This window comes from Antechinus flavipes, chromosome 4, assembly GCF_016432865.1.
Source record: "Antechinus flavipes isolate AdamAnt ecotype Samford, QLD, Australia chromosome 4, AdamAnt_v2, whole genome shotgun sequence".
Taxonomy (NCBI): domain Eukaryota; kingdom Metazoa; phylum Chordata; class Mammalia; order Dasyuromorphia; family Dasyuridae; genus Antechinus; species Antechinus flavipes.
Genome location: NC_067401.1, coordinates 449,597,477 through 449,669,565, shown reverse-complemented (window position 1 = coordinate 449,669,565; position 72,089 = coordinate 449,597,477). Strand labels below are relative to the sequence as shown.

The following is a 72,089-nucleotide window of genomic DNA, read 5'->3' as shown; positions in this document are numbered from 1 at the left end:
AAATAGTATAATAATATGCTGTGAGAATAAAATGTGACCTGCTATGTTCTTCAGATATAAGGTGGCAGATAAATGAGGCTGGGATTAGAAGGGGAGGGGGCCAACCACCTTCTGGGTGTAAGTCCTCATTGGGAGGGGACAAAACTCTGACTCACACTGCAGAGCATTCTCATTTCTCTGGGTTCTTTGTAGACTTTCTGCTACATCAGGAGAAGAGAAGGGTTTGCAACAATTAGCTTAGGATTCATCCAAGAATCCCTGTCCCTGGTGGCTAGTCCTGCATCTTATTGCCTAAGTGACTTTGAGCTCCTCCCCTGCAAAATAAGGGCACTGGACTAGGTGGACTTGGAGGGCCTTTCTATTCCTGGCACTATGATGAGAACATTCCAGGCAGGGGTTCAGCCTATTCAAAAACAGGTGGGATATGAACAATCGCATAGGAGGAGCAACGAGTGAACATCATTGATTCTCCCTGGTTCTCAGTTTACCCATTTTTGAAAGGGGGGGCATTAGACCAGAAAACCTCTCAGATTCCTCTCCTTTAGCTTAACCAAAGTGCCACATTCAAACTTCTCCCCCCATCCAGTTCTGGACTACAATTCTCTTTCTTCTATAGAACTTTTCTTATAAGACTTGTTCTTTCTTATGTGACCAAATAGACTACTGGTCACTTCTGAGTGACTGTGAGTCTCTCAGAGGGGACTCTGTAGTTTCTGAGGCTTGAGATAATTAGCAGGATAACATTCACTAACTGGAGAATCCTTAGAAGCTCCATCAACATGGAAAACTATTCATAAATGCAGGACATCTTCAAGTGACTGAGACCTTGGTGAACATGTGGTTTTGGAGTTGACTCCCTGGACATCCAGATATTTTGGCTCCAAAAGACCCTCAACCACCTTGGGCACAAATATCTGCTAGGAGTGACCATATCTATCATGCAGTCTTTATCCTACCCTTCTTGAAGTACAATCTGTAAGCAGCACTTTGGTTACCTGAACACGTGTGTGTGTGTGTGTGTGCGTGTGCGTGTGTATGCTATAACAGTCAACAAACTAGAAGCAAAGAGAATCTTACATTCTCCTTTCATCATTTAGTTAGGTTCAAGGCTATTTCTGTGACTGTTAACGATGTGGTTGATGATGAAACATTGTGAAAGCTCTTAGTTTCCAGATTAGCTAACCATAATCCAAATCCCTAAACCTAATCCATTTACCCATTTACCCTTTTCAGAGCCCCTAAAACTCTTTCTGTATCTATATTTTGAATATGCTTTTACATGGGCATGTTGTAGCCTTGATAGGGTGCAAGCTCCCTAAGGACATCATTTTTATATCTCTACTGGCATCTAGTAGTTCCCAATAAATGCTAATTATTAAATAATAGATCTCATATTTTCATCAAGATACTGAGATGTTTGCAAAAACTATATATATATATATATATATATGTATATATGCATGTGTGTGTGTGTTTATTTATTTGTCAATCAATTAAATAAGACCTATAGTTTGGCACTTATTAATGTGGTGCCAATAACAGATTGAAATATTTTTCTCAGTTGTGTAGCATTTTACCTTTTTTTTCCAGATGTCTTGAGACTCTATTCCTTCATGGACTTAAAAGCACATAGCCTCAAATGCAGATTTCCTCTTAAATATTTGGTCTAGTTGAGTTGTTTTTCCCTTTTTTTCTTCTTTAATTTCTTTTGACTTTATCATATTACATGTTCCATTAACATGTGGATTAATAAAATAGTTTGATATAGAAATGATGACAGATCTGTTCCATTTTTTTCTTGTTGGCTTGTTGTCCTTCCATTTTTGTCTGTAAATGCTGTTGGGATAATTTGGTTGACTTCAAAGTCTCTTGCCAAGCTTTCAGCAAATGTGCTTTTCCTTTCACTGTTCTTTGCTGTTTTATTAGGTGCTACAGCTCCTAATTTTCCATCATCTCTTCTTCAAGGTTTAGTCAATGACTTTATATTCCAAATTGGTATTGTACTTGGCTACCATATCTCCACCTTACTAGAATAGCCAATGTTTTTTGGCTCCTTATTGTTTCTTATTTTGGCAATTGCATTTTATCAGTTAAACTTAGGAAAAGATCACTGTCCACATTGGTGCCTTTTCTATATTTCATTTTTTATGTTAACAATGGACTTGAATAGATCAGGTTGAGACTGTTATAATCCTACTTTATATCTTCTCTGAGGATGCTGCAGTTGAATGATGAACTGGGTCCAGAAGTGAATAGGAGGAAGAGAGGAGATAGGAGAAATTATTAGAAAATGACAGAATACTTAATAATATCCCAAGTATATCTCCTAAATATAAGTCTATCTTTATCCTGGTGTCTCTATAAATTATAGAGTGCCACAATCTCTAAATAATCAAAATTATAGAAAACATGAAGGCCAATGAAGATATCACCTAGGAGATATAGGAATAGAGAAACAAGACCAAGACGTCATTTAGTCAGTAGGTGTTTATTAAGTCCTTTCTACAGTCATTATTCTCATGACCATTTTACAAATGCGGGAACAGCTTCACAATTCACATAGGTCAGAGGAAGGATAAAAGTAATAAAAATATATAACTATTCTAATGTTATATTCTACATTTGACTTAATTATTTATATATTTGACAATTGAGGCCTTTATCAGAGAAACTTTCAGTACATTCCCTCCTTTCCCCCAGTATCCTGCTTTCCGCTCTAACATTAGTTGCATTGGTTTTATTTGTGCAAAACATTTTAAATTTGATATAATCAAAATGATCTATTTTATATCCTATAATACTCTCTGTCTCTCTTTTGGTCATAAATTTTTCCCTTCAGAAATCTGACAGCTAAAATATTCCATGCTCTCTTAATTTGCTTAAAATATTGCCCTTTATATCTAAATCATGTACCCAGTTTGACGTTACCTCAAAATATGATGTGAGCTATTAGTCCATGCCTCATTTCTGCCAAATAGTTTTCTAGTTTTTCAAGCAATTTTTGTCAAATAATGAGTTTTTGTCTTAAAATCTTGAGTCTTTGGATTTGTCAAATACTGGGTTATTATGTTCATTTGGTACTGTGTCTTGTGTACTTAGTAAATTATTCTAGTGATCCACCATTCTATTTTTTAGTTAGTATCAGTACTAGCCAAAGTACTATATATTTTATTATACAGTTTGAGATATATTATAGAAAAGCTACAGAAGGGGACTTGAAAGATTTGAGAAACTTGCACAAAGTTTAAAAGGATTTGGTGGCAAAGCTGGCTGCCACTTCTAGGAGAAGTTGGGGTACTTTTCTAATTTTATAAATTTCTTTTTTCTCTAAAAAATATGAACTAGTTTTTCAAGACCCCACTAAAAATTAATTAAATAATAATGAACGTAAAACATTTGAAAAATTAAAAACTGAGTTTCAAAGCATGAGTCATGAACACTAACAATTTTAAATCAAAGAGTAAAATTTATAAAACTAGGTATTATTTTGATATTTCAGAGGAACCATACTCTTATCCATGTGGGGCTTTCTGATCTTCAATGCTGGTGCTTTCTCCCTGAGATGATCTCTAATTTACTCTGTCTAGATCTTGTTTGTACATAGTTATTTGCATCCTGTCTTCCCTACTAGACTGGGAGTTCTTTGAGAGCAGGGACTGTGGTTTTACTTTTCTTTGTATCCCCAACACTTAGCATATTGCCTGACACTTAGTAGGAGACAAACAAATGCTTGTTGATTGACTTCTTCCAGTGGCACAGATTGCAACCTACCTTTGTCTCCCCATCACATGAAGCTTTTGTCCAAATTCTCCCAGGAATAAGCCAGAGTTGGTCTGCCCAATGTGGTGTTGGGAATTTTCTACTTTGGATATTGCCTAGCTAGCAATGAAATTATTCCTTGCTCTCACTGTTTGACTGGTTTATCTTTTGCATCTTACTGGATTGAAAGAAATTCATATTTATGTGAATCAAGGTGGTTCATGAATTTTAAAATATAATTTTAACAATAATGCTTTATTTATCTGAATTGAGTCTGGAAAATGGAGTATTATTGGTGGAAGTCATATTTTGAAATCTTGTGATATATATTTTCATATATTTTAAAATTTGTTCTGTGCAGTAATTTCCCCAAACAGTGGGTCAGCCTCATGGCTGACTAGTCATGAGACCACTTTGACCAGTCAGAATCAAGTGACTAATCAGGTATTGACTGATGTACCTTTCTTTTTATGAACTATATGTATGCAAAGAAAAGTTTTTTTTTTTTATCATTTAAGACAGTTTTGGCTATAAGAGAAAAGTAAAAATAAAGACCCGAGAAATGAGAACCATTGCCTCCCTCCACTCTGTACCAGCCTTAAAACAAGTTTTATGAGATTCTGGTCTTTGATCAATCTTCCTTGATATTTTTATTGGGTTTGAGAAGGCAGAAATGGAAAGTGCAACCCTGACTTTAGTTAGCTCCCATGAATGGCTGGGAAGATATTACAAAGAATTTGTCCAGCAGAACTGGAAAAGTAGATTTGGGAATTCAGGGAAGAGACTGATAGTCATGGAGGTTTGCCTTTAAGGCTCTCCTTGGCAAGGCAGATGATCCTGGCAATACAGAGTGCTAGCCACACATAGGAAGGGTGAAGTTAGTTTTGAAGCTCTTTTAGCTTCCTGGAAAAAAAAAACCAACCAAATAAACACCTGCATATTACCATAATTTTCATTGAATAGTGCTACAATTATTACTTCTACTTCTACTCCTACTCCTCATCCTCGTCCCTGTCCTAGTCCTAATTCTACTCCTACTCCTACTCCTACTACAACTACTATTTGTGGCCAATTTATATCAAAGGGAAATCTGGAAAAAAAACTTCTAGTGCTGCTATTAATATCATAATGTTCAAAATAATGGAAAGAGCTCTTGCCATAGAACTTGGTTAAAAAAAAATAACCCAACACAACCTGGTTTTGATTCCCAGCTTGGATTTACTCACTGGATGACCTTGGACCTTGGATATGTCTCTGAGTCACTATAAGGCTGACTTGGATATACCATCCTTTTCTGCTCTAAGATGTTCATCTTTTGTTCTTCAGAGTGGTGGTGTACAGGTCTTGTTGCCATAGAGCAACATCAACAAAATGTCCATATTGAATTTTGCTTTCAATAGGAATCTTGAATCTAATAAAGAGGCTTTATAATTTGCTGAAAGTCATCAAGCCTCTCTCTTCCTCCTGATCAACTCTGCCCCAACCTTGATGCCCATCTGCATTGCATGTATCAGATAGATATTACAATTGGACAACATCTCTGGGCTCTCCATTTCAAGGTACATCAAAGTGTGGGAAAGGGTCATTCTTCATCTACTTGGTATTTTTGGTATGGATGAAGCCTTCAGAGCTTCAGGAGGAAATTCTCCATCACCAGAGGCAGAAACTTTGGCCAGTATATATCTTCCCTGGTCTGGACTTTGTCCAGATGTTAATTATCAAAAGGCCATGGGATAGGGTTATTTGTAGGACTTCTTAGAGGACTCAGAATGAGTGTGGGTCATAGAATTTGATTCTATCCAGTGACATGCCCACACAGAGTAGCATCTGATATTCCCTCTGTCTTTCAGTTAATTGTGAAGTGGGAACTGATGGGATAATGGCCTCAGCACCCATCCCAGATCATGCAGCTTTTCATATGGAAGAGGCTTGCATCCTGGAGAGAGTCATGAAAATGAGAAGGAGAAGTGAGTGAGAGTGACATGGGAGCTTGTATAAACAGTCTGTTGCATCTGCTTATGGAAAGAAGCCTCGCCCATTGGGCAAAGCCCTAATCCACCAGCACCTCTCCCCACCCCCCCTTCCCATGACTTCCTCCATTGACAATAGAGAGACATGGCTAGATGAGGAAGTAGGACCTTGCTTGAGTCCTGCTTATTGGATACTGTCATGTGAATTGACGCTTCAGGTTTTTTTTGTTTTTGTTTTAGGAGAATGAGATGGGAGGCTGTGACCTTGTGAGGTTTGAGAAGTCTGGGAATCAAGTCCAAGTCAGGTTTTATGGATAGCTTTGAGGATCTGTCTAGTGAAGAACAACCTTTGGGACCCAGAGCAGCAGTAGCTGAGGGATGCCACATTTGTACTGAAACTAGGCATGAACTCAGTGGGGCCAAAAGTACATAGAAATGGCATTAAGTCTAAGCTCCTGATCCCTAGGGACTGAGGTGATATGGCAGAAAATGTTCCTTTACCATGTCTGGACTTCTGTTCTTGCTCAATCTTTGAAGCAAATATCCCTTTGATGTTTAATCATATGTAGCCAGGGTGCTCATCACTGGTGGATAATAGTGGGGGAACTCATTCTAAATGGGAGCTCAAGCTGCTGGCATTAAGGGTACCCTCGACTTTTCGGGGTGTACCCTAGCAACTGGAGATCCAGACATCATCAGCTTCAATCTAGGAAAGTGAGATGGCCCATTATAGAATAGTGCTGAGCAAATGACTCCATGTTCTTTATTGATGGCTTCTTCCAAGAAGTCTCCCTTCCTTTATAGATGATCTCAAATGTATCTGTAGAGATGGCAGAACAGTCATATAGTCTGGTAATCACTGAAGTTCTCTTAGTTACCTTTATGCCTTCACAAAGTCTGTGACTTTAGTATTTTCGTTTACTTAATAGATGTTGTAAATATAGCCTCGATACCTTCCTAGTTGGTGCCTGTCTAGCACTGACTGTTTTCTCCATTTTGTTTCTCTTAAGTTCTCTTAATTTCTACTTTTTACATAAACAAGTCTGAGAATGTTTTGTTGGGGTCTAAGTGTGATGACAACACTTTCTTCTTGGAGAAAATAGTTTGTCTTGGATTATTGTATTTCTGAAAAGAGTAAAGTCTATCACAGTCCATCATTGTGCAATGTTGCTGTTACTGTATACAATGTTCTCCTGGTTCTATTCACTTCACCCAGTTCACATAAGCCTTTTTAGGTCTTTCTGAAATCCGCCTTTTTATCATTCTTATGGAACAATAATATTCAATTACATTCACATGCCACAATTTATTTAGCCATTCCCCAACTGATGGACATCCACTCAATTTCCAGTTCTTTGCCACCACCAAGAAAGCTGCTCTCAACATTTTTGTGCATGTGGGTCTTTCCCTCCTTTTAATAATATCTTTGGGATACAAACCTAGCTGGATCAAAGGGTATGCACAGTTTTATAGTCCTTTGGGCAGAGTTCCAAAATGCTTTCTAGAATAGTTGGGACAGTTCACAACTTCATCAACAATGCATTAGTGTTTCAATTTTCCTGCATCCTCTCCAACAGCTAATGTTCTTTCATACCAAATCTAAATTTCTGGGTTGGAAGATTATTGAGGGAAAACTAAACAATCAGATTCTCTTGTAAAATATGTATGGATTTGAAGTCAGAGGAGGGCAAAATCCTGACTCTCTCAATGGGGGAGAGCGGGAGCTGAATCTCTAGCACATGGCAAAAATTTGCAAGAGGTTCACTGAGGAGGGATCTCTCCTCTTGTCACGGAATAGAAGGGCAAACATGATGTTGCAAGCTCACTTCTTTGTTGTGAGTGAAGAACTGAAGGAGAGCAGAAAAGAGTTTTTTTTTTCCCCCTGGGCCCCAGGAATTATGATTCTTCAATTGGCAAAGATGATTCTACTTTTCCTTCTATTCGAATCCTGAATCTTATTGGACTCTCTGTAAACAAAGTGAAATATTTCTGATAATTTTATTATTCACACTGGTGTTGTTCTTCCCCCCCCATTCCTAAGAAAGCAGCCTTGGAAAAATATTGCTGAGTTCCCAGGAATAGAGACCTTAATTTCCTACTTCTTAGGAAAGTGCAAGAAGCACAAGTCATCTTCCAAGCTCTTGGCCCACTGCCCAATGGACCACTGGGGAGTCTCCTTCCTGGCACTGAGTGGGCACCATCCAGAAGCACTGAGAGCCAGGCACGCTCATTGAGATGAGCTTTACAAAAGGACACAGGGAGAGTTTCCAAATTGCCTACACTTGTTCTATGCCAGCAATCGTGGAACGGTCTGATGAGTGATTCTGAGAACTGCCTGGAGAGTCTGCCTTCCCATAATGGCCCTACTTGGGACATTAATCATCGCCTAGAAGGTTTTTGTCCAGACCTGTGCGTTGATTGTAGCAGGGGGCTCCTCTAATGCAAAGAAGGCACTAAGTGAAAGTGACAGAATATGCCCCCTCTCTTCCTCCCTGAGTTTCCCTGGCTGTGGCCACCTTCTGCTGGTGATCTTCCCTCTGCTTCCATCGGCACCTTTTCCTACATCCAGCCATTCTTTTCCCTGTAAGGTTACCTCCCATCTACTCTGTTGTTATCTTTCATGTAAACAGTTACACTACTTATTTTCTTGTTACTTGTTACGTGTCACATGTTACTTAGTTACTTATTTTATCCCCCAGTAGGATGTGAACTCCTCTGGGGCCGGGATGGCTCTGCCTTTGTGCACTCCAAGGTGCTCCACAAAGTGCCTTGCACACAATAAATGCTTAATAAATACTTGTTGACTGGCTAAGTAACACACTGGCCATCATCTCCAAGATCCTTTGATTCCAAGCAGAGAATGAAACTGAGGATCAACTCAAGGCTGAGCTATTTCTCTGAGTCTGTAGAAAATAAATGCTGCACAGATGACATTATTCATGCATGTTTTCATTCTATGTGTGAGACATTATTTGTCAGCTCTTCTTTGGCACATCTCCTCCCTTCCTCCCATGGGGCCCTAAAAGATGGGATTGGCCCTGGATCTACAGTCTGGAGAATGGGGTTCCAATGTGGTTCCTTTGGAGCCCTGTGCCTCTGTGCCAGCATCTAGACAGGGGAGGTAGGTAGCCTCTTATGGAGACTAACCAGAACTCTAGATAAATGCCAGTGATAGTCATTTGATCTGGATTGTCATTCTTGATATAGATGAGGGAAGGGAGACCTGGATCTGTAAAGGGTCAACATTTATCTAGTCCTTCCTGTTTGCAAAGGGTTTTCCTCACAACTATCTTCTCTGATTCCAGGAAAATTGAGATGTGTGATGCTTCTGGGTCTTAACTTCCTCACTGTAGAGTGGAGATCGATTCTGATTCTGATATCTAACCCAGTACGGTCATTCTGTAGACAAGGAAACTGAGGCCCAAGAAAGGTCATGCAGAGAAGCAGTTGAGGCAGGATTAGAATACAGAACCCCAAGAAGTACTCCTTTGATTGCACCATGTTGTCTTGGATCCTGATTCCATGGTGGGTGAAGGCTGTTAAATAATGGATTAGTTACATATTACCAGCAGAAAAGAGATGTCTGAAGATGACTTGGTTTTCTCTTTTGGCCCCTGAACAAAGGACAGAGCCATTAGTCTTACTAACCTTCAGCTAAGATCCAGTTCAATAAAGAATTCACTTCCTTCAAAGATGTCTTTATGTCCTTTTTATAACATGTGACAGAATTGCCAAAATTAAACAATTGTGGGAGTAAATCAAAGTCAAGATGTGTTGTTTGATTTTTTAAAAATATATTTCTCAGGGTTTGCTTATGAATTGATGATAAACAAAATTCATAAATGAACAGTTGGTTCATCTAGAGAGCTCAGGTTAATTCTATGATTTCCTCTTGTGGTTTTGAGAGGACACTGGGACAGTTACTGGCTTAGATCCAGGAAGCCTTGGATTCAGCTTCTACCTATGGTACATTCATGGTGGGCCCTTGGATCAGCAGAGGATAGAGGCCTTGAGGTCAGGAAATGTTCTTTGTATCCTTTGAATATCTACCAAAGTATTTTGGGCAAAGTAGATATGGGAGGGGGGGGGAAAACGTATTAAAATTGAATTGAATGAATCAGTCTTAGGAAGAAAGATTATAATATAAATGAATTGCTGACTTGCCTCATGAAGGAAATCTCCATACCAGAAAGTCCTTACATGAAAGAAATCAAACAATAGTTCTTGTGAATTAAAAGACAAAATCATTTCTATAACTTCAACAGAGACTGAGTCTACTAGATAACAATAAAACTGTCTGGTTCAGTCACTTTAAACAAACAAATTAGTCATTTTATTTGGAGTGAGTAAAGTGTGATTGCTTGGTTAATTGATTAGCTATAAATTCAATCAAATCAGTCAAACCAAGCCTCCTATGAAGACATTTTAGCTTTAACCTAATGTAATTGTATTAAGTGGTTTGAAAATATAAAATCAAGGAAACAATTATGTTATAAAATAATTAAAAATACTTTATTGCACATATAGATGCTTGTAAAATAGTCTGAATTCCCCTTACATAAATCTGTGAAACTATAATTTCTAATACATTGATTGTTGTTGAATGACTCTATGACCCCAGAGGCCACAGCATTCCAGGCCCTTTTCTTCTCTACTGTCTCACCAAATCTGTTCTAGTTTATGTTCATTGTTCAGCTACAGTATTCGATGTTCCAGTGAATAGCCTGAATTACTTTAAGTATTGACTGTTTTGATTTCCTTGATGTCCAAGGAAATCTCTCAAAAGTCTTCTCCAGCACCACAATTAAAGTTGTTGATTCTGTGGTATTCAGCTTTCCTTATAGTACAACTCTCACAACTATACATTACTACTGGAAAAACCATATCTTTGACTATATGGACCTGTGTTTGCCAAGATGAGGTCTCTGCTTTTTAGTCTGCTGTCCAGATTTGTCATAGATCTCCTTTCAAGTGTCTTATAGTTTCATGGCTGCAGTTGCTATCTGCAGTGATCGTTTAGCTCAAGAATATAAAATCTGACACTACTTCCATTTCTTCTCTGGAATTCATCTGGAGGCTTCTTAATTACTTTCCACTTTCTGCCATCAGAGTGATATCACATACTTATCTGAGATTGCTGGTATTTCTCCTCAAAACCTTGATTCCAGCTTTGGATTCATCCATGATGTGTTTTGCATATAAGTTAAATAAATAAGGTGACAACATACAACTTTGTTATACTACTTTTTGAATCTTAAACCAATCAGTTACTCCATGTTCTAACAGTTGCTTCTTGGCCTGCATTGTAGTTTTCTTAAGAGACAAGCAAGATGATCGGGTATTTCCATCTATTTGAGGACTTGCCACATTTTGTTGTGATCTACAGTCAAAAGCTTCAATATAGTCAATGAAACAGAAGGAGATAATTTTCTAGAACTCTCTTGCTGTCTCCATAATCCAGCAAATATCAACAATTTGGTCTCCAATTGCCTCTTAAAAATAGATTTTAAAAAAACTTAAAACCTCTTAAAAACTGATCTGCTCTTCAGATAATTCTTGGTTCATATTTTGCTGAAGTTTGGCTTCCAGAATTTTAAGCGTAACTTTGCTGACATGTGAAACAAATGCAATTGTTCAGTAGCTAATGCATCCTTTGGTATTGTCTTTCTTAGGATAGGTACCTAAACTGATCTTTTCCAATCTTGTGGCCATTGTTGAGTTTTCTAAATTTGCTGCTATTTTGAGTGTAGCACTTTAACAGCATCTCTTTTTAAGATGTTAAATAAAAAGCTCAGCTGAAATGCCACCAGGTCCACTAGCCTTATTGTTAGCAGTGTTTCCTAAGCTCCACTTACTTCCTTTTCCCAAATGTCTGGCTCTAGATCAGTAACCACATCGTTGTGTTTATCAGTGATGCTATGATCTTTCTTGCATGGTTCTTTTGGGCATTCTTGCCACCTCTTCTTCAGCTCTTCTGCTTCTGCTAAGCCCCTATCACTTTTGTCTTTTGTTATCTCCTTTTTTGCATGAAGTGTTCCTTTGATGTCTCTAAAACAAATACCACTTAGAAAGAGGTAGACAATTTAATTTATCTTATTGGCAAACATGTCACACCCTCTTCTTCTGGGGATTATAAACTCCTTGAGGTCTGAAACAGACTTTTTATCTAGTCTTTGACATGGTTCTTTACACATAGAACAGTTGCTGACTTGAACTAGGCAAGACCAAAGTGATATTTGATCATCATTTGTGGAAGATTATATTCTTAATCCTGCAGAGGACCTCAGAATCATCCAGCCTAAACCCTCATTCTACAGATCAGAGTCTGATGAGATGAAGTAATTCCTAGGACATACAGCTAGTGAGCTCCAGAGAAAGAATTTGAATCCAATTCTTCCTAGCTGTACATGTCACAGTCTATCCACTATGGGCTGAGTGTCTCAGACAGAGTTCAAAGGGACTTCACCTTTCTCCAAATCTTGTGCTTTATTCACAGGCAATAACTCAACTGTATCTCTATCTGCTATTACATTCTATTCATTTATTTGATCCTGATTTTAAACCACTGGCAAGTTTGAGGTTTCCTCAGTTGTTCAGTTTTGAGTTTCACATGATTCTAGATGATGAGCTCAGCTGGCTTTGTTCACTGCTTCTGGCTGGTGGATAGACACACACAGTGTCTCCGAATTCCAGCCCTGGGAGCTTCCTTCCCTGAGCTTACACGGATGGAGGGATGGATATCTGGATTTCTTGATTTTGATGTCAGAAGCTGTTGTATCAGCTTGGACACAGAAGCAGCACCTGAGAAGATTTCTGTCTCTCCAGGAGAAAATATACCATCATGGAGAGACAATTGGTCAGATATATCAGCATGGTGGTAGACACAATCAGCATGCTCCTGGCTTAGTGTCACATTTCAAAGGCTATGTCTTCACATCTTGAAATAACAGGAAGCTTTGCCCACTGTAGCTTTGTTTATTATTTTGGAACTGTGTCAACTATACAATTACCCACAGATGTGTGTGTGTGTGTGTCTGAATGTGTGTAAATCTGAATGTGTGTGTGAGAGGGCATGTATAGGTGTGTGAATGTGAATATGTAGGGATCTCAATGTATGTATATGAGCTCCACTGAACCTTCTCTTTCCCTTTTCAATAAGTGAGTTTCTTTGCATATTGAATTCAGAGAATGCTTACTTAGCCCATCTCTTAGGCTTACTTTTGAATACAATACTAGTTGCCCCTATGCCCCATCCTCAGAAACAGATCTGCTCCAGACCCATTCTAAAAAGTCAATCAACTCTGCTCTATTTTGGATTCAATCAGAATTGAATGAATGAAAAGAAATAAATTTTTATTAATCATCCTAGGGATACAAAGAAGCAAAATGGCTTCTGGCTTCAAGGAGTTTCTATTCTGAAGGGGAAGACAATGTGCAGAACTGGGAAGGGCTGAGGAAGAGGAAGGCACACCCAGGATTTCTATAAATTGAATTTATTGACACAAAACCTTTTTGGTTCCACTAATATTATTAATAACAATATTTTAGGAAGAAGAGTATAATTAAATTTTGCTTTATTGCTTTTCTTTGTAAAAAGTTTCTTTTCAAATTTTGATTTTAATGAATACTATGACTTCAACAACAATGTATCTATTTTCTCATAGCCTTTCCAACATTGTCATTTTTTAAATCATTTTTACTAATCTGAATGGTATAAGGTAGAACTTCAAAGTTGTTTCAATATTTATTTCTTTAATTATTAACAATGGAGCATCTCCTCCCCACAGTGTTCTGGTGGTCACATGGATTTTTTCTTTTGAGAAATGCTTGGACATATTCTTTGACTATTTATCTCTGGGGAAAGTAGTGTAATGCTAAGTCAATTATTACAATTTTTAGGTGAAAAATTAATTTCCCCTCACTTATCTCCATTAAATGTTAGAAATTTTACACACACACACACACACACACACACACACACACATCTTCAAGCTCTTCAAGCAACTACCTTCCATTTATCTTGTATATAATTATTTATGTACATGTTATTTTCCCCGCATTAACTCCTTAAGGGCAGGGAATATTTTGAGGGCTAATCCTAATCCTAAATTTTTCTTTGTTTCCCCAGTGCTTAGCACAGTGCCTGGTACATGATGAACACTTAATAAATGCTTGCAGATTGGTCAATAAACTAGAGGATGCAATAAGCTAGAGGGGCATAATTTATCTGAAATTTTGTTGGGGTTCTACTTTTTTAAAACAGGAACATAAAATCACAAATTTAGAACTGAAAGAGTTGTCATGGGCCAGCTTATACAGTCCTCTCACTTTGCAGATGAGAACATTGAGATGCTCAATTATCTTGCTCAAGATCCCACAGCAAGCAAAGAGTTGAGCTGGTATTTGAACCCAGATCCATAGAACATTACCTTCCCAACTTCGACTCTCTTTGAGTAGGGGAAAGTCACTGTAGCCCTTTCTTTATCTATGTTCAATAGCAGAATTGGGATAGTGGGGACAGCTGTTTTTATCTTTGTTTTATGTATCTTTATATTTTTATATTTAACATTTTTATCTGTAGTCTCCAACTCCAAAACAGTACCTGGCTGATGTGTATGATGGGAAAGCAATACTTATCCTTTGATTGCTAATTATAGTTTCTACTCTAGATTGGTAGAGGGATCCACTCCCATTGAAAAATGAAGTTCCCATGAAGGTGAACCACTACATAGCATTTTCAATCTCTCTGTTTTTGTCCGCTTGCATTTTTTGATTTTCTTTACAGGTTAATTGTACATTATTTCAAATTTTTCTTGTGCAGCAAAATAACTGTATGGATATGTATACATATATTGTATTTAACATACACTTTAACATTTTTAACATGTATTAGTCTACCTTCCATCTGGGGGAGGGAGTGGGGGAAGGAAGGAAAAACTGGAATAAAAGATTTTGCAATTATCAATGCTGAAAAACTATCCATGCATATATCTTGTAAATAAAAAACTATAATAAAAAAGAAAAAAAAAAGAAAAATGAAGTTCCCCACATGAATGGAATCCCAAATATAGACAAAAGAAAAGTGATAGCTACTAACTAACCAGAATGTTCACTTAACCAGAATATTCCATGTCTTTACTCTGCATAGGTTACAAAGAATTCCCTTTATGTATTATGCTTGTTTAAAATTTCACCTCAGTCTCTCCTTGAGCTGACTAGTCATCCTTTTAAAAGTTAATGAATAATTGAATTTCCCACATTGGCATTTTATGACTCATGATAATTTCTAGAATTTTATAGCCCCTCTTCATATTTGAACTGAGATGGGATTTATTTCTATATGGCATGTTGGGATTGAGTGATGACAATATTTCGCTGAAATCAGGAAAGTGTAAAAAGTATAAAATTGTACTTTGTTCCTCTCATTTTTGTGGAATGGAGCAGGAATTAGATGACTCTACAGAAACCAGCTTGTAAGTAGCTATTCTCTTGGTGATATTTTACCATTAGCATTAGCAACAACTAGGCTAATATCAAAATAAGTCAGAGGTAGAATGCAAGCTTCTTAAGGGTAAGGACTGACTTTCTCTCTCTCTCTCTCTCTCTCTCTCTCTCTCTCTCTCTCTCTCTCTCTCTGTGTGTGTGTGTGTGTGTGTGTGTGTGTGTGTGTGTGTGTTTGTGTGTGTGTGTGCCTGGCACAGTAGCGGACTTTTAATAAAGATTATTGAATTGAATTAACTTCAATGACTTACAGCACTGGGAAAAAACAAATGCTTAATCGTTTCTTATTGGATTGGATTGGGTCATTGGAATCATGAACCCTAACCCTGGAAATGCTTCGGGGAAAGTAGTTAGGTCCAAATTGAAAATGGAATGTCGAGATACTTTTTCACTTCTTCCTGAAGCAAATCATAAAGAATTCCACGAAAGTTATCTGAGCATACCTTCCCCTCTTTATAGCTACCTTTTGTTTTACGCAAGTTGTATTTACCAACAAATATCCAAACTACTACCCTATACAAACCACATTCCCCCAAACAGTTCACTAGCGTGTGTGGCCAAGAACAAGCCCAACTTTTTCCTTTTGAAGTTTAGCAGTGGTTCACAGAAAAGAAGGGTGTAGGCTGTAATTTGGTGGTGAGGTGCCAATTTTGTCCCTCATATTTTACCTCAATTTTGTCTTGATCTATGTTGAATGGAATATTTCCATATATATCTATATATCTATCTATATCTATATCTATATCTATATCTATATCTATATATTACCTCCACTGATAGATTGTAAGCTCCTTGAGATCAGAATTGATTCCTTGTATCTATGGCACACTGTTGCAGTCAAATCTAGCAATTGTTCTTTAAGCTTCTCTTTTTTCCCTCTAATCACTTCATTTTTCTGTCTGTCTCTGTCTCTGTCTGTGCTGTGTATGTACATTTCTGTCTGTCAGATGTCTTCAAATTTTTCCTGTTTTTCATGCCTTAAGGGAGAAATACTATTTCACTGCATTTACAGACCACAGTACATTTATGCATTCTCTCTATCCAAAATTGCAAATAGGTAGTAAATGTTAGATGTGGGATTTGAATCCAGATAGAGGACTTGGATTCAAATCCCACCTGTGATTCTTACTACCTGAGTATGACTTTGGGCAAGTAATTGAACACAGTCCTTAATTTCCTCATCAGTAAAATTAAGGGTTAGGTTAAATAACCTTCAAGTCTCTTCAAGTTCTCAAGTTCTGGTTCTGGGAGCTTGGGGACAAAATAGTTTCCCCAGTTTTCTTTAATCACAAATAACACAGTATTTATTTTTTTATTGTTTTGCATAGAGGGATCTTTGCTTTCAATCAGTTCCCTGAAGTATGGGATGAAAGTGGCATCTATAACTCAGTAGAGGCATCCAAGGGTCAAAGAGGAGGAACAATGTAGTTTTTCTTACTTTTCCTACTTGCATGCATTCAAACCAAATCATTTAGGGTTCAGCATTCAACAAATTTAATTATGAGAGCCATGTGTAAGCTACTACTCTAGCTCTAGAGATAAAAAAAAATCCTAAATTTTTATAAGGATTTCTTCTGGACTCTCAAGGATAAGTACATTTCATGGTGTACCAACAGTTCCACAGCTTGTCTTTTTGAATCCTACATTGTAGAATCTGTAGAATCTTTATCTGTAATGTAATTTAAATTAAATATGGATTGCCCCGAACAGATTAAAAGTGATCTTCCACCTGCCTGCAGTATATAAAAACTAGGATGCTGCTCACATCCTGTCCCTGCTTCTCTCCCTACTCTAGGAACCAATGAAAGATGCATTTCCCTTTTACAGAATATCTTTGCCCAGGTACACTGAAAACCCTTGCTTTGCCAAATGTTTGTCTGTTTCTTTATGGAAAAGAAGCAGAAGCCAAGGCCAGTTTGCACTATTGCCAGATGCTGGGAGGCAGCTCTAAACCCCTATCCATTCTCTTCAGTAGGGACAGGGGCGACATCCTTGATCGTGGGTGGAGTGAGTGAACCAGTGACTTCCACTTTGACAATTCACGTCCTTGCCAAGGAACAAGCAACCGGACAGTTTCAGGGCTTTTCTCTTACTTCGGTTGAGCTCCAATGAGGATACCATCCTCGGTCTAGGGGTTGCTCTGCAACTCCACATTCTGACTCTGCAGCTTCCCTGAGCTTTCTCCAATGTCGAGATGCCTGGGGAATGAGGACAGTTTTCCTGTCCCTAGCCAGTTCTGCGGGTGATCTGCTGAGCGGAGCCTTGTAGCTTTGTCCCCTGGTCTTTATCTCGTCCTACTGTAAAGTAAAGGGGAGCAGAAAGGAACAGGGGACTTGAGAAGAGGTGGGTGGCCAAATCACCTATATCCTGGTGCAACAGCCTAGCTAAGGAGAGAAAGGGAGTGACTGGAGAGAGGGAGTCAGGGGGAGGGAGAGAGGGAGGGAGGGAGGGAGGGAGGGAGGGAGAGAGAGAGAGAGAGAGAGAGAGAGAGAGAGAGAGAGACAGACAGACAGACAGACAGACAGACATAGAGACATAGAACACACAGAGACACAGAGACACAGAAACGCCACTGTGCCGGCACACACAAACACACACACTGACAGAGACAAGAGAGAGAAAAACACACACGGAGAGACACAGAAACACACATACACAGTACAGAGACAGAGACAGACAGACCAAGAGACAGAGCCAAACACACTCAGAAACAGAACACACACACACACACACACACACACAGAGAGAGAGAGAGAGAGAAGAGAGAGAGAGAGAGAGAGAGAGAGAGAGAGGAGGAAGTAGAGAAGGAGGAGAAGGAGGAGGGAAAGAAGGAGGGGTCTGAGGGGGAGCCGAGGCAGATCTTTCTCGCCTTCAGAGCTGGGGTCTGGCTGGCTGTGAAAAGTGGAGAGAGGAGGCGAGCCCCGAAGGGACTGCTCCTGCTCCAGTGCGATTGGAGAAGATTTCTGAAGAACCCCAGCCAAGAGTTAACAGCCTGGACTCTGAAGCCTGGAGCCCCAGAGCCACGATGTGGCCGGGACAGGTACGGTGTGCCTGTCTTCCCGGGCGCTGCTGGACGCACCCAGGTAACTGCGCCTCTGGGACCGGCAAATCCTGGACCCTGCGCTGGGACTCGCGGCTTCCAATTCTTTTTCCTCCCGGTTCCTGCATCCCTTCCTTCATAATAGAGTCTCGCTCAACCCGGCTTTCTGGTGACAGAACCCCTCGCTCAGCCGTGCTTTTTGCTGCCAGAACCCCTAGCTCAGCCGCGCTTTCTGCCGACAGAACCCTTTGCTCCGGGAGAAACGCTGGGCTTCTGGACAACAGGTTTGGGTCAGATTCCAGATTGAAGGAGAAAGGAAAAGAAGGAAAAAGGAGGGGAGTTACTTGGGTTGGGGCTACTTTGGCTTCTGGTGCGGCTCCCTTGGGGGGGTGGGGAAGCAAAAAGCTTGTTCTTCATTCGCTCCCCACTTTTCTCTATTTCTGCCCGTCGGGTCCACCTTGGACTGCCACCCTCACTGTGCAGCCTCCCCGCCTCTCCCCCACCCCGCCGTGGCTGGTTAGGAATTCATCCATCCGTCCATCCATCCCCACTTTGGGCGAGCTTGAGCAATCCCAGGCAGCTGGAAAGCAGGCAGCGGGGTGATGTTGCAAGAAAGGGCCTGAGGGTACGGGTGGGAAGTAACGGGACGGTGAACCGAGTGTGAGTAAGAGCCCAGATGAGCACTAGGGAGGCCCGGGGCTGTCACGGCTGCCAGGTCCCCGCTCCCGGAGGAGTTGCCTCCGGAATTCCCAGCAAGGGGCCAAGCTCGCCTGGAAAGATGCGGGGGTTCCGACGGGATCCCATCCTCTCCTCACCTTTCCAAGGGGGTGAGATAGCTTGGAGGGCTCGCTGCGGTCCCAGATTCCCAGCACCCCCGATTCTCGGAATGCGGAGGGAGCTCGCCGGCCTTTCGCGGCGCAATATCTCCTGAAGAGAAGCAAAGGCGCAGCGTCTCGGCAGATGTGGTACATGAGTCATTAGTACCCCTTTCTTGCCTCCCTTCCCTTTCCCCTCATCCGGGTTGCTTTTTCTGCATAGCTGGTGGGGCAAAGAGTAGCCACCGCTTCCCCCTGCAATGGGATGCACGCGTGTGCGCGGTTGGGGTGATGTGGGTCAGACCCGAGCCAACAAAACTCCGAAGAGCTGTCAGAAGTAGGGCTGAGCCTGTGGTGAGAAGGCCATGTAGGCAAGGGCATATTCTTTTTGACAATTGTCGAGGAGCCTGGGAAATCTCTTGGCTGTTCAGGCTTTAGGAAAGTTGCCTCTGGGTCACTTAGCATTCACTATCTTCATCGGAGGGAAAATACAAAACCTCCAATCCAGAAAAGAATCGCCATTTTTATTTAAGAAACAAATAAATTCCGTGGGTACTTCCTATTTTTCTCTTCCAGTTTGAAAAGGAGGTTGGTGCAGAAAAATGAGCTTTGATCGTGGTCTCTGGGAATCTTAGTCTATATCCTATTTGTTCGATACATCGATGTCTTACCTTTTCGCAACCTTAATTGTCTTTTTTTTTTTTTTTGGTCAAATAAAGAAGAAATTGACTAGATGGCCCTTAATCTATATGATTGTGACCCATGTCAAGTCACTCAATACCACTGAGGCTCAGGCTCCCTTTTTCTAAAATGGGCAAGTACTTCATCGATTCAGTGTGTGTGCTGGAGTCCTTGGCAGTTTCATGAGGTCTTTGGGTCTTCCCAGAGTAATTTTTAAAAGATGCTTAAAGGAAGTAAATGCCAAATTTCACTTACAAGGGATACCAAAAAAGGTATATTTATTTTCCCATTCAAGTTCACAGACATCCTGAAATCTATCTTCTGATTAGACGATTTCTCAGCATCCTTATAGGTCTAACAATTTGTCAGTTCCCCGTGAATAGAAGTGATAAGCCACAGGGCTATGAAAGAACTAACTAATTATGGATTTGTGTCCATATGTCACATCTGATGTCAGCTACCATCAGATGTCCCTGGGTTCAGAAAAAAACAAATAATTACTTTAGTTGACTGAAGAACAAAACTATCACAGGTTTTCCATTCGATGACCCTTCTTCTCTCTTTCCTCAAACCAGGCTTAAGAAATTTTCTGTGAGATATCAATTCACAAAACTGTCTGTATGTGTCTTGTCCTTGGGTTCTGGGTCAGTTCACTTGAAAGTAAAATTAATTTAACTCCATGACTAAAGTCACGAGATAAGGAGGGGTCCTGGATGAGCATCCCAATATCAAAGCCCATCACAACTTGAAATATGTAGTTTCCAGTCCTTACTCTGTTGCCTGCTACTTGGGTAACCTTAAGAAATCCCTTCTCTCCTAAGTTTCTGAAGAGCTTGAGCCTGATGACATTTAAAATCCCTTTCAGCTCTGGGTCTATCATCCCATAGAGGTTAGGGCTGGATCTCCCCTACATACGCAGTAATTCCTTTTCAAAATTTCATTTTTTCTGATTGGTGTCATCTGCCAAACAAAGATATCTGAGAGCCATATCTGCCAGTGCAGGTTCAGCAGGGGAGCATTAGGAGAGATGCCATTTGCTGGTGTGGCTCCCTGTTGAAGCACACGCAGTTTCTCATTTTTGGCAGTATCTTCTCTTGCAAAGGAAGTGTAGACATGCACATACATGTGTGCCTTGGTAATGCAACCTTCCTTGTGATTGGCTAGAGAAGTCACTGGCCACCATCAAAGTCCTTGAGCAGTTTGGGCTTCAAATGTCAGATGAGCATTATTTGGATGCACTTTTCCTAATCTGGGTGGGATTCTTTTCTTTTCTTTTTTTTCATGCTGCAGATTGCTTCTGATGGTGACGGCCGGCCCCATCTTGAGAGGGAGATTATGTCTTGAGAGCTCAGTGTGTGTTTGTTGTCACCATGTCTATGAACACATCCAAGCAGCCACCTTCTCCTGCTGCAGGGGTCCTTTCCAATAGCACATGCCAAACTGAAAACAGGCTCTCAGTCTTTTTTTCTGTTATCTTTATGACAGTAGGAATCATCTCCAATAGCCTGGCCATTGCCATTCTGATGAAGGCATACCAGCGATTTAGGCAGAAGTCCAAGGCGTCCTTCTTGCTCTTCGCCAGTGGCCTGGTGATCACTGACCTTTTTGGCCACCTCATCAATGGAGCCATAGCTGTGTTTGTTTATGCCTCCAACATGGATTGGATCCGCTTTGATAAGTCCAATGTCCTGTGTAGCATTTTTGGCATGTGCATGGTGTTCTTTGGACTGTGCCCCCTTTTCCTGGGCAGTGTGATGGCCGTAGAGAGGTGCATCGGAGTCACCAGACCCATATTCCACTCCACGAAGATGACATCCAAGCACGTGAAGATGATGCTGACGGGTGTGTGCCTCTTTGCCATCTTCATCGCTATGCTGCCCATTCTGGGACTCCGAGCCTATGAGATCCAAGCGACCAGGACCTGGTGTTTCTACAAAACTGAGCATATCCAAGACTGGGAAGACCGATTTTATATCCTGCTCTTCTCTTGTCTGGGACTGCTGTCCCTAGGCATTTCGTTCCTGTGCAACGCCATCACAGGAATCACACTCTTGAGAGTCAAGTTCCAAAACCAGCAGCACCGACAAGGCAGGTCTCATCATTTGGAAATGATCATTCAGGTCTTGGCTATCATGTGTGTCTCTTGCATTTGCTGGAGCCCATTTCTGGTAAGACCTAATATCTGTACCCATTTGTCCATGTTGGAGTCTGTGTTTGTTTGCTTTTCCACAGTGGCTAGCTGTGATGGGAAATAGTTTTGCGATTCCTGTTAACTTCTTGAAACTTGTTATTTCCAGTTGCCTAGGCAGGCTTAGAGAGCCAAGCTGTCTTTTCAGTTGTACCTTGAATGTGCGGCAGAGTAGTTGAAACCTGAACATCATCTTGGTTGGACTGAAGCTTTTGAGTTTTGGAAGTACTTTGGATTTAGTTCAATTGCTAACACATATAATTCAATGTTTTGGGGTTTTTTTTGTTATTTTTCCTTTTAAAAAATTATTCTAGCACCTAGCATGGCATCTGGCATAGTCAATACCGAATAAACACTTTGAATGTGGAACAAATTGAGGACTGAGACTTCATGGAAAGTTGCATGAATAAATTCAGTTGTGTAAGAACCATCTTATATTCATCTGGTTCTAAACATAGAAAAACAGAGCCTCTGCTTACCAAGAGAAATAGAGAATTAAAGCAACTCCTAGGATAAAAGGAGAAAAATCAGCTTGTATCTGATTTATACAGGGACTAAAGGCAGAAGCCAGGTCAACAGAGAAGGTATGGTCACTGGGTTGTAGATTTAGAGCTGGAAGGGACCTTCTGGCTCAGGCAGTCCAACTCTGTTATGTTACAGATATAGAAACTGAGGTTTGAGATCATAGAATTCAAGGAAGAAGAGACCTTAGAATCCAACTCCATCATTTGCAGATGAGGAAACTGAGACCCAATGGAGTAAAGTAGATCTTGCCATTAGGAAGTGTCAGGATTTGTTTCCAGAATCTATTACTTGTTCTGCTTTACTGTTGCTCTCTACTTGGGATCAGTCTGGGCATCGGCAGCCACAATCAAGCAGTCCAAGTCCTCAACTTTATCCTTTTATCCTTTATCACGGGGATAAAGAGTATTAGAGAATAAGGGCATCTTCTGCTCTGTTTTTCACCAAGTGCCAGCAGATGAGGGGCTTCTCAGCCTTGTTTGTGTCCTTGAGCCCCTTGGCAGTCTGAAGCAGCTTATGACTGCAGCTCTTTTAGAAGAAATAGTGTTTTAGAATAAGCACATTGGATTACAGAGAATAATCAAAAGGAAGATGCAAATTCTTTCCATCCAAGTTCCTGGACACTTGAAATTGATCTGGTACAGGTTTGTAGAGCCCAAGTCAGGAACTCTTGCAGGCCAGCCAGGCTGTTTCCCCTTCCCATAGGCAATAGTATTGATGCAGTTTTTAATGTCTGAGGGATAATAGCTGAGGTGGAATGGGACAAGTGGGGTCCATATTAGGATCAAGAGAGCTTTTTGTTTCCCTGAAACTATGGGACCTTCTTAGACTACCCTGAAAATAGCTTCCATATTATGTGACCATTCTGCCAAGGGTTTAGCCCATGATAATAATGGCTAGAGTATTGAACTTGGAGTTGGGGAGAACTGACTTTCATCCTGCCCCACTTACTTGCTAGCTATCTGACTCTGGGTAAGACATCTAAACCTCATTTTTCACATCTGTATAATGAGGGTAAAATAATCTTATCTCATAAGGTTGTGTGAGGATCAAATGAAATATTATATGTGTTATATATGAATTATATACATATAGATTATATATATATACATACATTAGAGACATTACATTAGAACACATTAAAATGCTGTGTAAACATTAGCTATTTTTATTAGGAAAATCCTTAACTAAAGGAGATGATGTATACAAAGCACTTTCCCTGTCTTAGTTACAGGAACATCAGCTGGGAGGCAGGCTGGATGACCTTGGGCAAGGTACTTATTCTTGTTCCTCTTAGTTCTCTCAACCATAAAATGGAGATAATAACAGTACCTCCCTCCCAGGGTTGTTGTGATGGTAGGATGAAGACATATGAAGTGCTAAGCACAGTACAGGCACAGAGTAATGGTGCTAAGCCCATTGCAGGTACCCAAAAGATGCTTGTTAGTTTAATGAGAGTGAGCTAGAGTGGTGTTCAGCTGTTATTATTGGTGTCTGATTTTCTGTGGCCTCATGTTTGGGGGGGTTGTTTGCGGACATTTTGGGGTGTTTGGCCACCATTTTCTCTGCCAGACTTAGTTTGGGATTTATTTCTGCTTTTTGGAAGATTCTTTGGGAATATACCTGAGTTGCCAGGGACTTAAGATTAACCTTTTCTTCTCACTATGGACTGATTTTTTTTTTTTAGGGCTGTTAGAGTTTGCTTCATTTTTGCTTCATAGAGTTTGCAGTTGAAAGAGGACTGGGTTTGGAGTCAGAGCTATTCACTCCCAGTGTGAAGCGGGGCAAATGTCTTATCCTTCAAAAGCCTTAATTGTTCCTGTCTGAAAAGTGAGAGAGGGAGGTTGGCAAAGTCTCATCTGAATTTAAACCTGCCTCCATTCAGCTCCCCAAATAGAAGATGGGGAGGAGAACTGCGCTAGCTGGCTTCTGAGGCCCCTTCCAATGCTATCTATAATCAGAATATATTTTTCATTGAGGCAAACACATTTTCAGAAAAAAGGAGGTTTTGCACCATGAATAAATTAAATCACACGTGAAATTAATGTAAGTTCAGAAAAGGAAATATGGAAGAGGGCAAAATTATTAATATCAACAGCTTAAAAATAAAATTGAAGAAAACATCAACACAGCAAACTGTCTTTGTTTATGATGAGAACCTATTTGGATAATTGAGGTCTCAAGCCCAGCTTCTGTTCGGTATTTGTTTTGAATTAGCTGGATAGTTGCCTTAATTTTACTTTTAATTTTCTACATTATCTGTTTAGACTCAAGATTTTTAAAAAAATCTCTACTGGAGGAATGATAGGATTGTAACTTCTGTATAAGTCTAGAAATCAATAGAACAAAATCGCTTCATTGAAATTGCTCCATGCTCATTTGAGCATCACACTCTCTCTTCCTTTTTAAGAATTTTGTTTTCTTAATTTTAAAATTGAGACACTGGAATTCATTGTATTTGTACATAGTGCTTCCTAATAGGAAAAGTGTGTGACTGTATAAATAATTAAATAACATTGTCCTGTTTTGGTGAGCAGAACTTCTATTGACAATGGCCTCACTTTTGTTTATTGATGAATTATTGATCCCTCCAGTGAAGCAGCTTTATTCTGATCCTTTCTTTCTGGTGAACATACAGCTACTGTACTGGCCAGGCCAAAGCAGGCGCTGACTAATTGTTGATGGAATTGCTTATTGTCCTGGTCTTTGGTGTTCCTGGCTTCTTTTAATGATATCTGGCTTCCTGTCAATTTTTGTCCAGGAGAGTTCAAGTGCTTGAAATTTTGGTGGAGGTTAATGTCATCAGGCCATTCTGTCCTATTTCTGGGCAGGCCAAAGCCAGAGAATACCAAAAAAAAAATCACCAATTATACAAGTAACTTTATTACTTGTGAAAAACTTTTCCCATATTTTTCAGGAAATGTCTTGTAGGAAAAGGGGATATTGATGTAAAACAGTTGGTAAAAGAAGCACACATTCTTCTATTAGGTTTGTGTTTTCAAAGTTTTTTTTTCCTTTTTTCTTAGAATCAAAGCATGAAAACCCTTTGGGGCAAAGGCAGCCGTTTGCCTTCCAGGGGCCCACTGGGAAGAATGCTGGTAAAGTCTTGCAGCCAAAAAAATGAACTTTTTGCCACTTATATTTTCTCCTGTGCTTCAAGTATCCCAAAACTTAATGTAATATAGAATCTCCTTTCCAGCATGGTAGAGCTGTGTTTTTATCTTTTGTTTCTTCAAAAACATGTTTTATTGGGAATCAAATAAACACCAAAAAACCTCAAGGATTGCCACAGATGTAGTAGAACAATACAAATTTCATGAGTGTCTTTTACAAATATGTAATACATTCCATTTACCCCTCAGAGCCATCTTGCTTACTTATAATTCCTATGAAGTATCTTATTATTTATTTTGTTTATTTGCCACTCAACATTACAATGAAATTTTTTATTAGCCAATATGGAAAATATCTCTAATAACCCTAATGAATTTTCTGTGGTTATTGTAAAAATCATAGGGTCTCAGGGTTAGAGATGAGAGAGACTAAAAAAGTCAAATGACTTGACTCAAAAAGCTTGAGCCCTTCATTTCACAAATGGGATTACTGGGGTCCAAAGAGGTAAAATGATTTTTTTCCAGATCACAAAGTGGTAAAGATTAGACTCCAGATTTTCTGACTCAAGTACTATAATTTACTTTTTAAAAAAATGTATATTTTATTTTAAATTTAATACAGTAGAATACAAAAAAAATTGATTGCACATGAAACAGCAAAGCTTCTAAATACAACTTGCTCTTCCTTTTAAATTCCTCAGTTGACAGGTATCTCCACAATTTCTAGTTTTTTTGCCGTCACAAATAGGCTGCTATAACTATTCTAGAAGATAGATTCTTTTCCTTTTCCTCTAATCATTTTTGGTTACTGAGTTAATAGTGGTATTGCTGAGTCAAAAGATATAGGCAGTTTAATAACTCTTTGAGCATAATTATGGATTACTTTCCAACATGTTTTGGGTTCACACTTTCACTAACTGAAGTAGTGGTCGATTTTTTTCACATTCCCTCCAACTTCTGTCACTTTCTTTTTCAATCATTTTAAACAACTGGGTAGGTATAAAATGATATCTCAAGGTTGTTTTAATTTGCATTTCTCTGATCAGTATTATTATATGACTATAAGTTGTTTTAATTTATTCATTGAAAGCTGTCTATTCACATACTTTGACCATTTATCAATTGGGAAATGAATTGCATTCTTATAGATTTGACAAAGTTTTTTATCTAGTTGGGATATGAGACTTTGTTCTGAGAGACTGCCAATAAAATTTCTCCCATCCCCAATTTGCTGCTTTCCTTTTAATCTTGGTTACATTTGTTTTGTTTGTATAAAATCTTTTTATTTTAAAGTAATCTAAATTATCCTCACTTTGCTCTCTTTCTCTTCTTAATAAAGAAATCATTCCTTTATCCAGAAGTCTGATGATAAGTAATATTCCTTATTCTTTTAATTTTCTTCTAATCTTTCTCTTTATGTCTAGGTCATGTATCTGTTTTGACTTGATCTTGGTTAATGATGTGAGACATTGGTCTATGCCCAATTTCTACCAGACTGTTTTCTAGCTTTCCTAAAAATTAGAAATTCTTATCTCCCAAACTTGTCTTTACACTTGTCAAACACAAAGTTACTATAATCATTTGATTCTATAAATTGTATGGTCGACTCTGTTTCATTGAACTACCTTTCTATTTCTTAGCCAGGACTAGATAGTTTTTGATAATTACATTTCATAATAGTTTAAGATTTGGTATTACTAAAACTCTTTCCTTTACATTATTTCATTAGTTTCTTTGATACTTTTGACTTTTTGTTCCTCCAAATAAATTTCGTTATTTTTTCAAATTTAGTAAAATAAATTTTTTTGTCAATTTAATTTGGAAGAAAGGAATCGAATATATTAATTACATTAGGCAAAATTGTCATTTTTATCATATTGGCCCTACTTACCCATGGACATTTAATATTTCTCCAATTATTTAAATTATTTTATTTGTACAAAAAAACCTTTTTTTTTTTTTTCCTGAGGCAATTGGGGCTAACTGACTAGCCCAGAGTTACACAGCTAAGGAAGTGTTAAGTGAATTCAGGCTTTCCTGACTTCAGGGCTGGTGCTTTATCTACTGCACCACCAGCTACTCCTCAAAAAGTATTTTTTAAAAACAATTTTATTCATTTAATTCCTAGGTTCACTTTTGCAGATATACTCCCAGGTATTTTATACTATCTAAAGTTATTTTGTCATTTCTTCTTACAGAATTTTGTTTGTGACATATAGGAATGCTGATGATTCATATGGGTTTACTTTACATCTTGTTACTTTGATGAAATTATTAATTGTTATTCTAACTTTCTAGTTGAATCTGAGATTTTCCAAGTACCATCTTGATTTTTTTATACCTCATTTTGTATTCTGATTCCAATTCCTTTACTTTCTGTGTTTTGGAAAACATAAATCTCATTTTGCACCTGGAATCCATTAGGATGGGTTCTTATGCATTGCTGTGCTGTGCTGTTTTCTTATAAAGTACTAAGAGACACAAACACCAAGTGAGACAGTCTAGACATTCAAGGAGTTCACATGTGTTTATCTATTTATTTGTTGTCTGTAATATCTGTCCATTTTTCATCTACATACCCACTGACAACCAACCTTTCATCTATTTATAACTCTCTCTGTTAATGTCTCTATTTCTGTCTATCTCTCCTCTCTTTCCCCAATCCAATATATATTTTGAAATCCAATGATAATGCAAATGTGGACTGACAAAAAAAGAACAATGACAGAAATATGAGTTTTAGCATCATTTAAAACTCACTCACTGAGCTCTTCTTTTTCTGTATAATCAGCACTCTATCTCTTTCACTTCCCAGAGAGTGACCCCTGCTGACAATGAACAAAAAATGAAAAGAGAGAAAGAGGCATTCAGTGAAAATCACCCATAACGAGGTCTGCCTGTGCTCTTCCTATCCCCATCCCAGCCTAGCTGGCTGCTCTCTGCCCACTAGAGGGAGGGAGCCAGGGGTGACCATTCTCGTTCCCCAGAGGGCAGCTCTGCGGTTTGGCTGGTGGCTCAGTCCTCTTGTAGTTATGTTTTTCTGGTCATTGTCTGTTGTGTTCCAGATTCTGTTTTGTTTGCTTCACCTCAGAGTATGTTAAATTCTCCCAAACTTCTCCATGTTCTCCATATTCATTGCTTCTTAGAGGGCAGTGACATTGCATCATCCTTCCGTAATGAGAACCTTAACCCTAACCTAATTCTCTCTTCAATGGGAAGCTCCTTTATTTCTAGTTTTTTACTACACTAAAAAGTACTGGCTTCTTTTCTGAAAAACCTACTTGCTTTTTTGTTGGCTCCAGTAAATGGAGAGTAAGCTCTTCTCATGATTTCATAAAATTTAGTTTGGGTCACTGATTTACATCTGAGATAAAAATGAGCACGTGTCTTGTTAGAATTTTTAAATGAACATAGTTAAACATAGTAAAACAAACTTGGCATTTTCTGAAATAATGACACTTAGAAAGGTGGCTAATTCATATAACTTAAAAAAAAAAAAAAGACATATTTTTCTTGACGTCTTTTTTTTTCCAGGTAGAGCAGAAACTCCCTCCACTGGTACACCTCTGCAACTCCTTTTTAATTCATCTTCCTATAGAGTTGTCTTGCAACATCGAGAATCACTCATTCAGAGTCACACAGCTAGGAAATGTCTGAGCGGATTTTAAATCAAGTGGTCAGAGGCAGGGGGTATGATGACTAGAAAGTAAATCTGAGAACTGGAAATCCAAATCACTTAACCTCTCAGCATTCAACATATCTAACATATATAGGACTGCTTGCCATCTAGGGGAGGGGGTGGAGGGAGGGAGGGGAAAAATTGGAACAGAGACGAGTGCAAGGGATAATGTTGTAAAAAAAAATTACCCTGGCATGGATTCTGTCAATATAAAGTTATTATAAAATAAAATAAAATCAAACATATATATATATATATATATATATATATATATATATATATATATATTATATATATATATATATATATATATATATATATATATATAAAACCCTCTCAGCATTCTAGACAGCTCTTTAGGACCTTGTGTTTCAGAAGAGATGCCCACCTATGTTGGGAAATTGACTTTTCTCCTACAGGGCTTGGCTCTAATCCTGTCCTTGACCTCAGGGCTAGTGCTGTATCCATTAACCCAGGTTATCTCCTTGGGAATGTGAACTTCTCGAAGGCACAGAGATTATTCATTTGGGGAACTTTGTACCCTCACTTTACCTTAAGTGAATTGAACAGTTTTAAATGTGCCTCCTTTGGCTACATTCACTCAGATCACCATTGGAGCCTGTGAAAAAATCTGGCCTTCATAACTTTAGAATTTACAAAAGTCTGTTATTTAAACAACAATTCCAAGCTTGTTTCTTGCTTTGTTCTGTCAGTGCATTTTCTCTGTATAAATAAATCTTTAAATCATTCTTCTGCTGTTTCAACCATGAGAGAGGAAAAAAAGTCAATGAGACATTTCCTGGAACTTTCAGACCAAACATTCTGTATCTGCTCTCCAAGTATCTATTGGATCTGGCCTGTTGCATAGGATCCTTCAAGGACAGATTTCACAACTTTGACTAACAGCAGCCTTCAGTATGCTGAGTGTAACTGGAGTCCTAGAAGGGGTTATGGGATGGGACAAGGTCTTACTAGAGTGAACATGTCTTATATGTATGATGGAGATTGAGGTGAGAACAGGTAAGAGCCGAGGCCTTTTTCTCTCTCTCAAGTCAAGTGGAAGGATTCAGTTCCATTAAATCAAGCACCTGCTCTATGTCAGGTACCATGCTAGGCCCTATGTTCTCCATAAGTCTGTCTGCTGCAGGTGGAACAAGAAAGGCACCAAACACCCTCACAAAAGGGAGCAATGCTGTACAAAGCAGGGGTTTTTGACTGTTTGGTGACTCTCCAAATGCATCCATACTCTTTCTCAGAAAAATATTTCTAAATGTGTCCATTAAAATAGGTAGGGTTACAAAGGAAATCACTTCTATTGAAACCATTATAAAACTGACATCTTTGAGCTAGAAGAAACAGGAGAGGCATCTACACTCCTACCAGTTTAGGGGCCTGCCCTGTGATGCCCTGCATGAGGAAACTGCCCCTCCCAATGCAGGTTGGTGCTTGAGTCTGAGAGTGAGGGAAGGAGACCTGGAAAGTGAAAGGGTTTCCTTAGAGTCCCACAGCCAGAATGGCCAGCAGGCTCCCCAGCTCAAAAGCTGCCTTTCTGCCTTCCCATTCTTAAATGGCTGTGGCATTTTCCCTGGAGGCAAAGTGTAGGTTTCTCTTTCTCAGTGAAGACTGAAGTGTGGAGATCTCTTGGTGTGGATTCATGCTCTGGCTTTATCCTAGGATCAGTTTCCTCATCTGTATTATGAGGATAATACTAGCACCTTCCTACCAGTATTGATGGGGAGGATCAAATGAGATCATATTTGCAAGGTACTTTGTAAGCCTTGAGATGCTATACAAATGCTGTACAGATGCTATACAAAAGGCTTAGTATCTTATCTTAACCTCTGCAAGTTCATCCTGACAGTCCCCCAAGATTGTATGAGCTGTTGCTTATCAATGGAGATTCTGCACCAAGGAGGGAACTCTATGCCCAGAAGATTTCTAGGTCAGGAGCAAAAGCCAAAAGCCAGTCTCTCCAACAAGCTTCCCCTCAAACATCCTTGTCCCCAGTATTCCATCTCCTATGGGTGACTCATATGAGTTGGGGGGTAAGCTTGAGGATGACAGTGCATTAAGTCTCAGAACTTCCCCCTATCATAAATAGCGTTTAAGGCGACTGGTAAATTCTATCTCTGCTGCTGTGCCTGCCCTGAAGATTCTGGTGTGAATAAAACTGATTTTGGTTTGATCAGAGCTTGTGCTGATCTTTAGACATTTGGGTTTTTCTATGGAACCTTAAGGTCCTCTTGACCTCAGTAATGGTCATAAGAACCAGAACATCTTGGGTGCAAAGGAGGTTTGAACTCTCTAAAGAGAGGGGCTCTTTTCTTTTGCTTGTAGCCAGTTCCTTGAACAAGGAAAAATGAGTTTCAATATGGATTATTCAGTGTACGCCTAGACTTCCTGCTGCTCATTGAGAAGAGGCTTGCTTGTTTCATCGTTAGTATTTGCAGGTCATGCAAAATCAGATTCTGTCACTTTGGTTTTTGGTTAGATTGAACCACTGAAGGCATATGGCTGTATTTGCATGTGTGACTTGGAGGAAAGACCAGGCACGTTTTGGTCTAGTTTTTTCCATCACAGAGACTGAACTCCAAAACTGGTGCCACAGTTCTTCCAGGTTAGGGTTAGAAACAACCAGGGGAAACAGCTGGAATAAAATAATTATTCCCTATTTGCAGATGAGAGCATGTTGTTGTGCAGGGAGGGCTAGAATCGGGAAGTCCTGGATTCAAATTCTACTTCAAAAATCTGTGTAGTCAAAAGTGAGGCTTCACTTCTGGAAGCGACCTCAGAGACCAGCTAGTCCAACCTCCTCGTTTTATAGATGAAGTCACTGATCATCCTAACTTCGAATGCACTAAATCCAAGAATGTTACACTTCTACATAGTGCTGTTAAGGTCTCATTACTTCCCTCCCCTTCCCCCCCATGATTCTCTGTAGGCTGTAGATCACTCACCTGGATTCAAAGCTGCATTCTCTACTTCTAGGAGCATGGGAACATAGACCTGGAGCTGAAAGGTCCCACTATAAATCTTTGAGGCGAAATTGGTCCAGAAATTAATCCAGAATCCAGGCCATGATTGAGGAGGAGACACCTCCGAGAGTACACACAAAATTCATAGATTTGAATTGGTATCCCAAACTGCTATTCATTAGTGTTTGAATATCATTTAATCCTGGCAGTAAATGTTTTTAAGGAGAAATACATAAAAAGAACTAACACTGCCTCAGACATTGAGACAGCTGTTACAAAACAGTATTTCAATGATTTAAGTGTAAATGAATCAAGGCCATGTGGAGTCCATTTCCCCTAAAATACACAAGGGCATAAACATTAAGAGAAAAGTGCTGGCTGGATAAATTAAGTGTTTTTATTAGACCTCAAGAATGTGAAGAGCATTCCAAGATGGCGGCTCTGTCCAAAGCCTAGCTAAAGCTAAAGCTCACCCCTTCTAACTTTAGTTAGTGAGGAGTCTCTAAATGCATTCCATGTATATTTGTAAGGAAGTGATTTATGCCTGTGTTAGTTTTGCCAGGGAATATTAAGGAAGCTGTAGACAAAGGAAAGAAGGAAAGAAGGATTTATTACATGCCTACTATGTACCAGGCGTGTTAAACCCTGGGGACATAATTAATAAAAACAAAGAGAGTCACTGCTCTACAGAAATGTACAATCTAACCAGGAGACAATCCTCAGAAAGAGGCAGGAAAGCAGGAGGTGGAAGACCACCAGGGGTACTTAATGTGAGAGTGAGTTGCAATATATCAGATGCAGAGAAAAGAGATGTCTAATAGAAAACACCACCCCAAAGCCTCAAAGAACTTCATTCACAGTAGAGAAATAAAACACAAACTATCAATTAAACAAAATTATACATGAGTTTAATAATTGTTCAGGAAAGCAACCAAAAAAGTGTCACAGGGAAGACATGGTTAATACTGACTCTGGAGATAGATGACCGGGTTCAGTCATGTCCCAACTCTGATACTACTTGAGTTATCAGGAGCAGATCATCCTCCCTGTGCCCATTTCCTTAGCCATTAAAAGAAGTGGGCTGGACTCAGTGACTTCCAAACTCATTTCCGTTCCTGGACATCTGAGGCACTCTTCTCAGCCATGAGGCTGAGGGGTGTGGAGGCCATGGGAAGCTCCTTAAGGAATGAAAAGGTTCGGAACAGTTGAAGTCTGGCTCTTGCACTTAGTTCTTACTCATACCTTTTCCTTCAGGATGCTTTACTTGCTCCCTCTTTAGGTTTTGGGGACACTTCTTTCTCCAGGCTGCTCCTCCTCAGTAACCTTTGCTAGATCTTTAATCTTCTTTCAATTAGGACTTTATCAGCTCACATGAATTCAATGATCATCAGTGTGATGCCAGATGTTGTCCTTTCTGCCTTTTGTTGTTCTGTCTACTTCTCTCACATAGCAACAATTTGGACGACTCCCTGCATCAGTTCTCTCTCCCTTACAGTCAATCTATCCCTGCCTTTTCCTGAAGCCTAGTTCTCCCCATAGCATCCCTGCCCTCAACAAATGCAAGTACTTCCCTATCACTTCCAGGATCATATGTGTGCATCTGCTTGGAATTTACAGCTTCTTTATACATTATCTTTCTTCAACTGTCCAATTACAATAAAACTGACCTCGATCTCGGGGTCCTGAAATCTGAGTGGGGGAGATGAGCAAATGAGCAACTTGTTCAGGGGTGTAAGAGATTTTACTTGAACTTAAATTTTCCTGACTCCAAAGTCAGTTTTGTGTAGGCCAAAAAAAGGACAGTAGCTATTTGTGTGAAAGGTTTTATCTGTGCTGCCATTTGTACTTCACAGACAGGAAAACTCAAGGGAAGAGTCTTCATTTTTAACTATGCTCAAAAATATGGACAGAAGCTGCCACAAAGAACCCACTAAAATTACATCACTATTAACAAAACAGCAATGCTTTTCTCTTAAATATAAAATCAACTATCAAGAGATAACATATTTATCTCAAATAGCTTGTAAAAGTGGACATTTTTTTGGTAAACCTTTATTTTTTGCAAGTACTAATTGTCTTGTTCAATGATTTGGGCCATGAAAGGGATGAAGCAGGTAAGATCCCACATGTGGAAGAGAAAAAAAAATTACTGAGCACTTACTACATATTAGGCAGAGTAGTGCAAATAGGACATCAAGACAGTCCATAGTCACCTTCTAACTTTGGACAACAATATACAAATGACGGTTTGTGTTGGCGTTGAGTTCATGGTAGGCAGATAGAAAGGCCTGGAGAATCTTGGACATAATGGCAGTAAGGGGATAATGGATTCACAGGTGAGAGCAGAGGGAAGGGGGCTTTGGAGTCAGGCAGGGTTCAAATACTTATTTGATACATGAATATGCATAAATTCTATCATTTCTAAATCTCAATGTCTTTGCTGGTCAAATAGGATTAATGCCTATAGTATTTATTTAACAACCTGGATAGAAAGTGTAGGCTTATGGCCAGGAAGGAGCTCAGAGGCCATCACATGTAATCCCCTCATTATCTAGCTTTCAGAATTAAGGTCCTGAGGACTGAAATCCCTTAGAAGTAGGAGATCATTGCTTGGGAGCCCCGGGACACACTTTAGAAGTCGCCTTATCCAGCACTTTATTTCACACTCAGGGAAACTGATGCCTAGGGGAGGGGACTCAAATATCACTTACTTAATAAATATTAGAGGCTACATTTCAATGTCCGATAAATTTTGAGTGACAAAGCTGTGATTTGGTCCCTAAGTTGGGACTTAGATAAGTCACTTAGGTCACAAGTTCCTTATCTCATTTTTCTTTTCATTTATTCCATGATAGGGCCTTCACCTGCCTGTTTTCCCATAACCCCTCCAGTGTCAGTCCTTTTCCTTTGAAGCCATTTTTGCCGGTGGGAATAGTGTGAGGGGGCAATTCAAAGTTATCGAAGTGCACACATTTCTCCCATTGTTGGTGATTAAGAGCCTTTTTTCCATGTGGTTTTGATAACTTGGATTTCTTTCTCTGAAAACTCTCTGTTCATACTGTTTGACCTTTTGACTATTTTATTAGGGAATGACGTTTCCTTGCCTTTTTGAGTAATAACCTCTGCATTATTTATATGAGAGAGTGATGAGATTACAGTGGGATTAGATATAAATGTCTACCTTAGAACCTTCTACAGGAGAGGCAACTGGACTGGGGAGAGAAAAGATAATTTCTGTTCCAGACAAACACATCCTGGGGGACAGTCTCTTCTGAAAATCTTGGAGGCTATAAACTTCTGAGCAGGTTCTAGTTTTCATTGGTGGATGGAATCTACCCATTAGGAATATATTCTTTTAAGGAAATCACAGCTACCCAAACCCGTCCACCTTAGGAGAATTTGTTTTAACCAAACCTAGAGAGAATATCCACTATTCATGCAGATAAGCCCCTTATCTGTGATGAACAACATCAAAAGCACTTGGAGACCCTATTTCATATGCCTTTCATGACAAAGTTACTCTACTCAAAACAACTACAGGTTCCAGTTCTAAAGGCCACAAAATGAACTTGCTTTGCAAACTCAATTTCACAGTTTGAATTTTGGGTTAGTTAAATATTTTTAATTTAGGAAATATTTTCATTTATCATGACAAGTTTCTGAGAGGAAAATAAATTATTCTTAAAGGATTAAATCTTCCATGATAAAGGGAAAAAAAGTCAAAGGTCACCTCTTTCTGATTCAAATCCATGGTTTTAAAAAATGAAATATTAAAAAAGAAACCAGTACAATAGAAAATGGCTGGTTCTAATTTTCTAGGTTTGCCTGGAAAAAAGTCAGTGTTCATAACCCTTTACTGCATTAGGAAAGAGCCATTAATTTGGGTGAAGTGATAGAATATGGAAGAATATCCTTAATCTATCTCAAAGAAACTTCAGTAAGTATCTGCTATGGACATTTTGAGCTAAATTCAAACTTTAGTTCAGAGCAAGCACTCATGTGGTGGTCAGAAAAAAAATGATACAAGAACACTCTCAAGTTCTCTCTTAAGAACTTTAGAATTGATTGTATAATAGGTGACAATAGTACAAGATTGCCCAGCATAGCATGTCAACATCAGAGAATGTGCTGCTTTCCATGAGCAAAGCAGAACTGAAATAGCTCAAAAGAAATGTGAGGTTTGCAGATTTAGAAAATCTATCCTATGTGTTCACATAGATTTTTTGTGCCCAACTTGCGATGGAGCACTCCAAGCTCCTATTGATCTGATGAGCCAGTCTGATTGGATGCCCTGTAACTTGATTCTAACATAATGAGGTCACTTTGGTCCTCTTTGAGAATGAAGGATACCAATCAACTAACCAAACAACCAACCACATCGGGGTGGATCCCTGCTGTCAAGTTACTTATAGAGCTAGAAACAGAATTATGCATGATGAGTGTATTAGAGAGGTGCTTGGGAGCGATGTTAATGGGGGAAATATCATTATCTACCCTAATATTAATCCTAAGTAGTGTTAGACTAAGGGAGGATCCAAACAGAAGATTTTATTTTTTTAAAGCAGAAATTGAGAAAAGACCATCTTAATCAGCAACTAAAGAATCATTGGTAATTTTGGAAAGGCCAATTTCAGTTGAGTGACAAGAAGAGAATGAGAAGTGAGAATTTGGAGGCATTGAACAGGGACATCTTTTTAGAAGACTTTTGGCTGAGGAAGGCAGGAGAAATAGATAGGATAATAAGCAACGTAGGGGGTAGGACCTAAGGAGACATTTAAAATGGAAGAAAGATGTCTTCAAAAGACAAGGAAAGAGGGAGAAAAAATGAAGGATGATGTCAAAGAGTTGTGAGAGGAGGGATTATGAGACAAAGAGATAAGAGCTGAGAATCCTCAGAAAATGGCTTTGATTTTTTTCCCATAAAGTGCATGGGAAAGATATTAGTCAAGAGGGAGAATTTTATGGGAAACTTGAGGAGAGAAGAAGTTTGAAATAGCCATTATGGTAAATGGAATAATCAATGTCTGAAGAGTAGAAAGATTATCTTGCTGAAGTGAGAGCCTAGTTAAGACTGATGATGATAAAGATGATTTTGAATCATTTTTTCAGCTATGTCCAACTCTTTGTGTCCCTGTTTGGGGTTTTGTTGGCAGAGATAGTAGAGTGGTTTGCCATTTCTTTCTGCAGCTCATTTTTACAGATGATTAAACTGAGACAAGTAGAATGAAATCACTTGCCTGGGGTCACACAGGTAGTAAGTATCTGAGGCCACATTTGAACTCAAGTCTTTTGGACTTCAAGCCTGGCACTCTCCTGTGCAACCTAGCTGCCCTAGTTGAGATTAGGTAATGTAAATTTGAAATGGACCTGTCAACCTAATTGTATGATTTCTTCCAGTTCAGCTAAGTAACACATGAGGAAGCATATAGACACTATATTGAGGTTTTGGCTTTGGCAAGATACAAGACTTCATAGATCAAGGAAACAAAAACCTGGAGTGTAAAGAGTTGTAGAGTGGAATTTGTTCAGTTGGGGTTTGAGACTTTGAAGAAGGGAGGGCTTGGCATTATGGTGAGATGATAAATAGGGGTAGCTGAGGCGTAAGGTATAGAGTGAAGGAATTTCACGAAGGATTTCAGAATTCCTTATCCTTAAAGTGGAACACTTGTAGGTAATAGCAAGATCAAAAATGTATTCCTCTAAAGAGTATCTGGTCATGGGAGTTGAGGCAGTTGAACAAGTAGTGAGTCTGGGTATATGAAAGAAAATACAGCAAGTCCAGTTAGGGAAATCTAACCCTAAAAAGCAGTGTTATCCAAGGAGAGCCAAACTCTTCTGAGAACCAGAAGATAGAGGAGCATGGAGATAGAGGGTATAAAATGAATGGAAATATGTGGATTATAGAGCAGGACTTACTGGAAGAAGACAGATATGGTGGAGGTAGCGTTAAGGTGCATAGGCAACAGGAGTTAGGGGTCAGTTTGACCTTTGACAATGGAAAATTCAATAAGACAACAATTAAAAGAATGTACTTTAGTGTCGCTCTTTATTCCTCTCACTCACAACACATATCCAGTCAGTTATAAGATCTTACTATTTCTGTCTCCTCAACCTCTTTCACATATATCTCCTCTTTACTCCCATAGCCTGCCACCATAGTTCAGATGCTGCAAAGCTAGAAAAGACAGCATTTAGCAGCAGTTTGGATATATAGTATGAGTATAAGTTAGAAGTTGAGGATGACATCTAAATTGTGAGCCTGGTATTGTTAGTGGTCCTTTCAACAGGAATTGAAAAGGTGGTAGGAAGAGAGGGTTTAGGAGGAGAGAAGATGAATTCTGTATTTGTTGAATTAAACTTTAGATATCCATGGGACATCCAGTTCAAAATGTCTAGCAGGCAGTTGGTAACGTGAGACTGGAAGTCAGGAGAGAAGTTAGGGCAATATGAAAAGATTTGAGACTCCTTGGGTGTTTAATAAATGTTAGTTAACATGAAATGAGTCTTTGAATATTCACCAGTTGATCTATCACAATTCACTTCTTTTATCATGTGATTACTTTTTGAAGGACCACAATATACAATGATGACAACAAGTCCCATTTATATAATATTTACATTTCTGTAGTGCTTTGAGATTTACACAATCCATTCCTTATAATAATCTTGTAAAGTTATTATCCCAAGTTCCATCATCTCCACTTTGCAGATGAGAAAGCTCAGGTCAAAGATAGTGAATAACTTGTATAAGGTGGCAAGGTCAAGCTGGAAAAGATCTCCTGGGCTATCTCATTCAAACCTACTCTAAAAGTTATTCTTTCACAGCATTCCATAGAGATGGCTATCTGCCCTCTATTGCTGGGAACCCACTGCGTCTTGTGTGAGACTATGGCACTGGAAGTGTTTCTTTGGGGTTATTCTCAATGTGCATCTTCCACCCATTGCATCTGGCTCTGCCCTCTGTGGCCAATTAGGAAAATCCAGTCCTGTACGAAACCTCTTTGGGTCCTTAATAGACCCCAAAGGACATGGACATAAGTCCTTTTGGCCTACTTGTTTTATTTTTTTCCTGGACATTTTTAGCTTATTAATGGCTTTCCTCAACTGTATTGTTTATAATTGAAGCCAGTACTCTAAATGTGGCTGACCAGAGAAAAGAATCCTCCTCTTAATCGTGAACATGACACCTCTCCAGGAATTCTAAGATTGCAGGCATGAGTGGCTGTCACAGTAGTTGCATTGAACCTGCCCCTACTAAAACGATGAGATCTCTTCATTCACTCTGTACCCTCTTCCTTTTCTCACCACTCCCATCCCTTCTGGTTGCAAACTGGAACAATGCATTCTCTGGAAGATACTCGGGAAAACTCATCTTTCAGTGATTAGGAGTAGAATCTGAGTGTCTCACAGGTGAATCTCCATGGAGTCAGAAACCAATTCTAGAATAAATGAACTGTAATCTATTATCAGGTGATCAGGATAAGCTTTCTATTCAGGGCTCAGCACAGGGATTCTACCATCTAGTCTCTTTAACAGATGTTTGTTCACAATGTTCAATTCAAGGCAATTCCAATAGGCTTGGAATGAAAAATGCCAGTTGCATCCAGAGAGAGGATTAGGGAGACTGAATGTTGATTGAACCATAGTATTTTCACTTTTTTCCTTTCTTGTGTTTTTCCCCCTTTTGGGCTGATTTTTCTTTTACAACATGACAAATATGTTTAAAAGGGCTGTACATATTTAACCGATATCAGATTTTTCACTTTCTTGAGGAAGGGTCTGGTATGGAAGAGGAGACAAATGTAGAACACAAAGTCTTGCAAAAATGAATGTTGATCAGGAGAACTGTTCGGTTCTGCAAATATGTATTGTATCTAGGATATACTGCAACATATTTAACATATATAGGACTGCTTGCCATCTTGGGGCAGGGGTGGAGGGAGGGAGGGGAAAAAACGAAACATAAGCGAGTGCAAGGGATAATGTTGTAAAAAATTACCCTGGCATGGATTCTGTCAATACAAAGTTATTATTAAATAAAATAAAATTAAAATAAAAAAATGAATGTTGATAATTATCTTTACATTTGGAAAAATAAACTACTATTTAAAAAGAGATGTTTGTTAAAGAAGGAAAAGATGCTCATTTAGAGTTGTCCTGTTTCATTGCCATAAGCCCTGCAAATATTTGACAATTCTTTCTTTGCTTCATTTTATGAAAAAAGAACAACAATCAGGGTGACATCGTGTACTTTATGGAGCTTCTGCGGGGACTCCAAGTACTCATATGCTTCTCTCTTAATTGCCCCCATATGGATGGTGTGGTCTTCAGAGTAGCTCATTCTCATGATCAGGTTGCCTTGCCAGCCAGCATTGTGGTCCAGCTCCCACATGCAGGAGATATGGCCAGCATCATGACTAGATTGGGTGGGGCCCCAGTGCTATTGAGGAACTCAGCTTTGAGGAGGACTTTTGCCTCCATCATAAGCCTTTTCACTGCCCAGCTATGATTTGGCTCTTTGGAGGGCATCTGATGGGAAGTCTATCAGGCAGCACAGTGTCATTGATTTCCGACCACCTGGCTGTGCAATGCTCTGATGACTTGGGCCACATTCACAGGCAAGGCAAGGACAAAATCTGCTGTGATTGTTTTGGTCTATGTATTTCAGCATTGAAGAGGCATTTATCAAATACTGCCATGGGCAAGGCCCTGTTTTAGCTGATAAGAATAGAATGACAAAAACTAAACTGCCTCAAGGAACTTACATTGTACTGGTATTGTATGCATTTTTGTGTGTGAATATATATATATATATATATATACATACATATATATACATACACACACACACATACATACATATATATGTATGTATATGTACATCTAAGCTTTTTATGCAGATACATATGTACCTACATATGCAGAAATTTATAGGCATATATATGTATGTGTGTGTGTGTGTATATGCTCAAAGACCTCCATTATTGAGAGCCCATGAGCTCCTGCAGCGATTATACCTCTGAATTATTCAAAATATCAGAAAGCATTTCCTTAGGTTGTCTCAATTTGTCTCGTTGCTTTCTGCCTGTTGTTCTCTATGTGTATATGTATACAGACATACTTTATATCTCTGTCTATCAATTTATCGATCTGTCTGTCTACTCTACCTATCTGTCTGTCTCTCTATCTACCCATCTACCTATGAAATAGATACAGAATGAGGTGATTTGGAGACTTGAAAGAAGCCCTAGCTATTGGGATTCATGGGAAAAGCTTAAAATAGAGATTGTTAATGTTTTTTTTTTTTTTTTCTGTGATGGACTCCTTTGACAGTCTTAGGAAATCTAGGGTCTCCTTCTTAGAATAATATTTTTAATGAGTAAATTATAACAAAAGGTTACAAAGGAATCAAATTATACTGAAATAATAGTTATTAAAATTTATTTAATAAAGAAACAAGATCCACAGACTCTTGAAGAAGGTAACTCTTAAGGAGAGTCTTGAAGATACTGGGCATTTTAAAGGAGGTAAGAACAAAGGACAAATCAAACATGGGATGGGTTGGGGTAATTCTGACCCTAAATGCCATTGCAAAGACAGTGGAGAGTAGATGCATCCCCCTGTATAAGGATTAATAAAAGGGTCCACTGCAGTGGGCTGTAGAGTACATGAAGGTGAGTAATAAAGTTGGAAAGATAGATTGGGATCAAACCCTAAATGGCTTTAAATACCAGGGAAAGGATTTTGGATTTGAATCTGGAGATAATAGAGCCTCTGGATTCTGCTGAGTAACACAGTCAGATCTGTGCTTTAGGAAAGTCACTTTGGCAAATGTCTAAAGTTCAGATAACAGTGGGGAGACTTGAACCAGAGACAATACTTAGGAATATATTGTGATAGGCCAGGGATCCGAACCAAGGTGAAGCTGTGTAGTTGGAGAGAAAGGAGCACACCTGTGTGATGTTGTCAGGTAAGAGCTGAAATATTTAGGGTGAGTGAGAGTGAGTTGCTGAGGTCAATGTTGATCTTGTGAACCAAATGACTGGAAACATGGTGATACTCTTGATGGAAATAGGGAAGCTTGGACTTGTGGGGGAGAAATAAAGAGCTCTGTTTGGGAAATATTGAATTTGACACACCATCAATTTTGGGATGCCCAAAAGAAAGTTAGAGGTCCAGAGAACTAGAGACTGGGGGACTAGGGTCAGGTGTGTTAATATGGGAATCATCTGCCTAGCTGTAAAAAATTCAATCATGAGAACTGATATCATTAGGTGAGGTGTTCTGGGACAGAACCTTGAATTAGCATGCAGTTATAGGTCATGATATGGACAATGATACAGCAAGGGAGACTTAGAGGAAGGGTCAGACAGATAGGAACACCTAGAGAGAACTGTGGCCCCCAAATCCCCAGGGGATGATTTAGGAGGAGAAAGTGCTTATAATGTCAGATGTTCCAGAGAAGTCAAGAAGGGCGAAAGCTGAGAACTGGAGCAGGGGTTGGAACAGAGCTGGACAGGGCAGGGTAGGGAAGAGATGCCCCTATCATTAGCTTCCTGTATTACAAATGATTCATGCTATGTAGGACTTACTCTCCACAGCATCTGTCTGCAGAAGGACTCAAAGCAGCTTCTTGTAGTTTAGGTACAGGTAATATGCCTTCAAACTCTGTCATTTCTTACTTTGGACTGATCACTTAAATGCTTCTGGGTGTTAGTTTTGTCACCTGAAAAATGAGGGAGGGAAATCAATGTTCTCTTAGGTCCCTTCTGGCTCAAATATATGGTCCTGTCTCATCAAGAATCTCAGATCTCTAAATTTAGTCCACTAGGACCAAAGCCCTGGGATCCTGACCAGTGTTGTGTTAGAAGTCTCTGCTAGTCATAAATTTGGGCATCAAACCATTGACCCGAGCGTGAAATCTTCTTTGTTTCTCAAAGGTATTTGTTGCCTTTGGCTTATTTCTGGGCAAAATGGTACTGTTGTGGGACAGGTTCCCCCCCCTCCCCTGAGGCAATTGGGTTAAATGACTTGTTCAGGGTCACACAGCTAGGAAGTGTCAAGTGTCTGAGGCCAGATTTAAACTCAGGTCCTCCAGACTTCAGGGCTGGTTCTCTGTCCACTGCACCATTTAGCTGCCCCTCTGGTATTGTTTTTAAAAATTTGTGTCATCACATGGCTTTGTGGAGTTGGTACTTAGATGTAAACATGACATGGAGAGTTTCTCTGGCAGAGGAAAAGTGCTAAGATCTTTGTCTCTCTTCGGAGTTGGGCAAAGTCAGAGCTTGCCTGAGTGTGTGCCAAGGACAGAGGGAAGATGTTGAGATTTCAAGTCCTCCTCAGCATTTTAAGTCTGAAGAGGACTATGGATGAAGTGTTGGTGGAAGGAGCTCCCTGAGGAATGATATTAAGCTCAGGGACTGAGCAGACCTGGCAATGCCCTTTCTACTAGACAAGGAGGAGACATGTTTGGGAGACCAGAAGTTCACTTAAATTTATTTCTTATGATGGAATCCCCGAACATGAAAGTGGTCTTTGATTTCATTTGTCCACTCCCACTAGATCCTGCAACTTCTTTTTCAGTTTGGACCTAGGATTTCATTGGTGAAGTAACTCCTGGTGTCAAAAGCAACTTGTCTGTAACCTAGAACCTTAGAGAGTCTTTGTGGGGCTCTGCAGTCACACAGTGAGTGTAGGTCGGAATGAAATGAATGAGTGAAAACCAAAATTTATCAAGTAGCTACTTCCTGTGTAAGCCCTGGGGGCACGAACAGGAAAAGCCAGACAATCATATGGAGCTCATACTGTCACATGGGGGAGCTTGCCTCTGTGGTGATCAAAGTCAATTTTTCATTTAACAGATGAGGAACCGAGGTTCATGAGATTAAAGAACTTGCCCAGAATCATACAGCCAACATGTTCTCTCTGATTCTAAGACTGGCTCTCCAGCCACACTGCCAAGGGCTTCTCATATTTTGTATCCATAAATAGCAGGCATTTCTAGAGAGCATTTTACACACATGAACTCGTTTGATCCTCACCACCACTCAGGTACTATTATTATCCCATTTCATAGATGGGGAAATAGAGACAGGAAAACCTAAATTTAAACTTATTAGCTATGAGACATTGGACAAGTCATTTAGCTTCTGACTCCTAGCCCAGTGTTTCATGCACCGTGATGCTCCCATATTGCATCAATCCATGCATCCACATACAAAATATATCCATATTCTACATATAGTTGATGTCTTATGACAGAGAACTGCCACAAGTAAATAAAGCTACTTTCTTTATAATTTTAAAGGCAGGTGTATGAGTAAATATTGGGGGCATCTCACTGAATTCAGGAGTAGCACAAGTGGTTTCTATTTATGGAGGGAGTAGAGAAAGGAGAAGAAGAGCTGCATTCTCCCTGTTGGCCAAGGATTTGGTGCCTCCTTCCTTGACGACGCCTCCTCCTCCTCCTCCTCCTCCTCCTCCTCCTCCTCCTCCTCCTCCTCCTCCTCCTCCTCCTTCTCCTCTTCCTTCTCCTTCTCCTCCACCTCTTCCTCCTCTCCTCTTCCTCCTCTTCTTCCTCCTCCTTCTTCTTTTTTTTTGGATGAGGCAATTGGGGTTAAGTGACTTGCCCAAGACCACACAGCTAGAAAATATTAAGTGTCTGAAGCAGGATTTGAACTCAGATCCTCCTGACTCCAGGACCAGTGTCCTTGCCTGTTTTGATGTATTGGCTGCGTTGAACAAAGATCTAGATGAGGGAACTGAAATGTGGAGTAAGTGGCCCCTTCAGTTTAGAGCATTTCATCCATGTTGCCCAGCAGGGCATCTACTGCTGATGAATGAGTATCTCTCCTAATAGAAGTCTGGCTTTGGAACTGAGTTAGAATCCTACTTCTGTTATAGACTGCTTGGATCAGACCAGATTGCCTCAAAGGCCCCTTGCTGCTCACCTTCTGTAGAGTCTTCTCATCTGTAAAATGATGAGCTTGCTGTGGAGGTTCCTCCAAGCTCTCCATCTTTGACTCAAAACTTCTTCATGAGTCACTTAACCTCAGTTTCAAGGGTGACAGTCCTGGAATCTGTACAGGTCTCTTATCTGTAAATGATGGTACTAGAAGGCTCTCAAGGGTCCTTCCGATCTTAAATGTTTGCCTTGTAAATTTCTTTTCACGTATATGTTGGGTCCCCATGCAGAGTATAAGGTCCTGGAGGGCCAGGACTTTTTAGTTTAGATCTCAGATCCCCATTATGACAGTGTAATGGATGCCTGCTTAGTGTTTGATTGATTAGTGAGATCATGGACCCTAAATATTTGTACTGGATGGTGTTAATAGTATTAAGGCAGAATACATAAATTGGGTTTTATAATGGATGTTCAACCCATTGCTAGACAGTGAGTCTTGATTGAACCCCTGCTTTTTGCCAACCACCGACTTTTGAAGTCACAAAACACTAATTCCTTTACCTTGGCAAGTCATTTAACCCTGTTTGCCTCAGTTTCCTCATCTGTAAAATGAACTTTAGAAGGAAATGGCAAACCCTTCTGGTTTCTCTGCCAAGAAAACCCCAAACGGGGTCACAGAGAGTCAGACATGACTGAAATGACTGAACAACAATATTGTGCTGTGGGGATCAAATGAGTGAACATAAGTAAAGCTTTATAAACTTGAAAGTGCTGGAGAAATTCTAGTTATTATTCTACATGTCATGTGTTTCTCCAATCTATCATGCTTTCAAACTGACATTCTACATTATGTCAAGTTACACAAGTTACATTGTGAAATTTCCCATAAGTCATAATCATAAACAGTTTTGTCCATTAGCAGCCTCTGAGAATGTGCATTGTCCTTGAAAGCAAATGTGACAGAAAAACCTTGCCCCCACAATTTAATTTGGCTGTGAAACCAGTGTGAAAACAGCCGAGTGACCTACCCTTGGTGCCTAGAACTGTGCAGCAGGATTGAATTGAACTACATTTTTTCCAAACCTTGTATAGACATGAATGAAAGTGGAAGGAGATGTGGTTGTTTCTGGATCAGAGAGTTTTCCCTTTAAGTAATTCTGGGATATAGGTTGAGTGGTGGATCTTATCTCCCCCAGTGCAGATTGCAATTCATTCATACCTTCTCATCTGGTGCCATTTTTGCCTGTATCATATAGCGGGTCAATTCAATTATAATTTTTGAGTAATTTTTGACATTTTGTGGGTACCAACTTTATCAATCTGCAAGAATTTTTTAAACATTTGTTCTATTTTCAATTTACAGAATAAAACAAATATTCCATAAAATAGTATAATACATGATTACGCACAAAACTGCAAATCCACCTTGTACAACTTGCTATTCTATCCAAATATGCAACAAAGTTAGGTAAATTTCTTTTCCCATTTTTTCTTCCAATGTCACCCCCTATCCTAGAGCTGTCTACTATTAGAGATAAACAAAGAAATAAATATGTGAAATTTCATATTCACATACATATGTGAAATTGTTCTTTACTTCTTTATCAGTTTACCAGTTCTTTCTTTGGATGCAGATAGCTTTTTTCTTACTTTTTCCTTCATTTTAAATTTGGGTATTCATAATAATCAGTCACTTAATTGCTCAAAGTTGTCCTAAAAACAATATTGCTGTTACTATATGCAATGTTGTCTTGTTTCTGATCACTTCACTTTTCATCATTTCATTTCTTTCTAAAATCATTGAGCTTATCATTTTCTGTAGCAAAGTAGTAGTAACTTATTTAATCATTCCCAGTTGATGAGGATCTCTACAATTTCCAGTTCTTTGCCACTATGAGAGAACTACTGGAAATATTCTATTCACGTTGAAAAATATAATTCCTAGTTGTGAATTTCCCTCCATTTTCAACTCTTTTTATTTTATCCCTGTTATCTTCTCCTGCCCACTTTCCCACCCCCTACTTTACCTACTTTCAAGAATCTACCATCCACTTTCCCAAGCCTCCTCAATATCACCCTTCAAAAATTCCCCTACCTCCCAAATTCCAGTCTTTATGCCACTCTAAAAGTGTCGTCCCCACCCTGCCCCCCAGTTTTTTTACCTTTCTCCATGTTCAGAAGACTTCTATACCTTCCAGAAGTACATATTCTTTCCTCTTCCACCTGGATGAAAGTAAGGTTCCAACATTACCTGTTCTGCGCTCCCATCTGCTTCCTCTGTAGTAATTCTTCTTTTCACACTCCATTTCAATAATATAATTTGTCTCTTTTTTCTTCCCAATTTTGTTTTTTAGAATCATCTTATTGTATATAACTCAGTCCCAATCTTTCTTTCAAACTACATTAATAATGACAGTTGTTAGAATACTGCTAACATTTACTCTCTCTCTCTCTCTCTCTCTCTATATATATATATATATATGTATATATATATATATATATACATATATATGTAATAAGCAAACAGTTTGACTTTATTTAGTGCCTTATAATTAGTCCTTAATGTTTTTCTTATATTTCTTCTAGATCTTTTATACCAACATGTTCACTGAGTTCTGGTTTTATTGTTACAAATATCTGAAAGTCCTGGCCTCTCTGGGGAATTGCAGGTGGCAGGAAGCATAGAGTACCTGACAGAAATGGTGTCTGGAGTTGCTGGATTTGACCTGTCTGCAGGCCTCATCCTAGCTGGCCCTGATGCCAAACCAGGATTTGACTGGCATCTGGAAGGGAATACCCACTGACTCGATGCTTGTCCCAGTCACAGAAAGGAATTTCCCCTCTGAGAAAAGAAAATTGGCTGAAACATGTGGGCGTCATCAGGCTTTGCCCTGAAATATCCTCTTTTGCACCTTTGCCTGGGATCAATCACTTCTGGGGCAGTCTTCTGACCTGTGTAATGGGGTTAGAAAGGGGCTTGAATCTTTCTTATGGGGCTGTTGAGTCTCACAGAAAATCTGGAAGATTATAGATTTTAACATGGAAAGGTCCGATGTCCTCCTTTTACTGATCAGGAAATCGAGGCCCAGTCAAGTGGAATGATCAGTTTGGGGTTATCCAATCAACAGAATTAAGAATCAGAGAACCTGTGGGGGGGGGGGTCTTAGTTTTCTCATTTATTACTCAGAGAAGTTCAGTGCCCCATTCTCCAGTCCTCTGCCCCCAAGAACAACCAACCCTCTTTCTTCTCCACTACATTGCCTCAACACTAATGACAAAGCTCGGTAGAACAAATGGAGAATCATTCCATCCCACGCTGCCTCGGTTGCCTTATCTGTAGGATAGTTCTGCCCCCTAGAGTTAAGGATGCATGCCTTCTCTCCTTTAATCAAGAAGAGCTTGGACCCTCTCTCTTTATCTGTCCCAGACTCAATTTCTCCTTCTGTAAAATGGTAAAAATAATAATACCTCCTTGACAGGGTTATGAAGGGCAAATGAGATAACATATGTTGTGTACAATATAAGTGCTAGTGATTATTATTATTATTACAGTTGCAAGCTGTGGACCGGTTACTTAAGTGCTTCCAGCCTCAGTTTCTTCATCTGTAAAATGTGCTAATAATAACATCTTCATAGTGTCAATATGAGAATCAAACAGGGTAATATATGTCAATCATATATTTTTGCAAAACTTTATGTGTTAGCAGTCACCAATGAAAAGGAATGAATGAGGGAGGTTCTCTCTATCTTATAGAAAATTAATTGATTCATGTGCTTCTGTTTCATTTGATGGAGTGAGGGATAAGGTGGTAACAGGGAGAATCTGTGGATGGGCTTTGAAGGCCTGATGGGACAATCCCAGAGCCTGCTCTTCCTGTGGCCAGGATGAAATTCCTGAGATCCTCATGGGTGGGAGCTTGGGTAAACTAACCCTAACGCTTGAGGCAAGACTCCATCTTGGCCCTTTTCTGACAACAAGGGAGTCTGCCTTTGAGTAGATCATGCCAGAGAGAAATGTACCCAGAGCCTTCAGCATTATTGTTGAAGGAGAACAGGATAAATGTCCTTAGTTTGTTTGGGCAGCCATCCCTCCTCCACACACACAATCCCACACTTCTCCTGCCAGTCTTGCTGGCTCCAAACCTCAGTCTGGGACCCTAGAAAGGGTGTCAGAAGGTGTGCTTTTTAATCCAGGCTCCATCTGTGTGACTGTGGGTGTCCCTCCCTCTGGGCAGTTAGACCACGTGTCCTGTGGTCCCATTCCAGAGCCATGACCCCGTTTCACACGTCCACATGTGTGAGGAATTTCATCTTCATTCTCTGCCTTCTTCAGATAGTCCGGCCCCTCCTGGCAATAGCCTATTAAGAGGAATTCTCTGGGGATGGATGAGATGAGGGCTTAAAATACAGAGAATAGTTCTTGCTTAAAAAAAAAAAAATTGTCACCGATGTCTATCTGTAGATCTATCATCTATCATCTTTCTACCTACCCTTAATTTATCTATCATCTGTCTATCTATGTATATATCTATCCACTTGAATTAACTTTTCTTCAGAAAATATCACTTGATTCTTAATGGGAAGTGCTTACATTGTGATAAGAAGATATGTGGACTAGCCCAAGCAATGACATTTAAAAGATCAGTTTCATTTTAGCCCAGCTTATGATGTCGTCAGTGTAGAGAGCTCCCAGGGAAGGACATGGCCTCCACCAACACAAATGAGCCCCAGTGAATGGCCTGGGGGTACTAAGGGACTTGCTGTTGTGTGTATATGCAGTGTGTCCTAAAAGTCTTGGGGTGCCTCCATGCATGTGTATGTGCATACAACATAATATAGACACACACACATATAGGCATGTAAACCTATGGACAATTTACTTGACTTCTTAGACTTGAACCTTGAAACTGCCCTAACACTCTTGGGCCTAGAAGACAGCAACTGAATCCAGGACATGCTAATACTGAGGCAGGGTCCCTCCTCTCTAACCATGATGCTTGTTGGACAGGAATATGGCAAAAGTGATTGATCTTCACTCTCACTTTAAATTAATCCTTCCTGGATTATTTTTAAAACAGTTTCCTAACTCTCTACTCTTCCTTCTTTAATTTGGAGGCAGCTCCTAGGTCGAGAGAACTGAGTTTGACCTCAGCCTCAGGCACGCGGAGAATTGAGTTCTAATTTAGCCTCGGGCGCTTCCTGAGACATTGGACTAGTCATTTCAAATTTATTGGCCTGAGTTTCCTCAAATGCATATTGATAACAACAGTTCCTGTACTCCAAGGTTGTGGTGAGTTCCCAATGAAATAATATTGGTAAAGGGCTGGGTACATACTGAATAAATACTTGGTTCTTCCATTAATAGACAAATCCTCCTTACAAATGCCAAAAGAGTCTTCCTAATCACACCTTTGACTCTACTATTCTCCTGCTCCAAACCCAATAGCTACTCATTGCTTTTTAGAATAAAACCTAAACTCCCTTATTTGACACATAAGAAACTTTATAATCCATCATACAATGCTGTTACCATGTTCACTGTTCTGTTCATTTCATTTGACATCAGTTCAAGTAAATCTAGGTTTTTCTGAAATCATCTTGCTCGCCATTTCTCATTGCACAATTGTATTTCATTAAGATCCTATACCACCACTTGTTCAGTCATTCCCCAACTGAAGAGCATCCACTCAATTTCTAATTCTAATAGCTGCTATAGATTTTTTTTTTTGGACAAATAGGTCCTTTCCCCTTTTTTTGTTCTCTTTGAGATACAGATCTAATAGTGTATTACTGGATCAAAGGACATACACATTTTGGTTGACCTTTGGGCATAGTTCCAAATTGTTCCCCTAAATAGTTGGATCCTAAATGGTAGGTTCCAAATGCTTCTCCTAAATCCACCAACAATGTATTAGTGTCTGTTTTCCCACATCCCCACTAGCACTCATCATTATCCTCTATCTTATTAGCCAAGCTGATGATTTTACCTCCCATTTCTACTATATTTGTATTATTTATGGATCTGACTATTTGTATGTAGTGTCTCCCAATACAATACTCCTTTTGCCTTTCTTTGTATCACAAGTGATTGGTATTATGGACATACACACAGAGGGCTCAGTGAATGCTTGTGCACTGAGGGATGAATGTTTGCATGGTATTTTCAGGGACAAGGCATATAATATCTCAGTTGCTACCTACCAGACTTGGAGTGTGAAGGCTGTCATCACCCCCATTTTAAAGGTGGCAGGACTTCAGAAGCTGTCCCTTCAACCCATTCACAGTGAATGACTTGTCCATATTAGACAGCAGGTGCCTTTGGTTCCAGTCGTCTTTCTTTCCACTATATCACGTTGTCTCCTTAGTGATGGTGTGTTTGAGGTTCAGTTGTTCAGAGACAGAATTTGACTTGTTCTGTTTATTTCAAGAGCAGCACAAAGAACAAGGGCTGGGAATGAGAGACATTGGGGGAGAAGCTGAAAAGAGGTGCCAGTTTAAGTTTAACGTCAGGAAACATTCCCTACTGGTTGGAATTGTTCAGGATGAGCTGGGCTGGTAAGCACTTGTCAGGTGTGTTATAGTGGGAATTTCTTCATGTACATCTTAGAGTAGATGACCATTTCCAATTCTGGCTCTCTGTGATTTCAATAGTGCTTCCTTAAAGCATATAAAGATTTTGTGTATCTATAACCATATGTGGTCTATGTCTATATAATCTACTTCTAATCTCACTTTTAATTCTGTAGTCAGTTTCTCTCTCCCTCCCTCCCTCTCTCCCCCTCCCCCATTTCCCCACCCATTCATTTGTTTTCATTTGATCCTGACAACAACCTTGTGAAATAAGTATTATTATTATTATCCTCATTTCAGAGATAGGGAACATAGAGGATCTGAGAAGTGAAATGACCCAAGTCTTCCTGAACATCAAGCACCATACTGTCTTTCAGTAGAAATATCCATAATGAACAAAATGAATGTCTTGTTTTTGTTTCTTTGTCTTCATATCAAATGCATCAAAATCTAAATATATTCTTTATCCATATCATTTGATACCGGGCTATTAAGAAAGTTAAATTAGGTTGTTTTTTCTAGGCTACGTTCTGTTTGTGTACTGGGTTGGCTTGGCCTGGTGATTGGGTGTTTCTCCATTTCTGCTATTTGTTCTTAAATTGGTGTATTTTTAGAAGGAACCTGAAGAAATCCTGAAGCTGCTTAACTTATCTCCTGTGTATCTGCTTATTTTTTTCCAAATCTGTGCTTCATACTTTTCTCACTTTTTCCTTTCTTTCATGTGAATGGAAAGACCACTCAGGCATTATTTGCTTTGCAGGTTGATCTCTGTGCTCCTGAGAGTGGTCACAGAATGGCCATTAATCACAAATGGCAAAAAAAAAAAAAAAAATCACAAATGGTGACTCCTAGAAGTCTAGTAGGCTGGCTAAAGTCCAACAAATGCTGAAAAAATAGACACACACACATATATGCATACACACACCCATGCACACCTACATTTTATATACATAAACATACCTGTTGGAATCCTTACAAAGTGATAAGTCAGTTGCCTAATTTAGCATGGTACTTAGCAAATTCTCGTGCTCACTAACATATTTAAGTACTCAATGGAGTTCATACGTGAGAGATTCACAAGTCAGTATTCAGTATGAGATTCACAAGTCAGAAACCCATGATCCCACTCTCAGAGGAGGAGTCGACCTTTGGGAGATCATATATAAGAAGCTCTTGGAGCTTCAGTCAGTTAGTTAGTTTGGAAGACTGACGGAGAGGGGAGCACTCTGGGAGATACAGAAGCCCACAAGCCCACTCTCGGAGATGGAGTCAGATTCATTCCATCTTCCACCTTTGTGCTGGTTGGAGGCTGAAGGACAAACCTTTGGATTTGGAGACATTCGGAGGGAGCTCTTAGAACCAAGCAGAGAGAGAGGCCTCAACTAACTGGGCTGTTTTGGAGGAAGCAATAAAAGATCTGAACTTTTAACATCTGGCTGCATTTGGGTGATTATTACTTTTAACGGAAACTAAGGCTGCCTCCAGAAAACCTCCCCGAGAAACCTGCTCTCAGACAGAACCATTATGTTTTAAAGAAGAGGACACCACACATACCCACCCACACAAATTCCTTGAGAGTACAGAGTATTTCATTCTTTTGTGTGTCTCCAGTACTTATCACAGCATCTAGTATATAAATACTAATTGATTGATTCTCTGTGTGATCCTGGGTAAGTCACTTAACCTTTTCAAGTGACATTTTACAACAGTAGTTCTGAAAGCATGGACCTGGATACTAGGCAGCTCCTACAACTCTTTGAGAGAATCCTAAAGGTCAAAACTTTTCATAATAATGCTCAGAAATTTTAATCTATAGTACCCTAAACTTGGATAAACAAGATATAATGTACATAAACCTTGACATCTTTTAAGAGTATAAAGGATTCTGAGACCACCAGGCTTGAGAATAGCTGCTCTGAAGCCCAGGATTACTCGGAATAACAGTAAAACAGTCACTGTTTTACACCACTGGAGAGTTTCTATTTGCAGATTTTCTTACATGGATGGGATCATTCCTAGACCATAACTATAACCCTGTATATACAGAGCACCTCAGAAAGAGCAGATGGAAAGCTGGCTTCAAGATCAGGAAGACCCGCATTCAAGTTTCCCCTTTGGTGCATGTATCTGTATAGCCTTGAAAAGTCATTTTGACCCCAGAATCCCCCCCACCCAGTCTCCAAGATTCAGATCATCTTTGAGGGAAAATACTTCCTTCGGCTTCCTATGCAAAAACAATCGTTGATCGCTTGTACATTCATACAGAGTGTGAATATACAGACAGATGCACAAATATGTGTGTCTGAATACAGACATATATTCACATAGAGAACTTGAAGATTTATAAAGTTTCTTTTCATAACCATTCTGTGATATAAGCAATGCAATATTTTTCCTACATTAAAGATGAGAGAAAAGGCTTGGATCTTTACTAAGATCACACACCTAGTGAGTGTCGGAGACCCTTCTGCCTCTCATTTGCTTCTCCTTTAGGGACAATGGGTACCCCAATTCCCAACCCTCTCTCTTTTCCCAACTGTCCCCCAGTCGTCTTTTGGATTCTAGCTCAGATCCCATCTTCTACAATTTTTCCTGATCTCCTTTAAGGTTGTTGCCCAAATATTCTCTTTTGTTGTCCTAGTTGTTTGTATATTGTTTCTCCTATTAGACTGAACTTCTGGAGGCTAGGGACTATTTTTGCATCTCTCTGGATGTTTGGCACATAGTAGGCACTTACTGGATACTTGCTGCCTTGACTCTTTACATACACGTGTCCTGAGGTACCTAACATCCCACTTGATTCACTTTTGCTCCTGACTTTTCTCTTCTAGGTGACCATGGCCAGCATTGGAATCAATGGAGATTCATTGGAAACCTGTAAGAGGATCCTTTTTGCTCTCCGCATGGCCACATGGAATCAGATTCTGGATCCCTGGGTTTACATCCTGCTAAGGAGAGCTGTCCTCAAGAACCTCTACAAGGTTGCCCGGCGGTGTTGTGGAGTGCGCGCCATCATCAGAATACACGCCTGGGAGCTCAGCTCCATTAAGAATTCATTAAAGGTGGCAGCCATTTCGGAAAGCCCCTCTGCTGAGAAAACAAGCTCGCAGCCAGCTGCCTTCACAGGGCAATGAGCCTGAGGAGTCCCAGTAGATGAGGGAGGCTGGGGCCATTACCCTATTAACTCCATAATTGCAGCCTGCAGGCTTGAGGGCAGGGCTCTCTCGGTGGACACCCCGTCTCTAGTCATTGAATTAACTGGATAACTGCAAATTTCTGTTTTGCTCTATGTAGACACAACCCAAAGTATGTGATGGAGTGACATGAGGGCCATAGCCTGAGGCAAAATTGGTGGTCAACTATGTTGGTGATAAAGTGTGTTGCCCAAGGTTGACCAATGACTCCAAATGGTCACTTAGATGCCATAACTAGAATAAGCAGGAAGGGAGCTTGGATGTCACCATGATATAGATGGAGAAATTGGCGCCAAGGGAGTCTATTGGCTTACCTATGACCACATGGACAGCAAATGTGAAAGCTGGTCTGGGATTCCACAGGGCTCCAGTTTTGGGAAGATTGTCACCTAGCCATGAGACCCATGAGAGACACTCAGGGGGCTGATCTTGCCATGTGTTTGTAGTCTGTCTGACCTCTCAGTGATTGTAGAGGCCATTGTAGGTGGTCGCAGAACCATAGAATTCCAGAGCAGGAAGGGGCCATCTATTCTGACCCGATCCTGAAAAGGAATCCTAATAGAGCCTAGCTGGCAAGTGGTCATTGAACCTTGGTTTAGAGATCTGCAGGCAGTCCACGGCACTTCTGGTCCAGGCTCTTCATTCCCCATTCTGAAGCACATTTGGGATACATAAACACTGTGTGTGTGTGTGTGTGTGTGTGTAGACAGTCTATATATTTCTTAATGGTCAGTGTCCAAAGCCCCCAGATGGGACTTATGGAGATTTTCAACCTAAGAAGTAGGCATCAACACTGTAGTCCAGATCAAATTCATTCTGTAGGGCTTTATGAGGACCAGTGGGTTTCAGATGTTGTGCTGGCACAAACTAGAACAGTCCTTGCCTTCCAAGGGGTGGACACAACACGTACACAACTGACTGAACCCAAAATGTAGATAACATCTTGTGGGAGACAGCCTTTATTCTGAGCCCTCACTAACTTATATTTCCTGTGAGAGAGCCTCTGGATCACCAGAGCGGGTTGGCTAGAGCCCTCCAAGGCCACCATTTGAGTGTGATCTGTCTACCTGAAGGACATCACAGTTCCTGGAAGCTAAAATAGAAAGAGCATTCCCACTAATGGCCACCATCCAGAATTTCAATCCTGTCTGTGTAGAGGTCTGCAACATAAGTGAATAATAATTATCTTAACTGAAAACATAGGGAGCTGTGGGTCCACCATGTTCATGTGAAGGTCCAGTTGTGTAAACAAACAAACAAAATCCAAAGTCACAGCTTATTGAGAACTGGAGTTTAACTCCTTCATTTTATAGATTTTAGTGGGCCAGAGAGGTTCAATGATTGTCTGTGTCAAGTGGCAGACCCCAACTTTGGAAGAATCTTCCCCCTTCTCAACATTCTCAAGTGGAGGCAGGTGGGTAAGCATCAGAGTTTCGTGGAAGGTGATATTGAGGTGGTCATGTCTAAGAAGACCAGATGATAATGATTTGATGCCAGTTGTATCAGAGAGTGACCTGGACATCTGAGCTTTGGGAATGGTAAATCATCCAGGCAATTTCTCAGACTTGGATCTTGGATTTATGGGCCAAGGCCTAAGACCTTATGGAGATTTTCATGACCATCCTGAGCCCCCCCACATATTCAATCTCAAAATCTACCAATGCAGACCATGTTGACCCCACTCTGCTTTTGCTGTTTATTGCTCATTAGAATGTAGACTGCTTGAGAGTAGGCACTGTCTTACCTGCCTGCATTTTTATTCCTACTGCTCAGCAAGGGGCTCAGCATGTAGTAAATGATTAATAAATGTTTGATCATTCCTTCATTTGAAGACACAGATGGAAGAAAACCTGAAATGTGAGCTTACTTGTAGGTAGAAAATTTCTCATAGTGTAAATATGCCCAATGGAAGTGAAATGTAACAAACAGCCTTGCCTGGTGTCTGTATTTCAGTGTGTGGCTGTCCTAGATTAAACCCCCAGGAGGGCCCGCTTTTGGTAAGAACACAGTTGTCTTGATGACTTTCTCTGCCACATCACTGCAGTTTTTTCTTAGGGAACTGGATGGAAAAGATGTAAATATGTTCCATATCCTTGCTTAATCTGTCATCTGGTTGTTGTAGTCCAAGTTAACAGCTGCTAAGTGATGCTAGACTCTTGAAAATGACCATCTCTTACTCAAACATTGAAGCCTGCCTTGGACTCATGTGAATGAATATATTTCGTGTTTCCTGTCCTGGGTGAAGTTCACTAGTGATGTATATATTTGGTTGTGTGTGTTCTATGTACCAGCATTGTAATGAATGCAACTTTAATGCTTCATTAAAGGTAAAAATTTATTTAATGATATTAGGACTCGTGACTTCAGTCAATGGAAAAGGTGCTAAGTTACATTGATGGAAGGAGTTTCCCTGCCCAGGAGTTTTCCTTTTCATAGAAATTGAGGTCCAGTACCAAACCCTACTCTTATCATCATCATCATCATCTTCATCATTATCTATCATCCCGTTTAGTCACATCAGGTCTAAGCCTCTATCATACACCATAGATGAAAATGGGAAATGTGGACATGTAGAGCCAAAGACATATTCATCTGCTAGCAGCTCCTCTGGGAGCTCCCTCTGGTTGTACCCTTTCCTCTACTTCCTCTTGTCGGTGGTAGGGAAATATGAGTGTTCATTGCCTTGATTTTCAGTCTGGACCTGACTACGGTGTCTCAGCTCCTCGTTATACACTGTTTAGACTTGGCAAGTATTTTACCAGCTATAAAATGAAATGCTTGGGTTGGATACTTTCTAAAGGCCTTGCAGCTTTAAACTAACTCCCTTCCTAGGAACTTATTCCTCCCTTTTGTCTATAGTATGGGGTCATTCCTAGGGGCTAGAATGTAAAGAGGAAGATACACAAAAGCAAAAACCTTTGACTAAAATTACATGTTGGCAACACCATGTGGATGAGATGGTCTGCTCAAAGTGGTTCTCAGAATTGGTCTGAGGGAAGGCCTAGACTTCTGATCAATCTATTTTCCTGTCATATTCAGGAGCCCTGAATTGGGCTGAGAAATTTGGGTGAGAAACAATATTGGGTGAGAAATTTAAGCCAAGGTCACAGGAACTCACATTCATCTAGAAACAGCTCAGCATGTGGTCAGAGAAGATCATGGGTGTTTACTGATATTTCATTTTGAACTAGTCCTTTAAGTCTCTGAAAGAATGAAAATGATAGCACCCTTCGTCCTCAAGTTCAAATTTACTGTCTCAGAGAAATACGTTTTCATTTCCTTTGAGAAGAGAAACTGAATTTTGACTGTTGGAACATGGATTGAGAGATGGAAAGACATTGGATGTTGTCTATTTGACAACATCTTTCATTTAGAAAATGAGGAAACAAACCCAGAGGGTTCACACAGGCAGCAAATGGATCACATCCTTGATTATACAATTTGACAATATTTGGAAATTCAAAAATTCACAGAAAATGCTTTCTGACATGATGTCGATTTCACTTAAGTAAGTTTAGGGCTACTTATGGGATTGAAGGAATAGCAGGTGACTTGTGATGAAAGTACAATAATGATGCTATCCTTATCCAGTGATTCTCCTCCATCATCAACAGGGCATGGACTTTGAAGAGAGGCTTTGAGGATTTCACCAAGCATCTCTTGGACTAGCTCCCTGGAGGGCCTCAGGATTAACCAGAGTCAGGATCAAAGCCCTTGATCTTTAGGGGGAGAAGTGAAGGAGGCAGGCAAGCTGCCACATGACTTGCCAAAGATGTATCCTGGATTCTGGAGTCTGGGAGTCTCCAGCCTCTTTCCTCCTTGTCCTACTGCCAAGTGTATGTAACTTCTCTTCCTCAGCCCTCCAATCCTTCCCTACGATTACCTCACTACCACCCATTCAGCAGGTGCCAATCATGAGGAGAGCCATCATCTAAATATATGCTAATAGAGCCATTATCTTACATCGAATAGGTAATTAGCCTTAAGTGCTCTCTTGTCTGATTCAAGCACACCTTTTTCAGGTTTCAGCTCTCTATCCTTGCTTGAGTGTTCTTGTGACTACCTGCACATGGTTTTCAGATGTTTAATGGTTGAGCAATAGCATTTGTGGCTATGAAACAGAAGCACACTAACTGGCTCATATACCTAGACCAACCATAACTTTGTACCTCTTGGTACTACCTTCTAGTCAACTTAGCAGATACTTCACAGATGTGAAGGCTCCCTTGCATGATTTGAACCCAATTGTGATTGGCATGGAGTTTAAGCCAAATTCATATTAAACCAACAGGTCTTTTTCAAGCAAGGTCCAGGATTAGATGCTAGATATACAAAGACAGGAACAAGATAGCCCTTTCCTCTGAGAGACTCTTATACATTGAGGAGAGAGAATAAGTATACATACGTGTGTGTGTGTGTGTGTGTGTGTGTGTGTGTGTGTGTATTGCAGGTACTGAGTATTCCAATTCATCCCAGAGAACAGCTCCTATATCTGCCTTCAGGTTTGGAGCTCCACCAGGCCCAGCTAATCCTAGCCATTTCTGCTAGGGATTCCAGTTGTTGGACCTATGATGATTCTTTCTATCTTTTGACATTCACCAGGCTGTAGTGCAATCTTTTCCCCGTGTTATCACCTAAGATGAGGAACAAATAAACAAAACAGATCTAGAAACAATGGTGCCACGTGTTTATGGCCACATGTTAGCCCAGTTGTAAAGAGAAACTGTAGTGAATAATGTTCTGCTACTGCATCTCTCCCTTCTTAAAAACTTCCAACATTTGTTCTTCCCCTTCTCTTTGAAAGTCACTACAGAAGAGTATTATTTTACATGATTGTGCCTTTTATACCACATATTCAGTGTCAGTTCAGCAACCAGTTAAAAGTTGATGGAAAGCAGCTATCGGACATATGTGCATGTTGAAATTTGTACCCTCTAGCCATTCATTCTCATTGCTGTCATGCAATGGCAAGGACTGGGTTCTTTCTGACCAGTCTTCCCCTACCCCTAGAGAGAGAAGTGAATGTAAAATGAGACAAAACAATCTCAAAAGAACAAGGATGCTATCTACTTTTGGGCTTGAGGAAAGGACTCATAGAGGAATCAGCACCTGATAAGAATGATCTGCCCAATCTTGCTGATGATAATCACATTCTTTTTTCAACTTTCTGTGCGCTCTCCTATATTAAGCCCAGTCATCCCATATTGCTTTTAAGGTTAAATTCAAACTTCTCCATTTAGCAATTAGATACTTTCACTCTCCAGTCCCAACTCATGTCCCCAATCTTAGAAGCAGAGAGAGCACCTGAAATCAGGAAGACCTGAGTTCAAATCTAGTTTCAGTCACTTGTTAAATATGGTGAGCCATTTCACCTCTATCTGCCTCAATTTCTTCAACAATAAAATGGGGAGAATAATAGCACCTACTTCATATCTATGACAAATTAGGGTTCATGGTCTAGACTAGACTAAATATAGTTCAAACATCAGACATAAAAGAGAACCTCATGATTCTGTCATCAGGTCTTGGGCACACCAAGCTCTAAATAACAAGAGCACACAAAATAACATTGACACAATACAAATATGGAATTTACCCTTGAGTCATGCATTTGTGCATAGTCAGAGAGGGCTCCATAATTTGTAATAAACTATAGGAAAAGTTTGATATGTGAAAAGATATGGCATTTGATTAAAATTTAACCCTGAATTATTTAAACAAAGTATTAAAAATTTTGAAAATGGAAAATAGAAATCAGAAATGACATCAAAGTTGATTATAGTAATTTCATTCAAATGTTAACCAAAGTAAATAAGTTGTTACAAGGAAATTTAAAGAACCCGGTAAACATTCTAATCAGCATTTTACTTAAATACTAAGCACAGAGAGATAGTTGCTAAAGACATATAAAGAAATATATAAATATTTCTGTGAAATTCTACCAGTAAGGATGATAGATGATTATGAATAAAATAGTCTCATAAATCAGTGAAAAGCAGTAGAAGGTACCAATTAAACTAAACAAAATTATCCCGAGGGCATTCAGGAATGAAATTGGAAAAAGGAGTAGAAAAAGAAGAAAAATAGAAAAGATTTACAAAAAATTTACAACAAACTATTTTTCTCCATCAAGGACAGTGGATGCCTCATAACTGGATCCTCACATGATTCTCTAAGGTGCTTCTAAAGGAAGTAAAATTGATACTTAAGAGAACAAAGGAAAGAAGAGCAACTAGTTTAGGGATAAAGGAGAATACACTTGAGAGAGTGCTGAAGGACTAATTTATAAGGTATCAAAGTAAAGGTTAGAGTTAGGCATGGAAAAAAATCTCAGACCTTACTGATTCTAAAAATGGCCCTCCCCACTGAATATGTTTGAATGTTCTCTCTCTATGAATTGGAGGCATTTTTGATTACAGTATTATTAGGGCTGGGATTCTTTTGTGTGTCTTATTCAACAATGTAATCCATTCTATTTCATTCTATTTTCATTCCATTTCATAAGCTGGATACTATAAACAAATAGAAGAAGAAAGGACAATCTACCTCTCACATCCGTGGAGAAAGAAGAAATTTGTGGCCAAAGAAGAATGAGTGCATTATGGAATGCAAAATGGATAATTTTAATTATATTAAGTTAAAAATTTGTACAAACAAAACCAATGTAGACAAGATTATAAGGAAACAGTAAATTGGGAAAAAATTACATTCAAGGGTTCTAATAAAGACCTCATTTCTAAAATAGAGAATTGACTCTAATTTATAAGATTTCAAGCCATTCTCCAATTGATAAATGGTCAAAGGATATGAACAGACAATTTTCAGAGAAAGAAATTAAAGCCATTTCTAGTCATATGAAAAGGTGATTTAAATCATTATTGATCAAAGAAATACAAATTAAAACAACGCTGAGTACCACTACACATGTTTTAGATTAGCTACATTGACAAGAAAAGATAATTATCGATGTTGGAGGGGAGGGAAAATTAGGTCCAATTGTTCATGTGTTTGTGAACTGATCCAACCATTCTGCAGAGTAATATGGAACTCTGCTCAAAGGGCTATCAAATTCTACATATTCTTTGATCCAGCAGTGTCTCTCCTGGGCTTGTATCACACAGGGATCATAAAAAAGGAAAAGGACAAGGACCTACATGTGGAAAAATATTTGTAACAACCCTTTTTGTAGTGGCAAGAAACTGGAAACTGGAGAGTGGCTGAATAAATTACGGTATATGAATGTTATGGAATATTATTGTTCTATAAGAAACAATTAGCAGGATAATTTCAGAGAGATCTGGAGAGACCTACATAAACTGATGCTGAGTGAAGTGAGTAGAACCAGGAGAACATTATACACAGCAATAGCAAGGTTATATGATGATCCATTCTGATGGACATGGCTCTTTTCAACAACGAGGTGATTCAGACTAGTTCCAATGATCTTATGATGGAGAGAACCACCTGCACCCAGAGAGACAACTGTGGGGACTGAGTGTGGACCACAACATAGTACCTTCTCTTTTTTATTGTTGTTTGCTTATTTTTCCCTCATTTTTTTTTTCATTTTTTGATCTGATTTTTCTTGTGTAGCATGATAATTGTAGAAATATGTATAGAAGAATTGCACATGTTTAACATATATTGGCTTACTTGCCATCTGGGAAAGGATGGGGGGAAGAGGGGGAGGGAAAAAAGTGGAACACGAGATTTTGTAAGGATGAATATTGAAAACTCTCTATGCATGTGTTTTGAAAATAAAATGTTTTATAAAAAATAGGACTCTTCCAATTCCAGGTCTATGATCCCATGGACTTTCTGTCATTGACATCCTTTGAACTAGCCCCGGAGTAAGGAAGACTACCTTTGACACAGGGTAGCTGTGTAGTCAGGACCAGGCACCTAACATCTCAGATTGTTCTAAGTCTGTAAGACACAGTCAAATGACTGGTGGTATAAGGGAAGGGAGTTTCCATACTGAGAGTTTTCTTTTCAATGAAATGAAAGCCTGGACAAAATGTCCAGAAATGTCCACTATAGGTGTGCTAAGTGATTAGCAAATATTCCCTCATTTGGTCTTTATAATAACCTTGTGAGGTGAGTGCTATTGCAATACCAGTTTTAAAGTGTAAGAAAGTGAGGCACAGAAAGGTTCCATGAATTTCTAAGGGTCACACAACTTGTAAGTGTTCAGAGGTCATATTTAAATGCAGATCTTCCCAACTCCAAGCATAGCACTAGAGCCACCTAGTGGTCAACAAGGCATACAAAGCAAGCAAGGAAAAACAGACTGCTCAGGAAAGATTTTGGAGTGACTATGATAGAATGTTTGCTGTGGCAGAACATGGCAATGTCTATACCCCCAAATTGGTTGAGTATGACTATAGCCACCAGCCAAAGCATCTACCTTTGGTAGGCTCTCTTCCAGCAAAAAGATATAAGAAACTCCTTGGAGTTTGGGGGGATAAGCATGGGTGAGCTGCAACTCTAATCCAGATTTTTTTTTTAAATTTTTTCCTTTAAATTTTTTTTATTTGAAAAAAACAGAGATCACCTAGCTGTGTGACCCTAGGCAGGTCATTTAACCCCAATTGCCTCAGCAAAAAAAAGAAAAGAAAAGAAAAGAAAGAAAGAGAAAGAAAAAGAAAAAAAGAAAAAAGTGATTTAAAAAAAAAGAAAATAGAAAATAAATACAAAACAAAATAAAGCAAAACAAAAGAGAACATTGTCATGTGTCCAGCAGAAAATCAGGGAGCCTTCAAAATATATACTAACCAATTTCCAGATCAAGAAAGTATATATATTAGTAGAAGAAATTATATTCATGAATGACCATTTTTTCATTACTTCCTTGTAAATTGTTCTTTGGTTCTCTGCTGCTCCCTTTATTTACTTTATTCTTTTTTCCTCCCTTTCAGCCCCTTCACCACTCCCAAACAAGCTACATTTAAGAAAAGATATATTTATGTATACATACATAGGTATATAGATACATACACTCACTCACACCCACCTCACATCCGCACATGTCTTTCCTATCTTTGCTGCCTCTTTAATTAAATTATGCTCGTTTCCCCATTTGCCCATCTCTCCACCCTTGTTTCTTTATAGATTTTGGAGGGTGCTATACCCTGCATGGCATATATGTAATGTTGCTTATTGAACCCATTACCAATGGGAGTAGGTTTTCAGAAATACAAGCCCTCCTCCCCCTTCTAACACCTCTGTGTTTATTCTTACTCTGCACCTCATTTGTATAACATGATTGTTATTTTTACCTCCACTCCATCAATCTTTCTTTTAAACTACCCTATTGTTGATGTGCATCATATATATATATATGTGTGTGTGTGTGTGTGTGTGTGTGTGTGTGTGTATACATATATATATATATATATACACACAGAGAGATATAAAAATAAATAATTTGTCTATGTTTGAACAGTTTATCTATGTTGTATCTTAAAACTGATTTTTCATATTGACTCTTATTTGTCAAATTTTCTGTTACATTTTGATTTGGTTGATAGAAAGTCCTGAAAATCTGCAAGTTCATTGAATGTCCATTTTTTCTCATTCAGCATTATAGATAATTTTCCTGGATATGATATTTTGGCCACAGGTCACTATAGTTCTTTTGATTGTTGGTAGATATGATTCCAGGACCTATAGTTTTTTATTGTAGCAGCTAATAAGTCTTGTACAATTCTAATTGTAGCTCCAGCATATTTGAATTTTTTTTTATTATTTCTTGCAAAATTTTCTCTTCGATTTGGGAGTTTTGAAATTTGACAACAATATTCCTGTGTTTTCCATAGAGGATCTCTTTGAGGTGGTGATTGGTGGATTTTTTCTATTTCTACTTTTTCTTCATGTTCTATCACTCCAGGACATTTTTCTTGGATTATTTACTGTATTATTATGTCAAGGTTCTCTTTTTGGTCAGAACTTTCTGGAAGTTCAATTATTCTTATATTTTTTCTTCTTGATCTGTTCTCCAGATCTGTTGTTTTTCTTATAAAATGTTTCACATTCTTTTTCTATTTTTGCATTCTTTATAATCTGTTTTGTTATTTCTTGGTCTCTCATAGCATTCCTGGCTACCCCTTGCCCAATTCTAATTTTCAAAGTATTATTTTCAGCTTTGAGACTCTGTACCACTTTTTTTCCAGCCTCTTAACTTTTTTTCCTATAAGTTTCTTCTTTTTCTAGGATGGTTTTAATTTTTAATCTAAAAATTAGTTTTTCCTCAATGTCTCTCATTTGGTTTTTGAATTTATTTATTTATTTATTTGTTTGCTTGTTTTGAGTTCTTCTATGAATTCTTTCTGGACAGGGAGCCATTTCATGTTACTCTTTGGGTAGAAGAAGCTTCTTCTTCTTCTCTTCTTCTTCTTCTTCTTCTTCTTCTTCTTCTTCTTCTTCTTCTCCTCCTCCTCCTCCTCCTCCTCCTCCTCCTCCTCCTCCTCCTCTTCCTCTTCTTCTTCTTCTTCTTTTTTTGGATAAATGGTATTAGTGTAACCACCTCCAGTCATGGGGTAGGGAGATGGTACCTCAAGCTTCCCTTCCTCTCCTTTGTGTCCAGGAACCCCAAACCTCTGGCAAGTGCTCACAACTAGCAGTGTCCCTGCTTCACTGCTTTTGTATTCACCAAGTGCTGGTTCCTTCTTGCCTAGGGACATGTCTTAGCAGCACAGCTCATTTATTGTTCCCAATTAGTCCAGTTTTGCTTATTCTTTCAGGACTCATACCCCAATTCCACAAATAGTCTAGGAGGTGAAAGTCTCTGTGATTCCTGCAGAGGCTTCAGCCACATCCAGCTAGCCAGACAGGTCCCCACTTGATGTTTATGCCCAGCTAGCCTGGAGATATTTGTAATTTAGACAGGTTAATCCCCAGATTGGAGCCTTCAGATCTTCTCAGGTGTATCTGGAGGACCTCTGTTCTGCCCCACCTTCTGGATTTTTCACAAGTCTGTGTTCACCCTAAGACACAAATCTGTTCTATTTGTAGAGGAAATCCAGAGAGCTTGAAATTTGCCAACCTACTCCACCATCTTTCCAGAATTCTCTCTACCTCAGACTTTTTTTTATAGAAATTTCAGAACTTGTGGACATTGTAAGGGTCAAACAAAAATGTATAATATGAACTTGATAAACCTTTGAGGCCCAATTAGTGCAACTGGTTATTATTTTGTTTCATTCTTTTGGTCTATGCGGTAAGAGCAACTCGAGCACCACATTTTTGGGAGGGCTTCTCCTAGTCTAGAAGGGCCAGTAGGTGGATGGCAACTAACCCTGTAAATCTGGTGACTTACCACCAAGAACCACCAAGAGTTCTTCTGTGTACAAGGAAAATGCTGATGGGTGTTCCAGCAGTCACTTAACCAGAATTAGCACTCCCTCTTTACTTACTTTTTTAGATACCCCACAAGCTAGCAGACTGGTTCCTAAGAGATGCAATTACTACTTTATCTCCCTTCAGGGCTCCAGGAGTTCCTCTGAGGGTTATTCTAATTTTTGTGGTTGCCACTCCTCTCAAATTATTCTTGTTTTTTTGTTTTTGTTTTTGTTTTGTTTTGTTTTGTTTGTTTGTTTTTTTAATAGCTTTTTATTTGCAAAACATATGCAATGGTAATTTTTTCAGCATTGACCCTTGCAAAACCTTTTGTTCCAAATTTTCCTCTCTTTCCTCCCACTCTCTCCCCTAGATGGCAGGTATTCCAATACATGTTAAATATGTTAAAATATGTGTCAAATCCAATATATGTTTTTTATTATAGCTTTTTATTTACAAAAGATATGCATAGGTAATTTTTTTCAACATTGACACTTGCAAAACTTTCTGTTCCAACTTTTCCTTTCCTTCCCCTCACTCCCTCCCCTATATGGTAGGTAGTCCCATGTTATGATTCTTACAAGGTACTAAGACAATAGAATTGATCTGATCCTACAAGGAGATGTTATGGGCCAGAAACCCTTGAAACAAGGTACTAAATGAAATTGAGGAGACAATGTTTAAATCTAATTTAGCATTGATTTAATCCTACGACAAATAATGGTTTTCTAGTGATACAATGATTGATGTATATTCAGTGTACAGCATATAAACAAGAAATTCTCAGGGTCAGACACAGAAGCTCTCAGAGGAGGAGACAGATTCATTCCAATTTCTATCTTTGTGCTGGCTGGAGGCTTTGGATTCAGAGAGAGCTAAAGGCTGAAGTTGGCAGAGGCAAAAGACTAGTGACAAGGAGAGAGATAGGCCTCTAAGAAAGCTAATTGAGCTATTTTGGAAGAGACAATAAAGGACTGGACTTTAACTCCTGGCTGCATTTGAGGTGATTTTACTGAACTGGAACTAAGGTTGCCTCCAGAAACTCCCCAAGAAACCTGCTCCCAGAGAACAATATAATTTAGAGAAGAGAACTTTACAATCCCATACATGTTAAATATGTCAAAGTATATGTTAAATCCAGTATATGCATACATATTTATGCAGTTATCTTATTGCATAAGGGAAATTGGATCTAGAAAGAAAGAAAAAAAAACCTGAGAAGGAAAACAAAAATGCAAGCAAACAACAATAGAAAAAGTGGAAATACTATGTTGTAGTTCACACTCATTTCCCAGTAATTTCTTTATGGGTGTAGCTGATTCTCTTCATTACTGAACAATTGGAATTGGTTTGAATCATCTCATTGTTGAAGAGAGCCACATCCATCAGAGTTGATCATCGTATAATCTTGTTGTTGCCATGTATAATGATCTCCTGGTTCTGCTTATTTCACTTAGCATCAGTTCATGTAAGTCTCTCCAGGCCTCCCTGAAATCATCCTGCTGGTCATTTCTTACAGAACAATAATATTCCATAACATTCATATACCACAATTTATTTAGCCATTTTCCAATTGATGGGCATCCATTCAATTTCCAGTTTCTAGCCACTACAAAAAGGGCTGCCACAAACATTTTTGCCTATGTGGATCTTTTTCCCTCCTTTAAGATCTCTTTGGGATATAATCCCAGTAGAAATACTGCTGGATCAAAGGGTACACACAGTTTGATAATTTTTTGAGCATAGTTCTAAATAGCTCTCCAGAATGGGTGGATCAGTTCATAATTCCATCAACAATGTATCAGTGTCCCAGTTTTCCCACATCCCCTTTAACTTTCGTCATTAACTTTTCCTGTCATATTATTCATTCTGAGAGGTTATAGTGGTATCTCATTTGCATTTCTCTGATCAATAATGATGAGCACCTTTTCATATGACTAGAAATAGTTTCAATTTCTTCATCTGAAAATTGTCTGTTCATATCCTTTGACCATTTATCAATTGGAAAATGACTTGATTTCTTATAAATTTAAGTCAATTCTCTATATATTTTGGAAATGAGGCCTTTATCAGAACCTTTGACTATTAAAATGTTTTCCCAGTTTATTGCTTCTCTTCTAATCTTGTCTGCATTAGTTTTGTTTGTACAAAAACTTTTTAGCTTGATATAATCTAAATTTTCTATTTTGTGATCAATAATGATCTCTAGTTTTTGTTTGGTCACCAATTCCTTTTTCTTCCACAGGTCTGAGAGGAAAACTATTCTATGTTCTAATTTATTTATGATCTTGTTCTTTATGTCTAGATCATGAATCTATTTTGACCTTTTCTTGGTATATGGTGTGGTGTGGGTCAATGCCTAGTTTCTGTCATACTAGTTTCCAATTTTCCCAGTAGTTATTGTCAAATAGTGAATTCTTATACCAAAAGCTGAGTTCTTTGGATTTGTTAAACACTAGATTGCTATAGTTATTGACTATTTTGTCCTGTGAAACTAATCTATTCCACTGATCAACTAATCTATTTCTTAGCCAGTACCAAATGATTTTGATGACTGCTGCTTTATAATATAGTTTTAGATCAGGTACAGTTAGGCCACCTTCATTTGATTTTTTTTTTTTTATTAGTTCCCTTGAAATTCTTGACTTTTTGGTCTTCCAGATGAATTTTGTTGTTATTTTTCCTAGGTCAATAAGATAATTTCTTGGGAGTTTGAGTGGTATAACACTAAACAAATAGATTACTTTAGGAAGTATTGTCATCTTTATTATATTCACTCGACCTATCTAGGAGCACTTAATATTTTCCCAATTGTTTAGATCTGACTTTATTTGTGTGGAAAATGTTTTGTAGTTTTGCTCATATAGTTCCTGACTTTCCCTTGGCAGATAGATTCCCAAATACTTTATATTATCAACAGTTAGTTTAAATGGAATTTCTTTTTGTATCTCTTGCTTTTGGATTTTGTTAGTGATGTATAAGAATACTGATGATTTATGTGGATTTATTTTGTATCCTGCAAAGTTGTGGATTATTTCTAATATCTTTTTAGTAGAATCCCTGGGGTTCTCTAAGTATACCATCACATCATCTGTAAAGAGTGATAATTGGTTTCCTCATTACCTACTCTAATTCCTTTAATTTTTTTTTTCATCTCTTATTGCCATAGCTAACATTTCTAATACAATATTGAATAGAAATGGTGATAGTGGGCAATCTTGCTTCACCCCTGATGTTATTGGGAATGGTTCCAGTTTATTCTCATTACATATAATGCTTACTGATTTTGAATAGTTTTGAATAGATACCACTGACTATTTTAAGGAAAAGTCCATTTATTCCTATACTCTCTAGTGTTTTTTAATAGGAATGAGTTTGGATTTTATCAAATGCTTTTTCTGCATCTATTGAGATGATCATATGGTTTTTGTTAATTTGATTATTGATAGAGTTAATTATGCTAATAGTTTTCCTAATATTGAACCAGCCCTGCATTCATGGTATAAATCCTACTTGGTCGTGGTGTATTATCCTGGGGATGATTTTCTATAATCTTTTTGCTAATATTTTATGTAAGATTTTTGCATTAATATTCATTAGAGAGATTGGTCTATAATTTTCCTTTTCTGTTTTTGTCCTACCTAGTTTAGATATCAGTACCATGTGTGTGCCATAAAAGGAATTTGGTAGGATTCCTTCTTTCCCTATTTTTTCAAATAATTTATATAGTATTGGGGTTAATCATTCTTTAAACGTTTGGTAGAATGCACATATAAATCCATCTGGTCCTGGGGATTTTTTTTTTTTTTTTAGGGAGTTGATTAATAGCTTGTTTTATTTCTTTTTCTAAGATGGGACTAATTAAGCAATTTACTTCTTCCTCTGTTAATCTGAGCAACCTATATTTTTGTAGGTATTCATCTACTTCACTAATATAATCAAATTTATTTGAATAAAGTTGGGCAAAGTAACTCTTAAATACTGTTCTAATTTCCACTTTGTTAGTGGAAAGTTCTCTTTTTTCATTTTTAAGACTAACAATTTGATTTTTCTCTTTCCTTTTTCTAATCAAATTTACCAAAGGTTTATCTATTTTGTTGGTTTTTTTCATAGAACCAAATCTTAGTTTTATTTATTAATTCAATAGTTTTTTTTTTAACTTTCAATTTTATTAATCTCTCCTTTTGTTTTTAAATTTTCAAGTTTAGTATTTGATTAGGGGATTTTAATTTGCTCCTTTTCTAACTTTTTTAGTTGCAAGGCCAATTCATTGATCTTCTCTTTCTCTATTTTATGAAAGTAAGCTTCTAGAGATATAAAATTTCCCCTTATTACCGCTTTGGCTGAATCCCACAAATTTTGGTATGTTGTCTCATTATTGTCATTCTCTTGGATGAAATTATTAATTGTTTCTATGATTTGCTGTTTCACCCATTCATTCTTTAGAATGAGATTATTTAGTTTCCAATTGCTTTTTGGTCTATTTTCCCCTGGCTTTTTATTGAAGTTAGTTTTTATTGCATCATGATCTGAAAAGAATGCATTTACCATTTCTTCCTTTCTGCATTTGATTTTGAGGTCCTTATATCCTAATATATGGTCAATTTTTGTATTGGTTCCATGAACTGTCAAGAAGAAAGTATACTCCTTTCTGACTCCATTCAGTTTTCTCCAAAAATCTATCATATCTAATTTTCTGGTATTCTATTTACCTCTTTGGCTTTTTCATTATTTATTTTGGGATTTGATTTATCTAATTCTTTGAGTGCAAGGTTGAGATCTCCTATTGTTATAGGATATCTATAATGTGTCTATTTCTTCTTGCACCTTTCTTACCTTCTTCTTTAGGAATTTAGATGCTATGTCACTTGGTGCATATATGCTTAATATTGATATTGCTTTATTATCTATGCAAGATATAGTTTCCTTCCTTATCTCTTTTAATTAGATGAATTTTTGCTTTTGCTTGATCTGAGATAAGGATGGCTACCCCTGCTTCTTTTACTTCACCTGAAGCATAATAGAGTCTGCTTCAGCCTTTTACCTTTACTCTGTATGTATCACCCTGCTTTAAATGTGTTTCCTGTAAACAGCATATTGTAGGATTCTGGCTTTTAATCCAGTCTGCTATATGCTTTTGCTTTATTGGAGAGTTCACCCCAATCATATTTATGATTAAAACTACTAATTCTGTATTTCCTGCTATCTTATTATCTCCACATTACACTTTTCTCTTTTATTTTCCCCTTACACCCTCCCTAGTGTTTAACTTAGGGGCACCACTTGCCTCAAGCAGCCCTCCCCCTTTGGAATCCCTCCCCCTTAGAGTCCCTCCCACTTTCTTATATCTTTCCCCTACTATTTCTATATCCCCTTCTATTTAGCCTATCCCTTCCCTTTTTGTTTTTCCCCTCCCACTTTTCAACGAGGTGAGAGAAGTTTCTCTGTAAACCAAACATGTCTAATATTTTTTCTTTGAGCCAAATCTGATGAGAGTAAGATTCACACAATATTCATCTCCCTCCCTTCTTTACCTCAGATATAATAGGTTTCTTTTGCCCCTACATGAGATGTAATTTCCTTCATTTTACCTCCACTTTTCTCTTTTTCTGGTACAATCCCCTTTCCATCTCTAGTTCCTTTTTTATATAACATTAAAATCAAATTATACATGTATTCTCTATGTATGTCCATAAAAGAAATGAAGTTCTTAAGAGTTTTTTTTTACCTTTTTATGATTCTCTTGAGTCCTATATTTGGAGGTTAAATTTTTTCTTTACATCTGGTTTTTTCATCAGAAATAAATGAAATTCACCTATTTCATGGAATGTCCGTCCACTT

The 72,089-nt window shown here is 38.9% G+C and overlaps 1 protein-coding gene across 1 annotated transcript; it reads left to right on the top strand.

Annotated features, from left to right (window-relative positions):
- The first annotated feature begins 20,977 nt into the window (after positions 1-20,977).
- PTGFR (prostaglandin F receptor) lies at positions 20,978-57,259 on the top strand. The gene is made up of 2 exons (XM_051999354.1): positions 20,978-21,934; positions 54,549-57,259. Exons 1-2 carry the CDS (start codon positions 21,137-21,139, stop codon positions 54,849-54,851), a joined length of 1,101 nt encoding a protein of 366 aa, XP_051855314.1. The 5' UTR covers positions 20,978-21,136; the 3' UTR covers positions 54,852-57,259.
- Positions 57,260-72,089: the final 14,830 nt, after the last annotated feature.

Bases quoted from the DNA above. Each gene is read 5' to 3' on its own strand.
- PTGFR (XM_051999354.1), top strand. From the start codon at position 21,137: ATGTCTATGAACACATCCAAGCAGCCACCTTCTCCTGCTGCAGGGGTC. The intron at 21,935-54,548 runs GTAAGACCTAAT...TTTCTCTTCTAG, and splicing joins TTTGCTGGAGCCCATTTCTG to GTGACCATGGCCAGCATTGG.